The sequence below is a fragment of the Mustela nivalis genome (genome assembly GCF_964662115.1).
Source record: "Mustela nivalis genome assembly, chromosome: 8".
Taxonomy (NCBI): domain Eukaryota; kingdom Metazoa; phylum Chordata; class Mammalia; order Carnivora; family Mustelidae; genus Mustela; species Mustela nivalis.
Window position 1 is genome coordinate 119,660,875 of NC_139027.1, and position 69,604 is coordinate 119,730,478.

Sequence of the window (69,604 nt, forward strand, 5' to 3'; positions counted from 1 at the left end):
TGCCATCCGGGTGGCCCTCGGGGAACCCTGGAGAGAGACTCCACAGGTGAACGCCCTGCCCTGCCCCCAGCTCTGGGAGGACCGGGCTGCTTCCAAAACCCCACACCTTCACTCCCGCCCCTGGGCACTAACCCCAGCCCCCACCCCCTCCCCCTTCTCTCTCCCCCCAGAAGGAAGGCTTAGCTCAGGCCCGCAGGAAAAACCGCAATTGCTTCTGACATAACCCATTGATGGATTTCTGGCGGCTGTGCCCCCTTTGTGTCCCCAGAGCTGTTGTGGGCATATAAGGGCTGCCCCCAGGCCCAAGAGGGTGGAGGAGCTGGCAAGAGGCTGGGAACCTCCACCCACCCCTCGTGGAGCTGCAGGTGTGGGTAAGGCAGCCTGTGGCAGCCCCAGCCTCATCCAGATCCCCAACCATTGACCCTGCGACCATCCTGCTGTCCCATCTGAATAACGGGCATGGAAAGAATTCACCCTAGGAGGGCACTGGGGTTACCTGGAGGGTGATGGGACAAAAATCCCATTTTACCGATGGGAAAACTGGGGCTCAGCAGCGGCAAAGACAGGGATGGGTGCAACAGAAGACAGAGGACCAAACCGCACTACGGACAGGGCTCGGGTGGGGGAGGGGAGGCATTTTTCTTTAAGCCGTAGAAACCAGCTGGTTTCCCCTAGTGTGAATATTTCCTTCTGTAAGGGACTCTGAGGTTATAGGGAGCTGTTCTGGGACGATTCTTAGAGAAAGAAGATAGGCACTGCCAAGATTGCTACCGGTGCTTACGGCATCCATTTGTACATTCGTGCAAGTAAGGGAAGGTGCCCTCCTGGGCAGACACTCCCTGTGCCAGGGCAGATGGTAGGTTAGTAAGGCATGGCTGGGTTTCCCTCTGCTCTTGCCCCCTCAGCAAGTACCCAGCCAGCACACAATCATGCACAGAAGCCCTAGACACAGTCCCTGACCTCGTGGAGCTTACACAGATGGCAAACAAGGACACAAACACATAATGCATAGTGGTAAATTATGATAGAACCTTAAAATAAATATTTTGAGTGATGTCTAGTGACAAACAGACTTCTTTAGACAAAGGAAAGGAGGGAAGCCTTTCCAAGCTGGTAATATTTGTTCAGAACCTGAGACGAAGAGTCAGTCATGCAAAGAACCAGGGGAAGAGCCTTCCTAACAGAAGGAAGAGCATATGCAAAGGCCCTGAGGTGGAAAAGGGCTTGGCATGTTTAAGACCATGGAGGTTGAAGAGGTAGGCAGGGACCTAGTGGGTCATGGCAAGAAGCCTGGGCTCTATCTCAAAGGCAGTCGGAAGCAGGGTTTAAGCAGAGGTTACACAAGGGGTTAGATGGGTATGTAACTCTGTTCTCAATTGCTCCATAAAGATAAGTCTCATCCTATGAAACTAGTAAGTCAGCCATGCTCTCACCTCTGTCTCATTCCTTTCAACATGGAAGGACAGAAAGTGGGGAGGAGAGAAATGGGACATGTTAAGTAGCGGGTCCCCTGTCAGCCACACCTTCTGAAATGGCCTCATGAGCCAATGAGAAAGCAGGGCCAGGAATCGAAGCTCCCATCCTGCTGTCCTGGAAAGGAAGGTCCTTCTGTCACTCTCCCTCAGAGACCTGCAGGTCAACGTTCACCGGGGATTCAAAGGACTAAGACTTCTAAGTCAGGCACATTAGCTGCTACTCTCCTGGGAGTGAGGCTGGACGGAGCTGAGCCGGGTGGGCAGGGGGGTCCCCACGCTGGTGATGGGGCCCAAGGGCCAGGCAAAGACTTGGGCACAAGGGATGCCTCAGTTCCCGGTTCTCCCCTGCTAGGTGTGCCATCCAAGATGTTGGGTATGTGGTCCTTGCTTCTCCTCTTGGGGCTGGCGACTCCATGCCAGGGGCTGCTAGAGAAGGTGGGCACGCTCGCTCGGATTGACAAGGATGAACTTGGCAAAGGTGAGCCTGAGGCGGGTAGTGTGGACGTCGCATTGATATGGTAGGGTAGCTGCTTTAAGGAAGAGCAGTGACTCTCATCTACTCAGAGAGCTCGGGGACTAAAGGTTTGCTTGTGGGTTCCCGTGGGCGATCAGCTCACCTTCTCCTGAGAGGTGGGCTGGGTGAGGCGGTCTCCGGCCCTGTGGAGCTGCGTCTGCCTCAGGGATGGGGCCAGGTGGGCTGGGGGAGGTGACGAGGAGGGGGCTGGCTGGGCCAGTGTCTTTGCCCCATGTTTCCAGGATGGGGGAACTCAACTAGGCGTGGGAGCTCCGTGGCCCAACGGCCCAGGGTCACAGTCTCAGCGGTAGTGTATGGCAGCAGTGAATAGGAAATGCTTCAGGGAATTGACCCGGTCTGCCCCAGCCTCCCCAAGGAGGTCCCTTCTGTGCTGCCTTTCTTATAATCTACAGAGTCAGGCCAGGGGTACCCAGGAAGAGCAGAGGTCACCTCTTCCATCTTGGTCAAGCCCTGGTGGCTGTGGGCTTCCTCCTTTGCTCTCCCCTTTCTTTTGGTGCTACAGAGTGGCCCAGAGTCAAGGAGCCCTAGTCATACTTTTGGTCCCAAATCCGATTTGCGGTGCAACTTTGGGCAAGTCTCTGTCCTTCTCTGGGCCATACTTCCCCCTTCTGAAAAAGGAACTTCCTCCCTCAACCCTCTTTGCAGCCATCCAGAACTCGCTGGTTGGGGGGCCCATTCTGCAGAACGTCCTGGGGACGGTCACATCTGTGAACCAGGGCCTCCTGGGCTCTGGGGGACTGCTTGGAGGAGGCGGCCTGTTGAGCTATGGAGGGGTTTTTGGCGTTGTGGAAGAGATTTCTGGGTGAGTCCGTACCCTGTGGCATCGCAACTCTCCACCTACCATGAGCCCTATAGGAATCCTTTCTTTGCTTCAGGGAAGAGAGGAGAGATTGACGGTCTTCAGTTTGTTGGCAGGCAGTGGGGGTAATGTGGGAAGCCCTGGATAGGGGAGTCCCAGGGCCCGAGTCAGGAAATAATGAGTTCACTGCCTACTAGGAAACATGGGAGTAGCAGCACATCCCTATGGCTGAGGGCTCTAGTTTTGGGACTGACTTCAGTTACTCACTGTGTGAGCTAAGGCAAGTTGCTCAGTCTCTCTGGACTAATCCAGGTATCTGCCTGGCTCCCTCCCTCACATCCTTTGGGTGTCTACTCCAAGAAGCCCTGCTCTGAAAAACCCCTTTTTTCTCCCTTGCCTGCTTTCAAGTTCTCCAGAAGATGAATCCCTCCTCCACCCCATACATGCTTTACTGGTTTGTTTCTTGCCTCCCCTGCTAGGTTATAAACCTAAGGGTGGGTAGGGCTTCTGTTTGGCTGGTTTATTGTCATATCCCCAATGTCATTAATAGTGCTTAATATGTAATGGATGTTTGAAAAGTATTTTTTTTAAAGATTTTATTTATTTATTTGACAGAAATCACAAGTAGGCAGAGAGGCAGGCAGAGAGAGAGAGAGGGAAGCAGACTCCATGCTGAGCAGAGAGCCCGATGCGGGACTCGATCCCAGGACCCTGAGATCATGACCTGAGCCGAAGGCAGCGGCTTAACCCACTGAGCCACCCAGGCGCCCGGAAAAGTATTTTTGAATGAATGAATGAAATCACATAATGGCTAATATTTATAACTTAATTACCACCTAGCCAGGTTTTCTGTGTAACTAGCACTGTGTTGAATGCTGTAAATTAAGTATCCCATGGAATCTAGAGGTAAGACTGTTATCAATAGCATTTAACAGGTGAGATTGAGGCCCTCAGCAGCCAAGGTGCCTGTTCAAGCTCATCCAGCCAGATTGGTGGTGGGGGGTGTGGGTATAAATCAAAGGCCTTACCTGCCTGCCCCAGGGGGGTGGTTGGTGGTGATCAGGGCAAGGTCAGCCTGGATAGCCAGGAGGAGTCAGCTGGCTGAAGGTGGATGCAGAATGGAAGGAAAGTCAACGGAAAAGTGTTCCAGACTGAGGGAACAGCCTGGGCAAAGGCCCAGAGGATAGAGAAAGCAATGAGCTGTGGGGAGCTGTGTTTGAGAACCCGGATGAGTTGCACGTGCATGAGTCTGAGGGGTGCGAGTAGGGAGACAATGATCCAGGTCAGAGACTGAACCAGGACGGAGGCCATGGGGACGGGGTAAGAACACTTTAATTCACTGAGCTTCCAATGAGGGCGATATTACATTTACTGAACACACATGGTACCAGCTTGAGCACACACATTTATCTCACTTGCCTTTGCAACGTTTGAGACAGCTACTAGTATTGGCCCACTTTACAGCTGAAAAGACTGAGGCCCAGTGGACAAAGTAATTGGGCCCACAGTTGGCTTTATGGGTTACAGATAGGATGTGGGACATAGGCCAGAGAGGCTCTAGGCACCACTGGTCTGAGAAGGTCAAAGCACTAACGGACTGACACTAGGGGGTGCGGGCGTTTGGAGGTGAGTGGCCCTCCCCTTGACCCCCATTCCAGGCTGAAGATCGAGGAAATCACACTGCCCAAGGTGTCACTGAAGCTGCTGCCTGGTTTTGGGGTGCAGCTGAGCCTGCACACCAAGGTGGGCCTGCATGGCTCTGGGTGAGTGTGTCCCTCTACCCTCCTGCTCCCCACCCCAGCCCACTGCTCCACTGGGGACCCCTACTCTGCTGCCCTTCACCCCCAGCTCACTGACCACTGTACTTCCACCCACTGTACTTCCTCTCCATACTGGTCCCTTCCTGGATCCCAACCCACTAACCTCCCCAGGGACCTCCATCCCACTGCCCCCCAGCGACTTCTCTCTCTCCCTCCCTCCCTCCCCCTGGAAAGCTCTGGGACGGGGTGGGAAGAGGATACAGGAACATGCAAAATGGGGCAGGGACGCAGTGGGTGACAGGAAGGCATGGCGGCTAGCCCACTCGCAGGACTACCCCTCCCACAACTCAGGGCTCCCTCAGCCCCCGGGGGCGTGGCCGAGGCGGGCCCTGTTGGGTGGGGCCTGGAAGCCTGGCCACGCCCCCATCATCCGGTCTCGCAGCCCTCTGGGGGGCCTCCTGCAGCTGGAGGCAGAGGTGAACGTGTCGTCGAAGGTGGCGCTGGGCGTGAGCTCGCGGGGCACGCCCATCCTCGTCCTCAAGCGCTGCAGCACGCTCCTGGGCCACATCAGCCTGCTCTCCGGGTGAGTCCGCCCCCTCCGGCCAGCGCCCTAACCCGAGGGTGAGCTTCCTGGGAGCCGCCGGGTGGGCGGGGCCTGACGTCACCCAGCTTCCGGTCGGTCCTGCCTGTTCAACCTGCTGCGTAGACTTGAGACCCGGAACCCGCAGACTGAGACCCATCACGGACTGGGACTTCGGCCCAGCCCCCAGCTACCTCACCCACTCCTGGGCGCTCCCCTTCTCCGCCCCGGCCACCCCCCTACCTGAGGTCCTGCAGTCTCTTCTCCCAGAGGGGCAGACCCTGGCCATCTCAGTTCCCCATCTCAGCACGTCAGAGACCCAGCTCTGCCCCTGACTCTCTGTGCGACCCCAGAGGAACCTCCTCCTCTGCCTGGGCTCCAGTGTCCCCAGCTGTATAATGGGGACCTAAATTTGATGACCCAGAAGGCTCTTGGCACCTTTACATCCGTGTTTTTGCTGAACTGCTCAGGACACAGTGACCTTTCCTACACTTGTGTTGAACCATCACTTCTGTGGGACAGCTGCGGTCTAAAGGGGCAAGAAACTTGCCGAAGGTCACACACAGATTGTGGCAAGGATGGAGATGGGCTGCTCTTTGGACTCAGACCCCCGCCTTTTCCCCAGGGCTGGACACCTGCTGCTCCTCTGTCTCTTTGCGGCTCCACATTGGTTTCTACATTTCAGGCCAAACCCCATGCCCCCAGCCCATCTTTGCTGGGTGGCTCTGAGCAGGGAGGGATAATCAGACAGCTCTGTGGTCACTCCCAGGAATAGGGTGAACGAAAGTTCTCTCCTCTAGTTCTATCCACGTCGAGCAACATTTTTTTTAAAGATTTTATTTATTTATTTGATAGAGAGAGATCACAAGTAGGCATAGAGGCAGGCAGAGAGAGAGAGGAGGAAGCGGGCTCCCTGCTGAGCGGAGAGCCTAAATCGGGGCCTGATCCCAGGACCCTGGGATCATGACCCGAGCCGAAGGCAGAGGCTTTAACCCACTGAGCCACTCAGGTGCCCCGAGCAACATTTCTTTTAAGGTGGGCATTTTACAGATGGGGAAATGGAAGTCATCCCCTGGTTTCCACGGCAAGGTGGAGTCAAGCTTGAAACCCAGGTTTTCAGAGCCTGAGTCATCCCCACCCCTTCCGCCGGAGAGAAGACAGAGATAGCCAGAGCCCTCAGTGCCCACTCCTCCCTGTCACCCCAGTTGGAGCTGTCCCTGTATGGTGGCCCCACCCTCACCCTTCTCTCCTGGCACAGGCTGCTGCCCGCACCTCTCTTCGGGGTCGTGGAACAGACACTCTTCAAGGTGCTGCCGGGACTGGTGAGTGTGTGGGCCCCGGGCCAGACATGCCCCTTCCCTTGACTGCGCCTCTCCCTACCCAGCTTTGAGTAAATCTGGGCGCCAGGGAGATTAGGCTGTCCTTCCCTTGCACGCCCACTGAGTAATCCCATCCTGGCCTGCCCCTGAGCCTCCCAGGTGCCGCCAGCCAGTCTCTCGGGGCCTGACACCATCCATCCCAAGACTTCCGGATCCCGAGCTGACAGCTCCAGATGACCTTAGCCCCCATTCCCAAATCCAAGCCCCTTTCTTGCCGCCTGCTCTGTCTTTGCCTCCTATATAATTATTGACTTTATACTTTTCTTTAAGACTAGCTTTGAATTGAAATTGAGTCACTCAGTTTCAAAACTGAGTTAAAACTGAGCCCTGGGAAAAAAAAGAACAAAAACACAAAACTGAGCCCTGGGCTTGGCAGACATGTCCTGAAAAGCACACATATATCAATTAATACAACCTAAGTCAAACACGTCGTGATTAAGCTGCTCCAGAATGCCCGGGCGTGGCCTGCCCCAGCTGTCCCGGTGTCCTCCAGGGGACGTGATGCACCCCTGAGAACAGCTAGTCTCCCCAAAGCAACCTTTCACTGGGACCACTGAGGGGACAGTCTTTGCTGGGGTCACAGAGCCAAGGGCAGCCAGGTCTCCTGCCCCCTAGTCCTGGTAGAACCTATCTTGTGAGTCCTTGCGAAGAACACTCGTGGGAGCCCATGGTTAGCAAAACTGCCCCAGGCTTGAAGAAGCCAATTGGAAAAGAAGCTCAGGGGAGAAGGGAAGGTCCCAGCAGCAACAACCCCAGCCCAAGCTCATCTCAGGCGGATTTCAGCACCGTGGAGTGGGTGCATTTTTTTTTTAAGATTTTATTCATTTATTTGACAGACAGAGATTACAAGTATGTAGAGAGGCAGGCAGAGAAAGAGGAGGAAGGAGGCTCCCCATTAAGCAGAGAGCCGATGTGGGGCTCGATCCCAGGACCCTGGGATCATGGCCTGAGCTGAAAGCAGAGGCTTTAACGAGTGAGGGCATTTTAATCTCAGCCCCTAGCTGGGGTCCCTAGGACAACTGGGTGCAAGGCAGGATTTGTGTAACTCAAAGAAGTTTTAAAAGTGAGGGTTGGTTACTAGCATTTTGAGATTGGAAGTTTTTCCTAACAGGCTCTGGTGCAGTCTGCCAGCCCAGCTGCCGTCCCTCCTTCCTGCAGGTTATATACGCTGGGGCCAAGGAGGGGTTCCTTCCGCCCAGCAGAGCCCCTCTGGTCTCCTCTCATTTCTGTGACATGCCTGACCCCAGAAATCCTGGAGTTAGGGCTCCCTGAGTGTCAAAGAAAAGGCAGCCCTCTCTTGTCTGAGAACAGCTGTGACCTTGGGCAGTTTGCCTTTCTTCCACCCCAGCGGTGGCATGAAGGGACTGGACTGGGTCACCTCTGGGCTTCCTGCTCTGGGGGACTCAGACTCTATGACTCCCAGACCCAGGGTTCTGAGAGCCAAACTACCTGCTGTCTGTCTTCCTCTCCCAGGCACTATCAGCACACACACGGTGGTGTAGCATGCACATTAGATGGGCCCAGGCCTGACTCTCCAGGTGGGGGAGAGGGGTTCCCCTCTTTGGTGTCTGAATTCTAGGTTGTCCAGAGCCCACCTGGAGAGCAGGAGGAGCCTGAGACCTTGGACGGGGCAGCTACTTTTGTCTCCTCAGAGGAGGGCACACCCCAGCTGGCCTCTGGAATGTGCTTCCCCTGTTCCTCCGGCATCCTTTGAGGTTTTCTGAGGGGGCCCCTGTAACTGGCCCTTTAGGCCATCTGCTCTGCCCTCTGACACCAAGGTCCAGCCCCTCCCCTGCCTCTCGCCTGTGTGTCTGCCAGTCCGTCTGCACATTCTGACTTGCCTTGGACCCCAGAACCACAGAGCAAACGATTTAGAGAAAAGGCAGCTGTCCCCTATGCTGGGCTGGGGCCATTATCTTCCTGTAACACCAGTTTCCTCTGGACACAGCTGTGCCCCATGGTGGACAGTGTGCTGGGCGTGGTGAATGAGCTCCTGGGGACTGCGCTGAGTAAGCTGGGGCCCATCCCACCTCTCCCTGCCCCTTCTCCCTCCCCCACCCCATTAGCCCAAGGAGGGGCGGGTACCAAGGACAGAGGAAGGGGCAGAATTCTGGGGCTTTCACTTCCTCCTCAGATTTGATGAGGCCGGCACACGGAAGAGGTGTAATGGTGGGGTTCTGGGCTGAGGCCGGTTCTGCGGGGCCTGGAGGCAGGTCTCCCCCTGCCAGGGGCTGAGGGCCACTTGTCCAGCACTGGCCATGTGTCTGGCACTATCAAAAGCATAAGGCAGATATTATTATTACGTGGACAGACTAGATGACTGAGGCCCAGAGCTTAAGTCAGGAACCCAAAGCCCGACAGCCACGGTGGCCTCCAGTCTCTTTGAGCCTTGTGGAGACACAGGTGCCTTTGAAAAATATAAAAAGACATACCCAGGATAAGGATAGAGAACTTAGAGGCACACCTGTCTCTCTATGTGGTGTTATGGGAGAGAGGCAAGACATGGCTGGCCAATTAGCTCTGGAAAACCGAAATCCTGGCTTTGCTATTCTGTGGCTTGTGTGACTTTGGGCTCGTGACTTCCTCTGTGTGAGCCTCAGTTTCCTTATCTATAAAATGTGGATGACTGTAGTGCCCAAGTGAGCACTTAGTGGAATGCTAGGCACTCAATATGTAGAAGGTGGGCTTGTTGTTATTGGGGGCTGGGCTCATGGGGTCTTTTCCCCTCCCCCTACAGGCCTGGTGCCCCTTGGGGCTCTTGGATCCGTGGAATTTACTCTGGCCACGCTGCCTCTTATCTCTAACCAGTACATAGAGTTGGACATTAACGTGAGTGCCTACCCAGGCCCTGCCCACGGCTGGGGGTGGGGTGGGGTGTGGGCTGCTGGCAGAGGCTGGGTAGGGGATGCTGGGTCCAAGAGAGGTGGACAAGCCATGGTGTCTCCTTCCCTACAGCCTATTGTGAAAAGCGTAGCTGGTGACGTCATTGACTTCCCCAAGCCCCCCAAACCCATTAAGGTGCCCCCCAAGGAGGACCACACATCCCAGGTGGTTGTGCCTCTGTACCTCTTCAGCACCGTATTTGGGCTCCTGCAGACCAATGGTGCCCTTGACATAGACATCACCCCGGAACTGGTAAGTGCGGCACCCTGCCCCACCATGACTAGACAGTGCTAGCAATAAGCCAGTCCTATCACCACCAGCCAGCCTTGACTAGCCCTCTTCTCTATAACTAGAGAGGGTTGGACAAGTTTACAGCAAACAGAGGCCCACTCTTGTTGCTAATCAATAAAGGCCCTCTACTTGGCTAAGTCTGAATGGGACCTCTGAATCCTTCTCTACATGGCCCTCCAGGAAGTTACTTTCAACTGGTCAAAACTGGCAGATGAAATGTAGCTAGTTTTTGTCCCCATTCCATATGAGACCTTCTGGAGTCAAAGCCCAATTTTATACTAAAGTGTGAATGGCTGACATTTCCATTGCTTTCTCAAGGGCAGATTTGCATTGGAGAGAAGAAAACTAGGGTTGGACATCTGTTCTAAAGCTTCTCAGACTTCTCTGCTTCCATTCTGGCCCTTCTCCTACCCTCACAGATGTCTGGGAGCCCCCCAGGAGCTTCACCCAGAGACATTTTTCTTAGTTTCACCCTTTCCAAAGGCAGTGAGTCTGAGCCATCTGAGGCCTCTACCTGCAGTTCAGGCCCAAGGCAGCAAGGGTTGATCATTCACTTCCTGATGGTGGGGTCCAGAGAGTACATGAAGGCCTACGGGAGGTGGGAATAGGGCCCTGAGCTGGGAGGCATGTATCTTCTAGCTGGAGGGAAGAGACTGGGAAGGCTAGGCAGAGACTATGAGCGTGAGAATGTGTGTGTCTGAGCGGCTTTGTGTGTGTGTGCACGTGTGTGTGTGTGTGGGCAGGAGGAAGGGACCTCAGTGGCCATGCATGATAGCTGTGTGTTGAGTGAGTGTCTGGGAATCCTCTAACCAGGAGAGAATGTGTTTGTATGTTTATCCTGTGTGAACAGTTATGTTCTGAAAAGTAGACGTGTAGTTCAAAGACCTCAGATGTCAGGGCTGTGTGGCTGGGCCATTATCGGTGAAAACGGGTCTGATAGGGCTGTAGTGAGCTAGGGATCTTGTGCCGCATGTCTCTGGCAGCTGCCACTCAGTTTCCGCAAGGGGATGGGGTGCAGGCCCAGTGTGATCAGGCTTTCCAAATTCTTAGCCAGAGCCTGGCAAATTGACATGAAATTTCTTGATTTGTAAATGCTGGAAAGAAATTCTCAGTTTTTGAAAATACCGTTTGGATAAAGGGCAGAAATGTCTGGGTTCAGATCCCTGGGCCTTCAGATCATAAGCTCTGGCAGAGTAGTGTAAGAGCTCTGGAGTCAGCTTCCCAGGTCAGATCCCACAGCGCAACTTACCAGGGGTGACCTTGGGCAAGAGCATCAGGTTTCCTGCCCGCAGTGTAATGTAACGCTGACAGGAGCAAAGGCACACAAAGCCCTTAGCGTGTGCCTGGCAAGTGATAAACACTCATCACTGGCCAAGAGAAAAAACCCAAGTGTGTGTAGGGATGTGTGTGTATATAATGGGCAGGGGTGGGTGGGCTGTGGGCAGAACACTTCATGTATGCTGAAGAACTCCTGTCCTGTCTGTTCAACCCGCACCCCATTTGGGCTTGGGTCCAGGTCCCCAGCAATGTGCCACTGACAACTACAGACCTGGCGGCTTTGGTCCCTGAGGTGAGTGACCCTCTCATGGGCTTTGATCCTTGTCGCTCTTTCCCGATAAGCCTGAGTGAACTCCTGAATCTTTCTCAACACAGCTCTCATTGAGTCCAAATTCACACTAAAATTTCAAAGACAGCCGCTTAAACTTTCCTGACAACAGACTTTACTCAGGGAGGAAAAGATCTGTTTAACTGCATTTGTCCTGTCGCTCCGTCAGGCAGAGGACAGGAGAGTCTTCCTCTCCTTCCGCCAGCCCAACTTCATCTTGGTCTCGGTCTTCTCCACTCACAGGGAAAAGATTCCGGGTGCTGGCCCTGAGGAGGGAAGGGGAAGTAGGATTCAGGGAGGGTTGACTAGTGGGCATCCCTCTGTGCGTGACTGCAGGGCCTGGGCCCAGCTTTCCTGACTGTTCAGCTGGGGCTGGACCAGCTACTTTCCAGCTGTGGGAATCTGAATTCATACTAAAGTTGAAATGACTACTACAAGGTCCTTATATAATAGTAGATTCTGATAGAGGTTGGAATGAGGTCCAGAAGGTCTGGGTTTCTACTGGGGAAGATGGAGGGGGGCAGCTGAGTTTAGGGGTGTAGAGAACAAACTGAGTCCTTGAAAGGTGGTGATTTATATCTACCTTAGTGGGCATGGTTGGGGCCGCTGCTTCTTGGAGTCCTTGGCCAAAGCGCATACAGGTCTTAGGCAAGGGAGGGGATGGGGCTAGATAAGCAGAGGAACCTCCCAAGAGCAGGAGTTGGAAGATGGAGAGGGATCTGGGGGAGCCAGGGGTGGCATGGGTGGGGGGAACCTGTGCCTGCAGCAAGCTGGGCCTTGTCCCTCCAGTGTGGGGAGGCTGGGCCTGTTTGGAGGCAGAAGCATTTGTAATTGTGGGATCACAGCCCTGTGGCCCCAGCTCTGAGGCTGGTTCTGTGGCTTCAGAATCTGAACACATAAGGATGGAATCTGGCGATTCTGTCTTTATGACCCTGTGACTCTGGCAGTCGGGGCTGGATGGGTTACCAGGCTCCAGCATTCAGGTGGTCTTAAGCCTTGGTGACTCCCTGGCTTCCAGCATTTCCATGATGTTGTGATTGGGAAGCTTGGAATTTCCTGACTGTGAGATTCATTCAGTCAGTCAGCAGCACTCACCGAGCACCTGCTGTGTCCCAGGCCCTGTGCTGGGCACTGGGCGTGCAGAAGGAGCCAAAGGGGAAAAGCAGACCAACGTCTGTCTGCTTCAGGAGCGGCCATCCTGGTAGGGGTGACAGACACTGGACACATGAATAAGGAGACTATTCGCAGCATCAGAAGGCAGAAGAGGGCGGGGCGGTGAAGGTCGAGGAAGAGGTGGGAGTAGTGATTTTAAGGAGGTGCTTTGCGAAGGCCTAAACTAAGGAGGTGACGTTTGAACAGTAGGCCGAAGGAGCGGAGGGAGGGAGTATCTGGAGGAGGGAACAGCAAGGGCCAAGGCCCTGAGGTAGGAGTGTGCTGGCAGGCAGGAGGGACAGCAGAGGGGCCAGTGAGGCTGGACAGAATGAGGGGCCAGTGGTTGGAGAGGAGATGGAGAGGGGGGCCGAGGACGGGTCGCGCAGGGCCTGTGGGTCTGGCGGGGGATTTTGACTTAGAGACGGAAGGCTGATTCAGTTCCATGGGTTGACGTCTCCCCACTTGAATGTCAGGCTCGGGAGGGGGGTTGGGGTGGGGCATGGGCAGGTCTGTCTGGGTCAGGCTGTCACCTTAGACCCCAGCATGGCGCCCAGTGCCCATCGGGTGCTCAGGGAGTGTTTGCTGACTGACTGGTTGCATTATTGGGGCACTGAAGCTGCCCTCATGCCCCCTGCCCTGCCCCTGCCTCTCCCCAGGCCCTGGGAAAGTTGCCCCCGGACCAGCAGCTCCTGCTGTCCATGCGGGTGAAGGAAGCGCCCTCGGTCACGCTCCAGAAGGGCAAGGCCATCATCTCTATCCCAGCTAACATCCATGTGCTCTCCTACCACCCGAAAGGGACCCCTGAAGCCCTCTTCGAGCTGAATGCGGTGAGTGGCCCAGGGATAGGAGCCTGGCACTGGGGTTCTACACCGTCCAGGACCCTGATTTCGGGGAGGAGGGCCAGCATGACACGGCCCAGGAAGTCCCCGTCTCCATGGCCGTCATCTGAGCCAAGGCCTGGGTACCTGCTCCGTCATGCATCTGTCTGGTCCTGTGTGCTCTGTCTTCCCCAGATCCCAGGAATGACTCCCCAACTCCTCACACTCTGTGCTCAGATAGCTCTCGGGGGACCCTCTCACTTCCTCCTGGCCCTCCACCTCTGCTGGTTTCCCCAAATGCACAGCTGGGAGAGGCAGGGCCTTCCCTGCTCACCCTCCGTCCTGGGCCCCCAGGATCAAGCAGCTTTGCCCGGCATTCAGTGCCCTCCCGCCATCCTCTGCCTCAGTGACTCAGGGCTCGTGGGTCCCACCTTGTTGGGCAGGGCCCACCACCTGCAGTGCCCTCTCCCCCTGCCCTTGGCTAACTCTTCCTCTTTCAAGATTCAGCTCCGGTGTCACCTCACCTCCGGGGCGCCTTTCCTTGCCCCCCTGTAGGCTGGAGTCTGGGTCTCTCCAAGCTCCTGGAGCCTCAGAGCTCCGTCTTGTGTAACACCAGGTACCCTCAGTGCTCTGCATCCTGGACACCAGAACCTTCAAGTCACTTCCTCATAGCCCAACAGGGACGCTAGCACACAGTAGGGCCACAGTAGGGATTCATGGAGGGAACGGATGTTGGAAATTCACCTGTTGGCCAAAGCGGACCTGTCCTCAAGCTCTTCCTGCCACATTCATGGTTGACCCCCGCTTGCTTTTTCCATGCAGGTTTTGACTTTAAATGCCCAGCTGGCTCCCTCGGCTACCAAGCTGCACCTTTCACTGTCCCTGGAACGGTAACATGGGGTCCTGGGCCTTGTCTTTAGGAACAAGAATTAGGGGCCAACTAGAACCACCATCCATTCGTGGAGCATCAGTTAAGCCGCCGGTGTTCTACCAGCCTCTTCCTTAACCTGCAGGACCTGCCAGGGAGGGGTCGGTATTAGCCCATTTTACAGATGGGACAACCGGGGCTCAGGGAAGCAGGATCCATAGCAGTCCTCTTCTTCCACATCTGCTCCAAACCTGGCCTGGGAGATAAACTGGCCTCCAGGTCATGGAGCCCCAGTATCTGAGTTACCAACCCCAGAGACTAGTCACAGAGATAACTGCAAAATGCTTTGTTTTTCCCGTGAACTATTTACTTCTCTAATCTCTCCACTGCCCATGGTAACTAGGCCCCAAGATAAAAACCGAGATGGTGATGTTGGTGACAGTCCTTCCTGACACATGCATGGCACTTTACAGCCAGCAAAGCCCGGGCTCACACAGCAGTCTTTCTCCAGAAGCCAGGCTGCGGTCTGGGCCTCCACTGTCTAGGGCCAGTGCTGTTACCATGGCCTGAGGCCTGGGGACCTGCCTGTCCCTCCCCTAGATGTGGGGAGCTTTCCTAGGGGTCTCTGAGATCTGCCTGTCCTGAACTGTAGGCACCCAGAGCTCACCTGACCCCACCACATTCGTGTTCTCTGCAGGCCCCCCTGCAAGGTTCCATTATCACCCTGACTCTAACCTTGTCTCCCTGCCTGGGTTTGCTTCTCCTCCCTGGGGGTAGTTCATAACATCAGCCCTTCAGGAAACAGAGGTGTGTTTCCAGGCTCTGGCGCTGCACCTGTATTTGGACCAACTGGGATCTGTCAGTGCGTTGCTTAGTGTGCACCTGCTGGATGCAGGGAACCCTGTGTCTAGTGCTTAGTCTGTGGGAGGGCCACTCCTTTGGGAGGTTCAGCCACTTGCTCAGGGCCGAACAGCTGGGAGGGAGATCAAGACAACAGGTACACAGAGTCAGAGGTGGCGGTCATGATCCCTCAGAAGGTTAGATCTGTTCAGGTCCATTTTACAGGTGGGAAAACTGAGTCCCTGAGTCAAGGCTGTTTCCTGATCCTGGAGAGCTAGGGGTGGGGCAGGCTGGGAGTGGGGTGGGCAGAGTGGGGCAGTGGGTGCTGTGGCCCCTCAGTGGCTCTCTTCTTTCCACCAGGCTCAGTGCCAAGCTGGCCTCCTCCTTCTCCCACGCCTTTGATGTAAGTTCCTGGGAGGGGGAGCAGCTTCCCAATGGTGAGGGTCTTCAAGTGGGGGGTGGAGAGGGGCGGGATGAGTCATGGCTCATATGCCTGAGCTGACTCCAGTCTGGGCTCTGCCCCGGCAAGCCAGAGTGGACAAACATCAGAGCAAGTATGCATGTGTGTGTCATCGTCTTAGGAAAGGGAATCTTGTGATCTTCAAAAGTCTTGGAACCTCACAAAGTTGTAAAAATCCAGAATCTCACAAGGGCTCAAAATTCTGGAATTTCACACAAGTAATTATGTTCCTGAACTTGGAAAGTTCTAACATTTCAGAGGCCCACAGATCCATGGTGTCTCAGAGTTCTAAAGTTCTGGAGTCCCACAACTGTCTTAGGTTTTAGAACATTCTAAGGGTCCCTAAATGGATAGGAATCTAAGAACAGACCACTCAGAGTTCTACTGGAGCTGGGCATGTTTTCTGTACTTTCTCAGGCATTCCCCCTCCCAGCCCCACAGACCCTTCCTCTAGGTAGACAGTTCTTCAAACTCATGGGGCCTGCATAAAATAAATCAGCATAAATCAGAGTCCCATTTGGGGTTGTTGATGGACAGCCACCCCAGTGGGCCCTGTGCCCACCAGGAATGTGTCCTCAGGCTTGGAGAAGGCTCAGCATCTGAATTTCTGGATTCCCTGTTCAGGAACGGAGGTGCTGCTTGCTCCTAGCGAAGCCACACCTCCCAGGCTTCCCTGTTCTCTGTTGCAGGCTACCCGATTAGAAGAATGGCTCAGTGATGTGGTCCGGGTGGCCTATGTGCCGAAGCTCAACGGTATGGGTGGGCTTTGCTCTCTTCTTGGAAACATGGAATGCCTAAAATCAGATTTCCCATTGTTCTGATAGAGACACTGAGGCTGGAGGGGTTTATCTCCTTTTCTAAGATGTAGAAACTGAGGCACTGATGTTTCCATTCAAACTGCATTGATGAGCACCTCCGTCACGCCAGACCCTGGGCCCTGAAATCTGTCTGACCGATGTTGACTTAAGCTCACAGTCCAGAGGGAAATAGTCATATAAACAAATGATTAAAATACAGATGACTCAGAGTGTGCAAGGGACTGATAGAACCTGAAGGCAGCCACTGATGACAATTCAGAATAGGAACATTTTTGTTTGGGTTTAGTAGGATGAGTAGGAGTCTGCCCATCAGGACAACAGAGTCCCCAAGAACAGAAATGCCTGGCTCAAGGAAACTGGTCCCAGTCCCCCACATATTTTTGTTTTCAACCATTTCCTCCTCACAGTGGACCTGGGTGTTGGAATTCCCCTGCCCAAGGTTCTCAATGTCAATTTTGCCAATGCAGCCTTGGAGATCATCGAGGTAAGCTTCTCACGCAGGTATGGCTTTGACCTGAGGGGAATGCCCTGCCTCACTGTCTGGTCTGTCCCTGCACTGTTCTCTAAGTTGCTCAGGGCATTACAGGTTACTTCACCTGGGAATGTCAAACATAGGATGGGTGCTACAATTCTTTCCTCACTTGCCCACGGCAGGCATTGTCAGTCGATCACAGAGTCCTCTCCTGTTGAATGCAGACACACCTCTGCCCTATAGAATGGGATCTCAGACTCATTCGCAGAGTCCCAGCTCCCCTGGCCCAGGGGGAGCAAATCTATGTATGTCCCGTCTCTCCTTTATCCTCTGCCTGTGGCGGGCATTTGACAGGCATGGCTAATAGATCATGACACTTTTTCTTGCCGAATATCAACATGGCCTCACTATCCTTTTCAATCCAGCACCACTCTGAGTCTTGGAACAGCTCTGGGAGGTGGACAGAGCAGGGAATTGTGGATGCATTTCTCAGATGAGGATCGGGGATGAAGGAGGTCAAATTTCTGGCCCAAGGCCACTCAGTAAATTAGCAGGAGAAATGGCACTCGAACTTGTGTCTCTTGACTTAAGTCCCGAAGTCAGTGACCTCTCCCACACTAGATGTCATTCATTCACCATCCACTCACTTGCTTGTTCATTTAGTTAACGAGTGCTTGCTGGGTTCCAGGTTCAGTGCTAACCCCAGGGCAGGACTTGGGGCCGGTGTGTGGGGGAGGAGGAGGGTCAACATGGAGACCCCGGGGGCAGAGGGCATGGCAGATGGGCTAACTGAAAACCTTGCTCCTTGCAGAATGCCGTTGTGCTGACTGTGGCCTCCTGAAGCTGAGAATGGCCACCTGCCCTCCCGTTGACTTCCAGAGTCCATGTACCTGCCCACTTGGCCTCAGTTTCCCTCCTGGTCTCTAGCCTGTGTCGGTGACAGGGTTAGTGTCCCTTATCCACCCAGGACCACCCAGGTGCTCTGGCCCCACCGCTCTGCCCCCAGTCTGGGGTGGGGACTGCAGGGCTGGCCACAGGACACTGCTTTGAAGAGCACTCTGGCCTCAGTGGAGAGCTTTGAGCTTTCAATAAACCGCTTCTCTCTCTCTTGGCACCTCCTGGCTCGTTATTCCCTGGCATGGAGAGGGGCTGCCTCGGCCTCTTTGTGGAACCCTCCTTGCCAGCTCCAGGCCGGGGCTCCTGGAGGGTGAGGGACGTGGGGCCTAGCCCTTGTAGCTTTGCCTCCCAAATTTACCTCGTTGGCCTGGGAAGCCTCTGTGTCTTGTCCTGCCTTCCTTCACCTCTGCCTCGGGCTCTTCATGCCCCTCTTGCCTGACCCCTGCTCCCCTTCCATCTCTAGTTTTCTAAGTACCTGAATCTTTCACTCTGAGTCTCTGACTCTGTATCTGTCTGTCTGTCTCTGCCTCTCTGACTTGGGGACCCTTCTTTCCAATTTTAGTATATGTGCTGCCGAAGCGAGCACATTGGGGACCCTTCTCAGAAGGGTGAATAGGAGTTTTTCAGGGAGAAAAGGAGCCGACATTCTTGGAAGGAAGGAAGACCTGGTTCTGCCCTGGAGGGATCCCTATGGGCTGCACATCAGTGGTGGACTTGCCGCAGGACAGGCCTCTGAACAAACTACACCAAATGCTCATAGAGAGGATGGGGAAACTGAGGCGCAGAGAGGGTCCTGGCTGGCCCAAGACCGCACCACAGTAGAGCTGCATTGGGAAACTGGGGGTCCTGCCTCAGTGCTGGGGCTCCTCTCCACTGTTCAGGATTGGCCCCCCGGGTTCTGGGGAATGGCCCCACGTTGGCACTTACATGTGGGCTTGAGGGAAGACGTGCCAATGAAGTCTTGGTTGGGGGTGGCTCAGGATTTGGGGAGACAGAAGAGAGTTGCAGCATTTGTGCATTAATAGGTTGAAGGGTTTTGCATTAACAGGAATGACCCTGTGACCACCCACCCGTCCAGCTCCTGTGAAAATCATCCTCAAGTATAGAGAAGCGTGTCTGGCATGCGGTAGACCTGCCTGCTATGTGGCCAGCTAGTCTCCCTGCCTCCTTCCTTTCCTTCCCCCTCCTGCCCCATCCCATCCACTCACCCCACAGTCATCGGCCCCTGTTGGCATGTATGCCAAGCCTGGGGCTAACTGACATGTTGGGGTTTATCTTTGCCTCTTTTCTTACTTCCTTTGTCTCTTGACTCCCACCCAGAACAGGGCAGTGGTTCAAGGAGTGGCCCAGGTTAGCTGTCTGTGTTCAAACCCCATCCCAAGTGCCCACGAGCCACGTGGCTTTGGGCAAGTCATTCAATCCCTCTGACTCTCGATCTCTTCCTTGGTAACTTGCAGATGATAGTAGTGAGGTTTGGCGGGTACCCAGCGCTCCGAACGGTGAGCTCCTGTTACTGCTACATGGCTCTGCCTTCCCAGCACGCTTCGTCTGCTCCCTCCCTCCTCCCATCCTCCTCCAGCCCTTCCTTGACCACTTCTGACCATCTCACCACCGGGGACAGCACTCCATTGTCGGGATTCTCATGGCCAGCAGGAAATCATCCAAAATCCCAGCTCGGCGGTCAAGGCTGCCCATGACCTGGCCTCTGCCAATTCCTCTGAGAGCATGAAGAAGGAGCAGAGTGGTCCCTGGGCTTCGAGCTCCTCATCTATGAAATGGGAACACTCTAGGACTCCCTCATAGGTCGTTGGAGGATTAAGTGAGAAAATCATCCTCAAGTATAGAGAAGCGTGTCTGGCATGCGGTAGACCTGCCTGCTGTGTGGCCAGGCCCTCACATGGGGCTCCCCCTATTCCTGGAGCAGCACCCCTCACCCAGGTATGCCTGGCAGACTCTTGCCGGCCCTCCACATGCAGGGCTCCTACAGCCTTCAGCCTCCCCGTGCTATAGGCAGGGTCCATTACTGTCCCCGCCACACTGGGGAGTCACTCCTTGGTCCCATTTTCCCCCTCGACCAAGAGCGCTGCCAAATTAGGGACGGTACCTGCTGCACCACAGTGAGCCCTGTGGCTTCGTAGGGTAGCTGAGAGCAGCTGATCTCCACTGAGCACCTACTGTATATCAGTCTTGGCATTTCCTGCCTAACATCCCTTACCTTAGTGAATTTTCACAGCGACCAGAATCAGTGGATGTGATGGCTCTGTTTTACAGAGGAGGAAATGGAGCTTCCGAGAAATAGAACCGTCCAGCCCCGGAGTGATAGAGCCAGGATTTGAACCAGATCCTTCTGACCGTTTTTCTAACACCTGGGCGTTTCCCCTGTCATGCTATAAAGTATTTGCTGTATTTATTATGTTTCCTGTTCCAAGGGCTTTAGGTATGTTGTGTTTTTGACTACTTGAACCAACCCTGCTTTCTAGGAACTGTTTTTACCCTCAATCCATAGTTGAGGACCCTGAAACACGGAGAGGTTAAGTGACTGGCCCCCGGCCCAACACAGCTTAGGAAGAGACAAGGTCAGGATTTGAACCCGGCTCCCTGACTCCAGACCTCAAGCTCTGAACCTTTGCACTTCGAGTAGGGGGATGAAATCAGATATGTAGAGAGCCCCTCGATGGGCAGCCCCTTTGCAGCCCTCATAGCTGACAGCTCACGAGACCCGGCGGAAGGAAGGGCAAGTAATGGGACTGGTTCTGTTTCCTGATCCCTCAGCCCCTTGCCTGAGCCCCCCACGTGGCCCCCTGCACAAATGAGTCACCTCTGGGTGAGTCGGTCACCTCCCAGGGCCTGGTTGCTTCAGCCCCAGACAAAGGTGCCTTTTGGACACTAATCCCAGGTGAGCTCCCTGGCGCCAGAGTTGTGCTAATCCTCTTGGAGCTCCAGGGGACAGGCCAGCCTCATGGCCACCGGGGTCTGGCGGGTCGCAGGACTGGGAAGGGCACTGAGCCTGAGGTGACAGGTGCTAGCCAACCATCTTCCCGTGTGTGCTGCCCTCTGGTTTCCAGTGCGCACTGTTCTCTGTGGGGGCAGGAGGGAGGCCACAGAGCACCACTGCCTTCTTGCATTGTACTTCCATTTTTAAAGGTAAAATGTTTAAGAAGCATTTATATCACACTAAATACCAGACAATGGGGAACCAACAAGGGGGCTGCTGTTTGCTGAGCCCCCACGAGGCTCTAGGCACATTCTAGGCATCTCCTGTGTAACCTTCCAAACCCAGCTAGGGCAGTGAAGTTATGCCAGACTGAGGGCCTGGAGCGGAGCTTGTGTGGGGTGGAGAGAGCAAATGGGACATTGGAGGAGTGCAGGCATGCGTGGTTCTCAGGGCCCCTGCCCTAGAGCCCTTCCAGCCCCCACAAGTGATCAGGGAGCCCAGGGCTGGGGCTAAAGCCCACTCCCCCCGCAACATTCACGGCTCGCTCAGATTTGCCGCCATGTGGAACCAGCAGGGACCCGGATGATGGGGACAAGAAGGCCACCTACTAAGCACCCGCTGTGTGTCTAGCCCTGTTCTCAAGGCCACGTGTGATTAAGTCCCTCCATCCTCACAACACTCTTGAGGCAGACCCATCCTGGTCACCATCTCAAAACCGAAGAATCAGAGGCTTGGAGAGACATGGCGGCAGAACTCAAATCCAGCATCCAGCTCCAAAGTCTGTTCACTGATGCACCCACTGCAGATGGGGAAACGGAGTCCCAGAGTGGGGCAGACCCAGGGACCAGTGACAACAGTGAGCTTGGCGGGACTTGATGGCTCTGCTGCCCCCAGGAAGGGAGGAGGAAGCCATCTCCTTGCAGAATTCAGGGAAACACATTTCTTCTCAGCCCGATTTGAGACCAGGCGTTGATGGGGAGAAAGAAGTGCGCCCCACAGCCAACCCCCCCGAGGAGTTCCCAGGAGAACCTAGTGGGGGCAGGGAGGAGGTGGTATCAATGAAACATGGAGGCAGGACCCTGATGGGGGTCCGAGAACTCCAAGCCCAGCGGAGAGTGAGCGCTCACTCTGGCAGCGATGCCCGTGCTCGCTGGGTTTTTGGGGACAGGTCTGGTTTGTCCAGAGCAACACCATCTCTTATGGGCTGTAGAGGGCCTGGGGTGGCCCAGGGGAAGGGTCAGGGTTGGGGTTGTCACAGAAGGTTCTCCAGAGCAGCTGACATTTCTGTACAATGATCACCAACAGAGTCTGGAGAAGGCAATCCTGTGGCAAATATTGCACGTGCAAAGACCCAGAGACAGGGAATGGGGTGGGGGGTGGAGTGGAATGGGCAGCACACTGTACGGAGAAGAGCAGGATGGAGTATGGGAAGTGGATGCACCTTGGATGCCAAGGAAGGGGCCCCGGGCTCTGTCCCGGCAGGTCTTGGAGGGGAAGTGGCTGCCTCTGAGGCACTGACTGGGAAGGGGCAGAAGGCAACATTCTGAGGTGATGGAAATGTTCTATACGGAGATGGGTGTGGGCTACATGATTGTACTGAATTGTCAAACTTCAACAAATAAACACTTCAGATCCGTGCATTTCACTGTTTATACTTTGCATCCACAGAAAAGAGTCACAATGACATGCGTATTGAGGCGTTTAGAAGGAAATGTACTGTTTCCTGCAGTTTACTTTGAAATTCATTTTTTAAAAAGAAGGATTATCAGATACATGGGTGGATAGGAGATGGAGTAAGAAGAACAGCATTGACGGCCGGAGTAGCCGTTAACGGGGGGCGGGGCGGAAGGTGACAAGTGTGTGGGTCTTCAGGGTACGATTATTTCAACTTCTCTGTATGTGTGAACATTTCAGAATAAAGGACTGGGAGAAAATCTTCTACAGAAAAAAAGAAGTCCATCTACTTGTTCTCTTCACACCAGTCCCAAGTTTGAAGAGACAGACTTATATGCATCTCCCTGAATCTTCCAATCTGTCCCGGGAGGCAGGCATTATACCCATCTAACAGATGGAAATGATGAGAGACCCAGAGAAGGGGAACGGCTAGCCCAAGGTCATGCAGTGAGTTGGGGGTTGAACCTGAGTTTGAACCTGAGTCAGCCTGAGGCTGAGTCCAGTACTTGAGTCCAGTCCCGGGGCTCTTCCTGGCTGCCCAGGCCAGGGCCTGACTCACAGCTGAAACCAGATGCGTCGTAGGTGTTTCTAGTTCTCCCATCTGGGGCCTGCCTCTACAGAGAACCCAGTAATGTGCACAGAGGCTGATAAACCCCAGCTCTTGTGACACCATCCGGGGCTGAACATAGCTCTCAGAATTAGCCGCAAACCGCAAACCTTTGTGGTTTTGGGGCTCAATGCCCGATTTGCAGAGCACATCTGGATTCCAATCTCTCGTAATTACATGGTGTTTCCCTCTCTAGGTCTGGGCTCCGACCCAGCTGCTATATAAGCTTGGCCTGTAACTAGACTCAGCCAAAAGCAGAGGGCTGGGTGGACAGGACCTCTCAAACCGGAACTTCAGGGACATTTCAGGGGTAAGGAGGAGTCCCTTCCCCATTCAGTATCTGGGTCGGGGGCAGGCTGAGGAGAAGAGTCTCAGACAAGGAGACCTGTGAGGGTGACCCCTCTCTGAGCCTCTGTTGTCTTGCCTATAACATAGACACAGACAGGAGAGCCTCTCAGGGATCAACAAAAGGGCCTGAACCACACCAGTGACCATGGGTTAACAGAGCTGTACTTACATTTCCAGGGATTTGGGGTACCCGGCACCTTTGCTACTTCTCTGAGACTCCTCAGCTGCTTGCCAGAAATCCCTCCATTGGTGCCCATCTTTCTAACTGAAGATGGTGATCCCTCTTTGTACACAGAACTTTCTAGGTAGTAGGTAAAGATGAGGTGAAGAAGCCAGGACAAAAAATTTTTTGCATCTATTAGTCCTTCATATTCTAGTATAAGTGATTGCTTCCAATATTCTGCAAGTAGATGGGAGTGGGGAAGAAACATGGGGGCTTTGTGACCTTTAAGAGAAGTGGAGGCCAGGAGAAAAGAAGAGGTTATGTAAGTGGAGGGGGCTGAAGCTAGTGATTTTACAATTTGGCCCAGAGGGGAGTCAATGATCCTCTAAAGCTGACGACTGGGTAGACTGAATTAAGAGTGAGAGAAGTGGGTGAGGGCATGGTGGCAGCAACATTAAGTCTCTTAGAGGCCAAGCAGCTCATCCCCAAACGCATGCTTTCCTCCTCTCCAATCCCATAACAAGCCACACCCACTCTTTAGGGCTCTGTAATAATAGTACCAAGACATCAGCAACAGCTGCTGTTTATTGAATGTCTACCTCATACCAGAAACAATGTGTCAGTAATTAGGAGGCAGAGGTTCAGAAAAGTAAAGTCTCTTGTCTAAGGATTAAAACCCAGACAGCTCTGATCCAGAGTCCTTAATCTTAACTACTTGGTGTAGGACTGTCTCCTCCAAAGAGGCAGAAATGTTTTCTGGCTGGCTGGGTGCACTGAAAGGGTGGTTAGATTAATGTGTTAATAGGTGGATGAACTGATAGAAAGATGGATGGATGGATGGATGGATGGATGGATGGATGGATGGATGGATGAATGGCTTAGTGGGTGAACAGAGGGGTAGATACTGAAGAGATTTCCTCTAGAGCCTGTCTGCTACTAGTCTGCTACTTCGGTTGGAATCAATATGACCCCCCTTCCTGATACTCCATTTGGAAATTTCATCTTGAGGGATAATCAGACGTCCATGGCTCTAGGACAGTTTGGTTCATGAGTTTGCTTTATATCTTCAGACTCATTTCATTTTGAAAAACTTAGAAGATGGTCTTGGGAATTCTGGACCTGCCCCATGTGTGACCTCAGTACATCCACTCTCCCTCAGTCTCTGGGCCTCAGGGTGCTAGTAGGACCCTAGGGAGGGGCTGCCTAGCTTCACCTGCTGGCCAGGGTGGTGACTCCGGGCCACAGCCATCCCATGCACTGTCTCCTCAGCAGAGAAGCCGCACCAGCATGTGGACGGCCTGGTACGTGGCTGCTCTGTCCGTGGCAGCTGTCTGTGGCACAAACACTGTCCTCAGGGTCACCAAAGATGTGCTGAGCAACGGTGAGTCCAGGACTGCAGGGGGTGAGGGATGACACGGGGTGGGTGGGGCTGTACAGCCGCCTCTGAGGTGCCCCGGGGACACCCTTCATCATTGGCAGGTTCTGTGTCAGGTGGATGAGCGAATTATTGCACCTTTTGCCTTTTTTTTTTTTTTTAAGATTTTATTTATTTATTTGACAGAGAGAGATCACAAGTAGGCAGAGAAGCAGGCAGAGAGAGAGGAGGAAGCAGCCTTCCTGCCGAGCAGAGAGCCTGTTGCGGGGCTCGATCCCAGGACCCTGGGATCATGACCTGAGCCGAAGGCAGAGGCTTAACCCACTGAGCCACCCAGGCACCCCATCGTGCCTTTTGCTTTTGGGTACCATTTCCTTAGCACTCATTGTGTACATGATAGCGTGTTGAGGACTTTAGAGCTGAGGCAGCAGACGCCGCTAACTAAGAGCCTGGAGTCCTGGAATCGGCCTTCCTGGGGCTCAAATACGGACAATGTGGCCTTAAGTCCACTACTTGCATTCTCCGAGCCTCAGTTTCCTTATCTTCAAAATCTATCTGAATTTGTCCGAATCACAGAGGACAGATACGAGGACGAATGAGAAAGCCTTTTGAAAACTTAACACGGTTCCTGGTGCATAGGAGGCCCTCAAATGCAGGAGCTGTTATCAGTCCTGCCTTTAATTCTTGGGACCTCATTTTTGTCATCTGGCAAACAAAGACACTCCCTGCCCTGATTCCCGTCTGAGCAGGTTTATAAGCTCTAAAGTCTGGAGCACTCAGAACAGGGGATGAAGAAGAAAATCTTTCCAGGTTTGGTGAATGGTGTGAATCTAGTTCAAGTGAGAGCAGGTCAAGGTCAGCAGCTAGTGAGAATGCGGGACGTCAGGGCTGGATTGGTCTGGAGGCATTTTCCCATTTAACCCTGACGTTTTGCCACAAGGAAAAGTAGGGCCCAATGAGGTGAGCAGTTCCAGGGGCGGCACCCAGGAGCTGTGGGAGAAAGCCCTGACTGGTACCTTTGCTTCCCGGCAGCCATTTCGGGCACCCTACAGCAGAGTGATGCTCTCCGCTCAGCCCTGAGAGAGGTGCCCATGGGTAAAGCCGGTGGTGATGGTGGCGGACCGCTCCTGGGGGGTCTGCTTGGTGGAAGTGGAGGTGGAGGTGGTGGGGGCGGTGGTCTTCTGGGGGGCCTGCTTGGTGGTGGGGGTGGAGGGGGTGGTGGTGACCTGCTGGGTGGAGTTGGGGGAGGCTTATTAGGTGGTGGAGGCAGCAGCGGTGGGGGGCTTCTGGGTGGTAGTGGTGGGGGGCTTCTGGGTGGTAGTGGTGGGGGGCTGCTGGGTGGTGGAGGCAGCAGGGATGAGGATTTGTGGGGTGGTGGAGGCAGCAGTAGTGGGGGGCTTCTGGGTGGTAGCGGTGGGGGGCTGCTAGGTGGTGGAGGCAGCGGTGGTCGGGGACTCCTGGGAGGTAGCGGTGGGGGGCTGCTGGGTGGCGGAGGCAGCGGTGGTCGGGGACTTCTGGGTGGTAGCGGTGGGGGGCTGCTAGGTGGTGGAGGCAGCGGTGGTCGGGGACTCCTGGGAGGTAGCGGTGGGGGGCTGCTGGGTGGCGGAGGCAGCAGGGATGAGGAGCTATTGGGTGGCGGAGGACACAAGGGTGGGTCGCTGCTGGCTGGTGGTGGTGGTGGTAAGGGTGGTGGTCTTCTGGGGGGCCTGCTTGGTGGTAGGGGTGGAGGGGGTGAAGACAACCTGTTGGGTGGAGGCGGGGGAGGTTTATTGGGTGGTGGTGGCAGCAGTGGTGGTGGTCTCTTGGGTGGCAGTGGTGGTGGTCTTTTGGGTGGTGGCCGACACCATTACAATGACTACAGACGCGTTGAATTCTCCCGAGGTGTCGGTGGCGTTCCCTACAACGATTTCCATGTCCGAGAGCACCCCCCAAAATATACAAATGGCAACCAGCTTGGCGGTAATTACAAGTATGGTCACATCGAGACCAATGACAACACTGCTCAGCTGGGGGGCAAATACAGATACGGTGAGATCTTTTATTCAGATGGAACCATCAGGGACCTCCGAAGCGGCAACTACCGCCATGCCGAGAATGCATATGGCTACAACAGGGGCCATGGGCGGTACAGGTCAGCCGAAGGTGCACCAGCCGTGGGCAGGCTTCACCGGAGAGAGCTGCGGCCTGGAGAGATCCCAGCCGGTGTAGCCACCGGGGCGCTGGGCCCAGGTGGTTTGCTGGGCACTGGAGGCATGCTGGCAAATGAAGGCATCCTGGCGGGCCAAGGTGGCCTGCTCGGTGGAGGTGGTCTCCTTGGTGATGGCGGGCTTCTCGGAGGAGGCGGAGTCCTGGGCGTGCTCGGCGAGGGCGGCATCATCAGCACTGTACAGGGCATCACTGGGTAAGGAGGGGCTGGGCTTTTCCTATCAAAGTCAGATGATGAACCTACAAATTGGGTGATGACCCCCAAGGGCCTGGAGTTGGAGGGGCGACAGTCTTCAGAGCCCCATGCACTTCGAGGCTTGGCCTCAGGACTGGAGGTCTTGGGAGTCCCCAGTTGTATGGCTTGGGGTCTTGTCCTTAAGCAGTCTTGAATTTGAGTCTCAACTCACATTTTTGTGTATGTGTGTGACTCTGAGCCACACTTTATATCACTCTGAGTCTTGATTTCCTCATCTGGAGACTGGTCCTAGTCACAGTTCAAGTGGAAAGCACCCAAGGATTTAAAATTACACACATATAGTAATTTCAACTGTGCCCAGTCTCCTCCTCACATTCACTATCTAATTCATCAAATACTTAGTGCGCCTCCTATGTGCAGGCTGCTGTATTGGCACTGAGCACACAGTCACATGGTCAGCGAAAAACGTGTCTCTTGTCCTCATGGAGCTTACAGGCTGATGGGGCATATGAGCTTTCATAAAAACCCCTGAAAATAATCATACAATTATAACACTGGTAAGCAGTTTATGGGGAAATGAAGATGTGTATAATGGGGGAGGTCAGGGAAGGCTTCCTGGAGGGAGAGGGTCTTACACTGTAATCTGAGAATATGTAAGAAGGAACCAGGCAAAGAAGGGGCAGGGACAAGCAGAGGGAATGGCATCATTACGAAAAAAAAAAAAAATCCAAAGGAAATGTAAACAGTGCGTCTCCAAGCAGTAGGGCGATGGGCCATGCATTCTTCCCCTTTCATTTCTTCAGGTCTCTTTAGAGGCAGGAGGGATGAATGCAGCACAGAGAAGGGGGTGGCGTGAGACTCCTAGTGGAAGGTGGCAGGTGGGGAGGGGATGACCCCATCTTACCACCCTGTCCTATGCAGGCTGCGCATCGTGGAGTTGACCCTCCCCCGGGTGTCCGTGCGGCTCCTGCCCGGTGTGGGTGTCTACCTGAGCCTGTACACCCGTGTGGCCATCAACGGGAAAAGGTGTGTGCCCTCAGCCCCAGAGGGGTCCCCGTCACCCTGTGTCCTGGCTGGGTGATCTTGGGCAGCTCATTTCCCTTCTCTGGCCCTCGGCCTCTTTGTCCACAATGTGGGGAATAGTAAGACCTAATGCGTTACCAGTGCATGACTTATACTTTTGAGCTGAGGTCATCCTGTGGTCCCTGTCAGCAGTGAAGGAAGGTGTGACATCCTGAGTTTGAATCCTGACTCTCTTTAAAGCTGTGTGACCTCGGGTCAGCCCCGTCATGTCACTGAGCCTTTGTGTCTTCGCCTGCAATGGGCGTAATGACATCTCCTTTCCAGGTGGCTGTGGCCACAGGTGAAGGAAGGCAAGCAAAAGCCTCCATGCAGAGGGCCTGCCACAAAGTAGGTGCTTATCCAAGGAACTCAGACAGTGGACTTCTGCGCTGAATTCTCCCTGTGGAATGAGGTCATGTCTGTATTGCTAGGTCAATGGGTAGTCACCTTGGAAACCAGATTTTATGTGTAGAGCTCATTTATTGACCGATCTCATGGACTAAGGGGGAGATAGATTTGTTCAGAGATGTAGAGGGAGCAGGGAAGCCTTCTGGTTTGGACCCCTAGAGATGAGTAAGGGGCTTAATAGATGCCCAAAAGCAAGAGGCGGGGAGAGCAAGGCTCAAGGCCAAGGTGAAAGGTTCTATGTAGAACTGAATGAAGCTGAGCTGCCTGGCAGTCGAGGTTGACTCACTATCTCACCGGCCCCATGATCTCCTCTAGTCTCATTGGCTTCCTGGACATCGCTGTGGAAGTGAACATCACTGCCAAGGTCCGGCTGACCATGGACCGCACGGGCTACCCTAGGCTGGTTATTGAGCGATGTGACACCCTGTTGGGGGGTATCAAAGTCAAGCTGCTTCGGGGGTGAGTACCAGTGGGCAGTGGAGTGCCTTGGGAGATGGTGGAGTGGTCCATCTTTGACAAACCATATGGCTCCGGGTAAAGGCTCTAGAAGCAGCCTGGAGTTCAAACTTCAGCTACACTATTCCTTGCTGTGTGACTTTGAGCAACTCTGTTGCCCTCTCTGTGCTCCAGTTTCTTTGTCTATGGGAAGGAGGTGATTTTTTTCCCTTTGAAATTGAGATAATGAGTTCAAAACACTTAGTACAGAATCTGGTACATTTTCAGGGTTTTCTGAATATATGTCTAGTGGGAGTTTTGTGTCCCTTGGAGCTCCTACTCATGGGGAAATTTCCCAGCTGGTTCTGTCCAAGGCAGTGTTGGTTAGGGGTTGAGTTTTTTCTGTTATGCTCTCCCCACAAAATGGCCAAGTCCCCATACTCTGTTTGGAGAGGTTTCAAGTGTCTGTGTATTGAGGGCTATGCTGCCCCCAAGTGATGGTCTTGAATGAGGGCACATCAGGGCAGCTCAGAGCTGAGTCCTTTCTTTTCACTGTCTGGTCCTCATCATGGGAGATGCTTCTTTGGCTTCTCTCTTTGAGACCTCCACCCCCTACTCCTTCCCCTCCTGTGTTATCAATCTTTTCTCCCTATCACTCCTGTGCTCATCCTACCTAGATTTTGGGAGTAAAAAAATCATTGTGCCATTTGGACTCAAGAATTTCTGATTCACATGAGCTCCTCTGAGTCTTTGTGTCTGCTCTAGGGTAGTTAAGGACATAGAAAACTGGCCCCTGATATTTTGGTGAGGAGAGGAGGCAGAGAGAAACACCTAGAAACCTCACAGATTTTTACATTCACATTTTCACTAGGAAATATGTTTGGTAACACATGGCTCAAAATATTAAAAAAAAAAAAAAATAGGGATGCCTGAGTGGCTCAGTTGGCTGAGTGTCTGACTCCTGATTTTGGCTCAGGTCATGATCGCAGGGTCATGAGATAAAGCCCCGCACTGGGCTCTCCAAGCAAGGAGTCTGCTTGAGATTCTCTCTCTCTTCCTTTGCCCCTCTCCTGCTCTCTCTCTCTCCAATAGATAAATTAATCTTTAAAAATATATATGTATATACATAACTAAAAATGCACAGACTGAAGAGCTCGTTTCTAACCTGGACTCCCATCTGCCCCTCCCCAGCAAGCTCACTGTGCTTCTCTCCTGATTCTCCTTCCAATTCCTTTCTATCAATGAAGCAAACATGAACTTAAATTCTCATTCCCAACCCTCCTTTGAACACACATAAGTACACCTTACACACCCCATTTTGCACTTCGTCTTTTTCTTTTACTCTGTTCGGAGATTTTTCTGTGTTTGAACATTGAGAGTTTCGTCCTTGTTTTAACGGCCATGTAGTATTCCATTGTCTGGACGAACCACCATGTGTTTGTCTAGTCGCCTGGTGTGGGGACATGATAATTTGTCTGAACTTCTGCTTTGACAAACAGGTTACAATGAATAACCATTTACACACATTTTAAACACAGGCTGATGTGTCTGCCAGATAATTTCCCAGAAAAAGAAAACAGTCTGTGCCCTGAGTGTACACAGATGAAATCCCGAGGCTCCCTCACCCACACATGCGGGCACACACACGCACCCATGCATGGGTAAACAGGCAAGTGAATTCTCAAGGGTTTTATCCTCCAAGGAGAACTGGAACCAAGACAAAGCCCCCTGAGATACTCATCCCCTTAAAAAGGAGGCCAAAATGCATCTTGAAACATTCTAATTAGGACACAATCTCAAGAAGTTCTTGGCTCTGTCTAACCGGCAAGTGCTGGATGGTCAGCTATGATGTGAGCAGGCACAGGCAGGTAGTGGTTGCTGGGGGCAGAGATGGCTAGATTTTTAAGGGGATGAACTGTTTGTTACTCTTTGTGGTAAGAAAGCCATGTTTCCACTCACCTTCCCATCACACTGCAAAGCCTCAGAACATGCTTGTTTTACAAGTCGTCTGTCTATCTGTCCATCTGTGTGTTTTGTCCTTGCATCAACACTGTGATTTCCCCCCACCCCACACACACACACTTGACTAACTGGTTAGAACAGTTAGTTTACAGTTGGTGATGGACTTAGAACTCACTCTGGACCCCTTCTCTGGACCTGTTTCTTTGTAGGACCGATCATATGTCCCAGGCATTTCAACATCAACAACTCATTTCTGCTTGTGGACCACAAGATCATGTTTTACCTGCCTTCCACAAACATTAACTGAGCATCTACTATGCCCCAGAAACTGTGCTAGGTGCTTGGATCAAGTGATATGTTCATTTGGCTTTGGGAAGACTGCACAAAGCTGCACCAAGCAGCTCACTAGAGGGCCAGATGAGCAGGAAGGAATGACTTTTGCACTCATGAAGGGGGCCTGGCCCGTTGCAGAGTTCAAGGAGCATTTGTTTGTTGGTTGGATGTATGGATAGATGGATGGATGGATGAACAAACAGATGGGCAGACAGGCAGACGAGTGAATAAATTGAATGAAAAGCCAAGTGATTTCTAGGATCACCTGTCCAGTCAGGCCCAGCCACTGTCCTTCTAACTTCCTGAACAATTTTCCAGTTCTTGGTGGTCAGGGCCTGGCTAGGGAGCCTGAGTGTGGGCAAGCATGGTGAGCTCCCTCCTTCCCTCCACTCCTCTCTCCTCAGGCTTCTCCCCAACCTCGTGGACAACTTAGTGAACAGAGTCCTGGCCAACGTCCTCCCTGACCTGGTAAGAACCCACCCTGGATCGGGAGGCTGGAAGCACAGACTTTCCCCAGACTGAGGGACCACAGGTCGGCTCCATCCCTGTGGGCATACAGGTGACCCAAAGGGATGGTGGGAGCCAGAGGGCTGGGGTATATTCTTGGGGTATGGGGAGGACCTGGAGGACCATGGACGGACAGATTAGTGAAAGCATAAGGAAGTGGAGCATAATGGTCACCTGTTCTGGTTTGAATCCCAGCTCGGGTGCTTCCAAGCTGCATGATGATCCTATCCCCTCTCTGAGTCTTGGTTTTCCTAGCTATAAAATGGGGATTTTGAGAGAGCCTTCCCCATAGGGCTGTGGGGTGGACCGTGCCAGGCACAGAGCGAGCAGGCAGGAAATGCTGGCTATTGTCAGTATCCGGGCACCCTTCCCCTCCCCAGCCCTGGAGCCTCATACCATCTCCCCCTACAGCTCTGCCCCATCGTGGACGTGGTTCTGGGTCTTGTCAACGACCAGCTGGGTCTCGTGGACTGTAAGTCCTTCCTGCTTTGCTTCATTCAGCCAACATCTGCCAGCCCTGATCTGGGCCCAGCCATGGGGACATAGTGTGTCTAGGAGGAGGGTCCAGTGTGGTGGGGACACACCTGCTGAGGCCCTCATAGTGTGGTGTGGCTGGTGCCACTAGAGAGAGGTTACCTGGCCAGGCATGCCCCTGGAGGGAGGAGCTTCCCACCTGGCCTGGAGTCTCAGGCTCTAGACTGTGATGGGGTGGGGGGTGGGGTGGGGGCAGTGCTGGGTTTGAGTCCTGGCTCTGCCCTGAAAACGGTGTGGACTTGGAAAGACTTTCCAGTTTCCTCATCTCTACAATGGGGGGCTGGCTTCAGCCTGGGGAGGGACTAGAGAATGAAGAGCAGGAGACATGGTGGCGACTGTCCGGATCCTCAGAACCAGGCTCCAACACCACCCCATGATCCAAGATTTCTTAGTGAACATTCCTGAAGGCAAACCTGCCCCATATAGTTGCGCAGTTCATGCACAGCTTGTTCCAGGGATCTCCTTTCATATAGACCACAACATCACAGAGGCTCCTGACTTATGAGGGCCTATAGGTCCTAACGGCCATAAAGCGCACCCCTCTGGGGTGGCTGTCACATCTCTAGGGACCCCAGGCAGTTTGAGGATGACTTACCCAGACAGATAAAATTCTCTTCCTTTGTGGCCAGGAACAAGGGAGGAAGAGCCCAGATGATGGGGCTGTTGGATACAAGCAGTCAGGGACATCCCAGCTTCAACTCAGCACCACATTGTGGAACCTTAAAACTTCCTCCCTGGTCACAGTACTTCACAGTTTACAAAGTTTATCAATATCCAGAATCTCACGGACCCTACAGTATAGTCCAAGGGGTTCTGTTAAGCCCATTTTACAGAGGAGGAAACAAGTTCCTAGAGGTGCAGTGTCTTGCCAGAGGTTACATAGCAAGGAAGAGGCAGAGCTGGAATTTGAAACCAGAGCTCTTGGTCTTTTCATGTTGTCTGGATCTGGAGCCTTGACGCTTTACCTGCTTTGGGGAACAAGGAGGGAAGGCATCTCGGAGGGTCAAGGGGACTTCCCGTGACCCCTACCTTTGCCGGCAGCTCTGGTTCCTCTGGGGATATTGGGAAGTGTCCAGTATACCTTCTCCAGCCTTCCGCTTGTGACTGGGGAATTCCTGGAGCTGGACCTCAATGTGAGTGCCGGGGCTTGGGGGCCGGGGGAGGCGGGCAGGGGGTGATTGCCAGACCCATGGGCTTCTACTCAATGTCTTGGAAACAACGTATGAACAGGACCCTCTTCTGATGACTTGAGGACCTTCTAGGAGCCACATCAGAAACATAATCACAACCAACACTTACCAAGGGCTTACTACTTTTCAGGCACATTCCAAGTGTCCTATGTCGATGAACACAGGCTATCTTCACAACCATACGACATAATAAGATGAACCCTTAGTGAGGAAACTGAAGCACAGATATCAAGCCACTTGCCCATGGTCACACAGCGAGTAAATGTGAGCCTTGGATCCAAACCCAGGCAGTCCACCTTCTGCTGCTACAAGCTTGGGTCTGCTGGAGGAATGAATCTGGCCAATAGGGGGTTGATGAGCGCTAACAGCCAGCTCTTTATGATGTTAAAAAAAAAAAAAAAAAAAAAAAAGTCCTGATTTGTAGTATTTGCGGATTTCCATGGTCTAAATACTGCCTCTGTGGCCCATTTCAAGCTACCAACTTGATATCACTAAAGAGCTGGGAAGACAAGTACAGAATATCACAAGAGTGCCATGAGCCAGCATGAGCTGGTTCTAGCCCACAGCGGCATCTGGACCCTGACTGCATGGGGCACACGCATGCGTGCTTCTCCTGGGCTGTTCCAACATGGGTGCATCCCCCCACTTTGCTCCATTAGAGACAGAGCTGCAGGTGAACACCCACGCAGCCCCAGACACAGCCTGCTTATGCACACATACACAGGCACACCTTGTCTATTCATAAACAATAGCCATTCAGGAGGTATTTGTTGGTTACCTGCTGTTTGCCAGACTCTGGGCCAGGGATGGAGGTGCATGGTTGAACAAGGTGAGTTCTCTGTCCTCATGGAGCTTATAGTCCATTGGAGGGGATAGGCCATCCAAGAGTCACTCAGAAGAATACACAACTAAGGCTCATGAGTACTGTGATGAGGATCCCACAATATCAGAGCCTAAAGCAAGGAGAAACGATGTAACCCGGGAGGTCATGGAGCACTTCTTGGAGGAAGTGACACTTAAACTAAGACCTGCCAGATAAGTTGGCCATTATAAGAGAAGAGTGCAGGGGAGGTTTGGAACAGTGTGGGGGAAGGTGATGTGGTGGGAGTCATGAGAGGGTGGGTGGCAGGGCCTGGCTGGGGCAGTAGGGACAGAGTGACTCTCCAGGAGGTGGAGAAGTCCCCAAAGGCAGACCATGCACATTTGTAAACCATGGAGACATGTCTGGTCTCTAGAGAGTAGATACGCCACAGCATTTGGCAGATCCATAACATGCTAACTCGTTTTGGCAAGACTGAAAGGGGGAGAATCTATGTCATACGTGTCCTGAAAGCAAAAGAGGGCTAGAAGTGGTCATAAAGTGAGAACTCTTAAGAAGTTCCATTCCATCACAAATGAAGAAGAGCTGGGGCCATGAAAGAAAAGGTAACCCAGACCCAGTGGGTCTAATCAAGGAAGGTGGCTTGGCGGCAGATTCAGGACTTCACCCCAATCTCAGCCTCCTCCTCCACTCATCTCCCCTTACCCCTCCCTGTGACCCCTTTTCTCTCTGCTTCCCCAGACTCTGGTTGGGGAGGCTGGAGGAGAGCTCGTTGACTATCCACTGGGGCGGCCAGCCGTGTCTCCCAAACAAAGGATGCCAGACTTGCCCCCCATGGGTGAAAACACCAACTCACAATTGGCCATTTCTGCCAACTTCCTGGGCTCAGTGTTGGCGCTCCTGCAGAAGCAGGGAGCACTGGATATCGACATCACCAATGGCATGGTGAGTCTCGGCCCCATGGAGAGGTGGCCTGGGCTGGGCAGCAAAGAGCTCCCCTCTGATCCTGTCTAGTCGCCACAACCTCGGGGAAATTGCTTTAAAGCAAGAACTGTAGTAGATAGTCCAACCCCCACTCATTTCCCACTCACAGACATGTACTGATTACATTAGTGTTTACCAAAGCATGGTGCCTGGGATGATTTTAGGCAATTCACAGTCATGGAATGAAATAACATCAAGTCATATGATGAGAAAGTTGCTCCTAGTCAGTTCTACTTAATTTTATGCAATCCTTCTTAAAAGGCTTATAATATATTCCCATATAGGTGTCGCAATATAAATGCTTAGAGCCCTTTCACTTGGTAAACATTGATAATAAAAAACTAAGTGATACATAAGAATAAGGTATGATCCAGAATAATTTTCTTTCCAAACCTTTTCTCGTGAAAATTTCAAACCTTCAGAAAAGTTACAAAATAACACAATTAATGCCCAAGCATCCTTCACCTAGATTCACCAGTTAATATTTTGCCATATTTGTTTCATGTCTACCAATCCATCCATCCATCTGCTTATTTACCCATGTACCCACCGACTTATCTATATATCTATCATTCTAGTCATCTGTCCACCCACCCATTCCCCCCATCCATTCTTCCATCTCTCCATCTTCTCATCCACCCATCCTTCCATTCATCCACCTATCTAACCTGTCATCTAGTTAGCTAGCTAGTTATTGTTGAACAATTTAAGTTTTTGGAAACATGACATTTCACTCCATAAACTTGTGTCTATCTACTAAGAATAAGACGTTCTCAAAAAAAAAAAAAAAAAAAAAAAACACCATATGATTAGTGTCCATCTTCGTTCCATCAAAAGGGAAGTCTCCACTTAGTGCTAGTATGTAGTTAACCCTCTCTTGAACTTTTAAGTGTCTTCTTTTTAACTCAGAGAGAACAGAACTCACACCTGTAGCCCTCCACAGACAATGATATCCAAGCAGAATGTAATGGCATTATTTTGTTTTTATTGCATTTATTTTTCCAGTTGCCATGTCTTTCTGTCAAATGGTACTGGCTTTCCAGTGTTTGAGGTCTTTAAAAGCAAGTCAGTTGGAAGAATACATTAAGTAAATAATAGTACGGGTTGTTCAGAGATATGGCAGAATTATGCCTTTACTGGACACTGGGTTATGCACATGGACTCACTGATGCTGAATTGTTTTAATCAAGAATTACACTTAGAGGAGAAAGAGTCAGGTCTGCGGTGAGCTTATGTGGCTGGCCCTGTCCACTTAACCACAAAACAGCTACCATGATCAGTATGGTGGTTGCTGTTGGGCAGGCAGGGCCCCCGAAGGGCTCTTTGAGGAGAAGAATGTGCCCCCCCACCAGTTGTCTGAGGGTGTGTGGAAGTTTAATCAGTGTTAACAACTTCATCTGTCCCCATAACCTCAGAGACTCACATGACCCTTTCTCTTGTTCTGCAGTTTGAAGAGCTTCCTCCTCTCACCACGTCCACACTGGGAGCTCTGATTCCCAAGGTAGGTAAGGCAGATGTGTCCCCTGGTCTTCAGCCCTGCCCTCCTTCTAACTGTCCCAGGAACTGGATCAGAAGGAAGACACTCACCACCAGGGTGGGGGGATCTGACACCCTCCTTAGGGGTATAGTGATGAAGGTATGGTATCCAAATTTTTATGGGCAGGGGCAGCCTGGAGGGTTGAGGTGGAAAGACCCTGAGCTCTTCAATAGACTAACCTGCTTAGCTCTAATCTTGCCCTGGCTACTTTGTTGCTGTGTGTCTTCAGGTAAGAGTCTTAACATCTCTGAGCCTTAGCTTCCTCATTTGTCAAAAAAGGGTGCTAACTCCCACTCTACAGCTTCATCTAGGAGAGTAAGGGCATGAAGGTGATAATTCATATAAAGATGCTGACACAGAGCACATGCAGGTAGAGGATGGCTTAGATGGGAAGAGTCAGATATGTGGAACAGAGAAACATGATTTTGAATTCTAGATCAGTTTGTCTCAACCACACTACCATAGGCAAGTGACTTCTCACTGGGCCTCGGTTTTCTCATCTAGAAAATAGGGATAGCAACACCCACTTTGTTGTGTGGCTGTGAACCTGGGATCTGAACATAGGCCCAGTACGCATTTGATAAATGTTCGCTGTTATTGTTCTTCTTTATAGTAACAAAATCTTTTTTAAAACGGGTGGGGGTAGGGGCGCCTGGGTGGCTCAGTGGGTTAAAGCCAATGCCTTCGGCTCAGGTCGTGATCTCAGGGTTCTGGGATCGAGCCCTACATAGGGCTCTCGCAGAGAGCCTGCTTCTTCCCTTCTCTCTCTGCCTGCCTATCTGCCTACTTGTGATCTCTGTCTGTCAAATAAATAAATAAAATCTTAAAAAAAAAAATAAAATAATTTAAAAAAAGGGGTGGGGGTAAGTGAGCTCTTATCAGATTAGTAGCTAGGTACAGTGGGAACAAAGGCCTTTCTGATCCCAGTTCTTGTCCCAGTGTGGGTCCCAAGCCTGTTACTTTGCCCCTGCTGCAAAGAGCTTCTTACGTAGTAAGTGTCATTGCTGTAACCTACAACCATTTTAGACACTTCCCTGTTCTACCAGTTCTGTTTCCGGTTGTAATTCAGAGGCAGGAAGGGAGACCCAACTCAACAAATGGTCACTATCGCCCTCGTGTGGTTGGAAGCTGAATGGCAAAGCACCATTATCTAACATCGTAAATAGCGGCAGCTCTGAGAGGCAGGGAGAGCCGTCAGTCAACCCGACCTTTGATTTACTGGGTCCCTTCTTACGTTAACTGTACCTTACAGCTTGTGAAAAAAAATTAAGAAGACGCTCTTTTATTTGGTTTTAATCACCCCTCTCCCCCGCATTAATGGGGCCAGAAGAGAGGAGCAATCCATTTTACGGACCGGGAAAAGAGGCTCAGAGGAGCCACACAATGCAGCAGTAGCAGGGCTGGGTCTGCAGCAGGGGGAGGATTCAGGCTGGACACAGAGGAGTGTATCCTGGAGACCCAGGTCGGGGTGGAGTCACCACGAGAGGCTTCATCAGAGCTGGGAGGAGCATCCTGCATCTCCTGCTGCTGTGGGGAGAGTTTGAGGGGGACTCTCCACGTCCCTGCGAAGGAAGGTATTCCTAGTTGTTAGAGACTGTGTATGTTGGGGTAGGCCCCTCCAGCTATCCTGAAAATCCCTTTAGGAAAAAACAGTCCACCAAGTCCCTGATTTGTTGAAAGCAGTTTGCCGAAGGGTGAGTTCACTAAGTGGTCATTTGGCTGAATTTACTAGATTTGCCAATAGACCCAGTTTGTTCAGAAGAATTTCCCTTTAAGGCACCTGGGTGGCTCAGTCAGTTAGGCATCTGCCTTCGGCTCAGGTCATGATCCTGGAGTCCTGGGATCGAGTCCCATGTCTGGCTCCCTCCTCAGTGGGGAACCTGCTTTTCCCTCTCCCACTGCTTGTGTTCCCTCTCTCACTGTCTCTCTCTGTTAAATAAATAAATAAAAGCTTTAAAAAAGAAGAAGAAAGAAAAGTGTTCTTTCAAATAAAATTTTTTGAGATCTTATTTATTTGACAGACAGAGATCACAAGTAGGCAGAGAGGCAGGCAGAGAGAGAGGGGGAAGCAGGCTCCCCGCTGAGCAGAGAGCCCAATGTGCGGCTTGATCCCAGGACCCCCGAGACCACAACCCGAGCCAATGGCAGAGGCCCCAACCCACTGAGCCACAGTCAGCCCCCTTCAAATAATTTTTTTGATGAAACATTTATTTAGCAAATATGGGAATGGATTGCTTGATGAATTCTCCTTTTAGCTAATTAGCATTTAGGGAATCCATTTGCAGCAAACAGGCTCCGATTCCTACCACCATGGGTCTCTAGAGACCCCAGCCAATCCAGGTAGTCTGTGTCCTGCTCTGGGACTTCCCTTCAAGGCACCCTGAACTGTGGCTTTCCCATTCCAGGTGGGGCATCGAGAAGAGCAAGAGGGGAGGGAGACCCTGGACTTCTGAGAGGCATAGACCTGGGCTGGAGCCTCAGATCTCCTGCTGACCTTAGACCATTTGCTTGAGCCTCAGTTTTGTTTCGTTTTTTAAATCTATAACATGGAGAAAAAAATACCCCATGGAGTTGTTACGGTGACTCAATTCAATGGCGAATGTCCTAGTGAACCCAGCTTGCTCAACAGCAGGTTCTGAGCATTTCCAGGCATTAGGCATTGAGCTCGAAGACTTGCTGTCACCCCCCCCACACACACACACACTTTTTAATTCTCCCATTAACCCTATGCAAAAGGCACAGAAAGAGCAGCCCCCTCCCCAAACCCAGCAGCAGGTCAGAGCCCCGGCATGCGGTTTGTAGGGCTTGAGCAATCCTGTTGGATTGGAAGATGCCCAGTCTGAGACCCTGGGCCATATGTTTAGAGGTTGGTTGATGGTCCACTGGAACCACAACTCTCTAGGGCTCCACTGACTCTGGCCTGGTGTCCACCCCCAGGTGTTCCAGCAGTACCCTGAGTCCTTCCCACTCACCATCAGGATCCAGGTGCCAAACCCACCTTCAGTGACATTGCAGAAGGACGAGGCACTGGTGAAGGTGTTCGCCACCTCTGAGGTCATGGTCTCCCAGCCCAATGATGTCGAGACCACTATCTGCCTCATCGATGTGGTAAGTATCGGTGATGCGGTGGGGACGCCATGGTCTTCTGAAGTCCCTAGACCCCTTCAAATACCCACGGACCAACTACAATGACTACAAGCCCCCCATGGGGCCAGATGAGCTGATTCAAATCCAGTCTTTAGTACTTGCAGCTATAACCTTAGTTGGATCACTCCCTCTGTCGGAGCTTCATTTTCTCCTCTACTTTGTGGGGGTGGCAGCAGGTATTAGTAAGATGCTCAGAGTGGTACCTGGAAAACTGTAAGTGTTCCTTCCCAGGTGGCAATTCATGCATTCAGCAATTTGTGTTGAGCACCTACTCTGGGTTACGCTTTCTACTAGATGATGAAGAAAGAGGAACCAAGGCAGATGGTGCTGGTTCTCATGTCCCTGGGACCCACATACAAATACAGTAATTTTCAGTTATCTCATAGAGGGGAATCCTCTTAAAACCATGTGGCTCCTTTTGGCAAAACTTTTCCTTTCAATCCTGAAACAAAAGCCCATCCCCTAACAATGACCCACAGAGTTCTTCTAGATCATCCCCTGGTTACCCTTCAGCTCCTTCCCCTTTCCCTCTTTCACCAACATGCCAGGTGGAGTTCTACCCCAGGGCCTTTGCAAATGCTGTTTTATCTGCTGCTTGCAATGCTCTTGCCCCAGGTGTTTGCATGACTCACTTGTCACCTTCCCAGAGAGGTCTTCCCAAGACAAGGTCTTCCCCATTGTCTGGCTTTCCTCTCTCTCTCTGTCTTCCTTGTTTTATGTGGTTCATGGACTTAACCTGACACCATATAATGTGTTTGTTAATTTACTGCTGGGCAGAGATGTGCATTGTCTTCTTCACTACAGGATCCTCAGAGCCTCGCACAGGGTCCCGCACATAGAAGGTGCTCAGTAAATATTTGTTGAAGCAATGTGCTGTGTTAAGTACCACTTCCCCCTTGATGGCTAAAGCTTAAGATTCAGACACTTAGGCTTCTGTCCCATTTGCTGTGTCTTCTCAGGCTCATCTACCAGGGCTCAAGACCGAATGGGCCACCTCTAATCCAGGAAATGGGCATTTTCAGCAAGAGTATGCCAAGCCAGGGTGTGCTGAGGGTCATTTCTAGGCATCAACAGATGCCAGATTAAAAGAGCTGGTTCTCACCCAGGGAGTGGAGATGGCTGCCCCTTGTTGCTTAGTCCCTGCTGTGTGGAAATATTTCCAAATCCCAAATGTCATATGATCCAGTTCAGAGCCCTGCCATGACTCCCCAGTAGCCCCGGGATGCAGCCATGACTTCTTTCCAGCCTGCTAGCCCTGCCTGGTCTGGCCCCTTCTCACTCCAGTCTCCTGCAGTCCTCTTACCTCCTTGCTCTCTAGCCTTCTCTCTTCCCTCTAATGCCAACCTCTTTCTTGCCCCGGGGCTTTTGCACATACTTTTCCCAGTGCCCGGATCACCCTCACACCTTCTTTTTCACGTGGTCAAATTCTTCAGGCCTCAGTTCATGTATGGATGGGATGATTTTGCACGCCCATGCGGGTCCCTGCCATACACACCCAGAGCATCCAGTCCTCCATCATCCTAATTTTTGTTACTATCGTTGCTAGCAATAATGTTACCGGGGTGTGTTAGAGCTTCCTTTTTCCCACAAGACCAATTTATTTTATTTTATTATTTGGTGGGGGAAGCAGGGAAGTAAAGAGGAACATTCCTATGACCCAGACTCTGCCAGAGAGGGGTTGAGTCTGGACCTTTCATGCCCTCTGCTGGGAATGGGGGTGGGGCCCTTGTGCTTGACATTAATGATGCCCAATCCCCTACAGTGGCTCATCTGGAGCAGGGTTCATAGGCTACAGTCCCCCAACCCTGAGACAGCTCAGACATCCCCACCAGCCAAGGGATCGCTGCTCCCTGCGAGTCTGGTCTTTCTGCCCAACGTTCACTCGGCCCTGCTGACTTACTTGAAAGCAACACACTTGTTGGTGTGTTGGATCTCCAGAGTGGGGATATCCATCCTAAAGGGAGCGTAACTGGGGTCTTGGCTAGTAAAGGGAGGTTTGACCAAGACCTTGGGGGAGAGACACCCTGTGTAATGCAGCACCTAGTGGTCACCGCACACACACAGCCCCCGCTGCCAGCAGCGCCTCATTGTCACCCCCTTTCTTCCAGGACACAGAACTCTTGGCCATGTTTTCCGTGGAGGGAGATAAACTCATGATTGATGCCAAGCTGGACAAGTAAGAGGGTTTGTGGACTCGGGCCCCTGCTGCTCAGAAAGGCCTCTTTGGTGCTGCCCTGCCTGGAACCAGCTCCTGAAGGGACCCCTGGGAGGACACTGGAGGTCCCCTCGCATGGCTGTCAGGGCTGGGTCCATCCCAGAGGCTGCAGGGGTGAAACTGGGCTATGACTGTCAAGGCCACTGGTGCGAGCTGGGCAGGGCAGGTGATGCCGTGAGCTTCATAGAGAGGACCCACGGCCAACAACAACTACAATGTCAATAATAATAACAGTGATGGGCGTGAGGATGATGTTCCAGGCTTTGCACGAGGTATTAATATGCATGACCTTGTTTAGCCTTGCAATGGCCTTGTAGAGTCGAGGCTCCTATTCTCCCATTTTAAAGAGAAGACAGACAACTAGGCTTAGAGAGGACGGTTTACTGACTCGGGGCCTCACCGTGGGTACAGAGAAGGGCTCTGGGCCAGCCCAGGTCTGTCTTGAGCCGCCCCACTCCGTTACAAGCACGCACTTTGGAGCCAAGCAGTATGAGTTCCAATCCTAATGTGACCACTGACTGGCTGTGTGACATGGGCCAAGTGACTCTCCCTCTCTGGAATTCAGTTTGCTCACCTGAAAATGGGGATAATAGTCCCTACCTCGTAGCACTCATGAGAACAGCCGCTACCTGTTGGATGCACTCTCTGGGCCAGGTATTGAGTTAAGCCCTAAATGGGTCCCAATTCATTTCATCCCTGACCTCAGGCTACTGCGGTAAGTACTATTATGATTCCTACTTCAAGACAGATGAGAGTGTGTGTACAATTGTCTCCAGCCAGTAGGAGTGTGTGTGTACACGTGCCTAGTTCATTATAAGTTATTCTCCTTACAACAAATACTTATCAAGTCCATTAGTGGGAATTTCTCGGAATATGACATGAATCCAGAAGCATCCAAGTGTCTCTAAGGAGGTGATGCTGACCTGAGGCCTGGATGGGGAGAAGGGGCCAGCGGGGGGCCTCAGGCAGTGAGAGCAGGGCAGGCAAACTTGGAAGGTCAGGGAAAAGTTCAGGTCCTGTGGATGGAGAGACCAAGGGGGAAGGAGGAGCGGGAGTGGAAGTCAGCCCTGGTTTCTGTGCTGAAAATGTGCAAGGGCTCCAGTGACTCTGGCCCAGGCAAGTCTGGTCTGGCCTCCCTCGGGTGGGGCTGTCACTTTGCAGGTGAGATTCAAGTGCAGCGAGACAGAGACCCTCATGGTGCAGAGAGAGACCTCGAACCCTGGCCTCGGGCCCCCTCCTCAGAATGGTGCAGCGGCCAAGAACACATCTCGGGGCATGAGTCCCCATCTTTGGGCTTTGCCTCCCGAGCTCTGTAGACACGGCAGGGTCCCCTGGAGCCTCAGGTTCCTCCCCCAGGGGCTGGCAGAAAGGATCAAGCCAGGTGGGAACAATCACTCCTGGGTGCACGACCTGCGCCGTGTACCAGGCACGGGCTCTACTTGGATTGTTCATTCAGTCCTGGCAGCCCCTCTCTTGGCAGAGGGGGACACACAGTCGATAGGTGTCACAGGACAGGAACACACAGCCAGTAGGAGTCACAGCTATGATTTGAGCCGGACGTACAGCCGTCCCTTCTGATCCATGGGAGATAAGCTCCAAGACCCCCCAGTGGCTGCCTAAAAGCACAGGGAGTACCACGTCCCAGCTACACGTGAGTGCTAGGCACACATACTTGTGAAAACAATTTATAAATTAGGCACAGCAGGAGGGTAACAACAATAACCCATAAATAAAACAATTATAATAATATACTGTAGTAAAAGTTATGTAAATGGCCTCTCTTTCAAAATACTGTACTATACTCACCCTTCTTTTTTTAAGATTTTATTTATTTATTTGTTTGAGAAAGAGACAGCACAAACTGAGGGAGGAGCAGAGGGAGAGGGACAAGCAGGCTCCAGGCTCAGTGCGGCGCCCAGCATGGGGCCCGATCTGAGCCACAATCAAGAGTCAGACACTTAACTGACTGAGCCATCCAGGGGACCCTATACTCACCCTTCTTCTTGGGATGATGTGAGATGATAAAATGCCCACGCGATGAGATGAAGGCAGGTGAATGACGTAGGACCTTCCGATAATAAGTCAGAAGGGGGATCATCTCCTCCAGGCCACAGCTGAGCACAGGCCACTGAGCCCGTGGACAAGACGACCTCGGGGAAGGGGGGCTACCGTGTATGGTAGAAAAGCCCAGGCACCATGTCTGGCATACAGTTGGTGCTCACTCCCTGGACCTCAACACTGTTCTTATTTATGTCTCCCGGAGATCCCGGGACGCCTTTGTGAGGATGCTGGTGGGGGGGCTTCTTAGAGTTTATTGAAATACAGCCTCTTACGACTCTCAGGCAATCGCTCCTTCTAACGGGCTGTGTGCTTTCTTGGCAGGACTCACCTCAACCTCAGAACCTCAAATGTAGGCAACTTTGATGTAAGTACTAAGCTCAGGCCCCAGGTCAAGGTCTTCTGGGAATGGTCCCCCACCCCGTGTGGCTGGCCGGGGCCCAGGGAGGTGGAGAATGTGAAAGCATTGGCATCATCTCTGGCAGGCCTCATTTACAGGTGGGGAAATGGAGACCCACAAAGCCGGGGAGGTGCAGAGTATGAACTCACAGCTCCAGCTCTGCCAGTGAGGCTGTCCCATTGTAACCCACCACTTCCGTGGAGGCCACTTGGCCCCGATCCCTCCACTTCGGGCTGGGGAAGTGGTGTCCTATGGGACCGCCTTGTCCTGTGGGACCCCTGCCTTTCTGGAAGCAGGGGTTGGCTTTGCCACTGATTCCCATGTAATCTCGAGCCACCCCAGTCCACTCTGAGCCTCAGCAAACAGGTCTGGGTTTATTTCTAGCCATCATTTTACCTTCGAGCTCCGGAGCGCTGCCTTTCTAATCTGAGACGCCCAGATTCCAGGATCTGGTCCTGTTTCCTCATTTCTTTGTTGATTCTTGGGTCCCCCCCACACACCACCAAAGTCTCCAGACATGCCTCCCTTTTCTTTTACAAATTGATGACTAAGCAGGTGCCTGCTTATCAGAATGAGCTGGGGTGAGATTTCCACCTGTGCAGAGAAAACTCAAGTACCTGTTGCACTGCCTTCTTCCTGTTTGCAACCCCAGCTGCTCCAACCCGTGGAGTTGGGTGTCACCAGCATCATTTTATAAGTGGGGGAACTGGGGCCTGGGCCTGGGCAGCAACATGCCTGGCAGCTGGTTGGGACACAGTGGGGACCAGAACTGGAATCTCCATCTCCAGACTCCAGGCAGAAGAAACAGCTCCCACAGTGTGAAATTAGAGAATAGTTCGGGGACAACAGACGCGGGCATGGGGCACCCAATTAAGCTTTTGTTTTCCTTAATTTTTTTTCTTTGTTCAAACAAACTTCTCTTATTTAATCCTCATGACAAACTTCCGATTTGGGTACAGTTATTATCCCATTGTCCACATAAGGCAGCCGAATGCAGAGAGAAGTTGGGTGGCGTGTCCAAGGTCATGGCACTGGGATAAGAGTCCCGTGCGCTTACTACGGTCCTACCGTGTGGTTCTCGCCAAGGCTCATACTTTACATAGAGGAGTTTACATTTGGCTTTTACAGCCTACAGAGGAAGGGCTCCTCACACCCGTTTTCAGCTGTGGAAACCGAGGCTTAGAGACATTGAGATGCACACGCACACACATGAAAAGTCTCAGGACAGAGCATTTCAGCTGATCTGCCTATAATCCTGGCTGCCTCCTTAAAGTGGGGCTTGTTGGCCCATTTTACAGCTGAGGAAGCTGAGGGTCTGAGAGGTCAGAAAGGCTTCCCAGAGGCCCACAAAGGCTGAGCTGGATGGGAACCTGGAGTGTTGGTGACACAGCCCCTGGGGCCCTGCGTGACATCACCATAGACTACAGGCCTTGGGCCTCCCCCAGTCCCTGCCTCACCACGAGCCTTGGACCAGCACTGGCCCTGCTCTGGGCCTCTCCTAACCGCACAGACAGCAGGCCGACTGATGTGCCTTGTGGCTGTCCAACTCAGTGGTTCTGGAGTCATGGCAGCTCCCAGATTCTCCCAGAGCAACCCTGCGCCTCCTGCTTGGGCCTCAGAGCGGGGCCTCAAGGAGCCCTTGGGGATCCAAGTGAACTGCTGCAAGGGTTGAGTTTTCCTTGTTCCCTGCAGGTTGGCCTCCTGGAGGTGCTGGTGGAGAAGATCTTTGACCTGGCGTTTCTGCCCGCCATGAACGGTGAGAGCTATGGCCATGCCTCTGTAGGGGGGTGTGGCTCGAGGGCCCGCAAGCTGCTGGTTTGCTGGAAATATTTGACACATAGCCGTTCTGCCTCAACTGTCTTTCTGAGAACAGCATCCTAAGCCTATGTTTTTAACCCTCTGAATGCAAATGTTGCCCCAGGGGGCCAGCAGCTTCCTTATTTGCCGCTTCTGCTCTGTTCTCTTTCTCCTTCTTCTCCTGCTCCTCCTCCTTCTTCCTTATTTGGCTGATTGTTTTGTTTTTCTCATTATCTATGTAAAATTCTGATTACCTACGAAAATGATATGTGCGTACGTTTTCCAAAATCCGGAACAGTTTAGAAAGTAACACCTCACCTCCCAGAGGCAATTCATCTTAGTATCTGGTTAGAGTTACTTTTAAATTCTTTTTTCTCCATTAAAAAAAAAAAAGTCCAAGATATTTCCTGATTCTTTGTTGTGTGTTTATTTTTAGTTGGGGTAAAATACACATCACATGAAATTTACCTGCTTAAGCCTTGTTAGGTGCAAATTTAGTATTGGTAGGTATATTCACAGCATGATGGCCCTGGTTGATTTTTAATTGTGTATTTAATTTTACTTCTATAGGGATTATGTGAATATGTTATTATTGTAAAGAGTTCCGTCAGTACAGATAAAGCTGAAATTGTTCTTACCGGACCCAGAATCTGGGCCCTTGGCAGCCAGGTGATCAGTGACAGGGTTTTCTGCTTCATAGAACAAAAGGAAGGAGCATGATTCCTCCACTCTGTGGTGCCTTGGGGATATTACCAGGAAGTTACTGGAGCTGTGGGGCCACTGGAGGCTGGGAGAGCTGAACCTGTTGTCATTGGAAACCACGCCCCCAAGGCCTCCGCCAACCTGGCCCCAACTCCCTTCTCCCCTCTTCCCCCTTGTGGAGGATGGAGAAGAGCTGCTCTGCAGGGCTTCATCTGGGGAGGCCTTTATCCTGGAAACTCACCAGAGGAGGCTGAATGTCAATTCCAGGAAGGCCCTGGTCTCCAAGGCCAGGGATGCCAGGAGCAAGGATGGGCTGGACTGACCCTTGAGGCAAGAAGTGAAGACTCTAGCCCAGGCTTGGTCACCAAGAGGTGGTGTGAACTTGGCAGCAAGTCTCTCGATTTCACGGTCATGCAATTTACCAGTCTCAAAAGTGAGAGACTGGATTAGGACCATGATTCTCAAAGTGGGTTCCATGAAAAATTAGTCCTAAGAGGTGCTCTTAAGAAGAGGGTTCCATGGCCAAGCAAGTTTGGGAAATTCTGAGTACACTGCCCTGGGGTAGGTTCGCCATGTTCTTAGCTCTCTGAAAAGTCCTGCTGCAGGCAGAAATCTGTTGAACTTCACTTCATCTAGTCCCCTCCCCCCCACCACACCCTTCCTTTCCTTCCTTCCCAGAACAGGAATCAGCATGAATCTAAAAGCAAACAGTATGTCCCAGGATGGTCACATGTCAGGACTCCGTGTATATCCTTCCTTGCCTCCATTCAGCAAACATCTGTCCTCTCCTCTGTGCCCAGCCCAGAGCTGGGTGATGCCAGGGACACAGTCCTGGCCTGCAAAAAACTCATAGTCTGGGTAGAGGTGACAGATGGGGAAAGAGAGAATTCATATCCTGTGATTCTGTAATGGTGGGGGGTGGTTCAGGAGAGCGGCAGGAGCCAAAGGTTGCTTGGCCTGGGATGGGGAAACCTCACAGAAGAGCTGATGTCCAAGCAGAGTCTGGGGGGAGGCTCAGAACTCGGCAGGCAGGCAAGGATGAGGGCGTGTGCTCTGGGCAGGAACACCTGCGAAGACAAAGGCCTAGAGATGGAAAAGAAACGGCTCGTCTCCTTGAAAATCCTGGTGCCCTCCTATAAGGCTAATGCCTCTTAGCCACACTGATTATGCCTGACCATTTGGGTGGTGGTGTTTCTTTTCACAGCTGTGCTGGGCTCTGGCGTCCCTCTCCCCAAAATCCTCAACATCGACTTCAGCAATGCAGACATTGACGTCTTGGAGGTAAGGAGAGAACTCTGTTCTGCCCTCTGCTCCAGAGAACTCTGTTCTGCCCTCTGCCCTCTTCCCCTCTGCTCCTCTGGCCAGGAGTTGGGAGGAAGAAGAGAAGGGAGGGGAAAGGTGGGACAACAGAGGCCTCTTCCTTCAAAGGATGGGTCTAAGGGAACAAGAAACAAAGGTGAAGAACCCCTCAATGAAGCCCTCCCCATCTACCATCTCATTTCATCCCCAGGAGAGATGTCATTGCCCCCATCTTGCAGATGGGAATACTGAGGCTCAGAGCAGGAAGGGGCTTGCCCACAGTAGAAGTGCAATATGGTTCACTGGAAAAATTTTTATTGAGCATCTACTGAGTGCCAGACAATGTGCAAGGGGGTGGGAATACAGCAGTGACTAAAACAGACAGTCCTGACCCATGCACAGCTCGCCCAGCAAGTGGGAAGATGGGCTTTTGGACAGATATTCCTGAAATTATTGCTAATTATAATCATGGTAGGTGCCTTGAAATTCAGTTGTAGGAGGTCATCTTTTGACATGACAAAAACCACATATGCTCATTATCTGAAACTTGGAAAATATGGAAAAGATTAAACAAACATATTTATCCTCTTAGATACATTTGCAACCTAGAAATGACTACTTAAAGCATTTTGCTGGTGTTCATTCCATGTTTTCTGGAGTTTTATTTTTAAGCATGACTTTGCTCAGTAGGGCCTGGGTTCCAATCCTGATCCAGCTGGGTGACCCTGGGCAAGTCACTTAGTGTCTCTGGGGCTCAGTTTTCCCCCTCTGTAAAAGGGGTTAATCATAGTACCACCATAGGGCTGCTTTTAGGATACAGTGAGATTCTATGTGTAAAATGCCTTATAGTCACTATATCAGAAAGGGTAGGCCACTTGCCCAAGGTCACCCAGCTAGTGAGAAGTGGATTTTGTGCTGGAATTGGGATACAACTCCAGCTGGTGGTTCTCGACTAGGGTTGTATTGTCAGCCTCCCCCCAGCCAAAAGGCCTTTTTTTAATTTGTGGGCTGATTTTTTTCTTTCCTAAATAATCAGGCTTGAGTATTTCACATCAAATACATATTATTGCATATCTCATTTATTACCTTTTATTTCTTCTTTATAGTCTTGCAAGGGATATAAGTAGGTTATATAGATTATAAATTTCATTTCAGAATAATAAAGAATAATAATAAAGCACAAATACCTGTGATAAAATGTAAACAGGGTTGTTGGGTCTGAAAGGTGTAGGACCACTGATATAAAGAGAGACCCAGGGGCACCTGGGTGGCTCAGTGGGTTAAAGCCTTTGCCTTCGGCTCAGATCATGATCCCAGGGTCCTGGGATTGAGCCCTGAATTGGGCTGTCTGCTCAGTGGGGAGCCTGCTTCCCCCTCTCTCTCTCTGCCTGCCTCTCTGCCTACTTGTGATCTCTGTCTGTCAAATAAATAAATAAAATCTTTAAAAATAAATAAATAAATAGAGACCCAGCTTTGGGCTACCTGGCTGGCTCAGTGGGTGGAGCATGTGACTTTTGATCTCGGGGTCATGAGTTTGAGCCCCACACTAGGTATAGAGATTACTTAAATAAACTTAAAAAAAAAATAAAGACCCAGCCCAGACTTGGCCTTGTACAACCTTTGTAATTGATAGCTACTTTCTTCTTTTCCTCCTTCTTTTTCTTTTTAAAGATTTATTTCTTTATTTTAGAGAGAGTATGTGGGTATGGGGGAGGGAGAGAGAGTCCCAAGCAGACTCCTCGCTGAGCATGGAGCCTGACACAGGGCTCATCTCATGACCCCGAGATCATGACCTGAGCTGAAACCAAGTCAGGTGCTCAACCAACTGAGATACCCAGGCGCCTTCTCCTCCTTCTTCTCCCTCCCCCACTCCTCCTCTTCTCTCGTTATTACTGCTGTAATTGTATGGGTCTAGATCTTGAACTTCTCATTTTAAAACAATTTTAGACTTGCAGAAGAGTTGCAAAAATACCACATAGAGTTTGAGAATACTTTTCACTCAGTTTTCCCTAATGCTAACATCACCTATAACCACAATATAGTGATCAAAACCAGGAAGTTCACGTTGATAGAAAACTGTGAACTCACCTACAGACCTTCCTCAATGGTTTTCCCACCACCGTCCTTGGTCTGGTTCAGGATCCAGGATCCCACTTGGCACTTGATTGTCAATCCAAATCTGGGACACTGCCCTCTAACATGGGACAGTTCCTAAATTCTCCTTGTGTTTCATGCCTTGGACATTTCTGATGAGTCTGGCCCATTGTGTGAGATGTCCTCCAACTTGGATTTGACCGATGTTTTCTCACAATGAGATTGAGGTTACGTATTTTTGGCAAGAAGAAGGCCACTGGTGTGATGCCGTGCCCTTCTCGGTGCACTGTCTGGGGGGCTTGCAGTGTCAATGTCTTGTTCCTGGGGATACCGACTTTGATCATGCGGTTAAGATGGTCCCTGCCAGTTTCCTCACTGTTGGTTAAGTTACTATTTTTCCCATTGTAACTAATAAATATCTCACGAGGAGATACTTGGAGACAACCACCCACATATCCTAGTTCTCATCACACCTTCTCCCACTCATTTTGGCATTTCTTAATGACCCTTGTCTGCAGGAGTTATTGCTGTGGTGTTTCTCTCATGGAGACTTTCCATTTCGATCATTCCTTCTGCATTTGTTAGTTGAAATTTTGCTGCAAGGAAGAGCCGTCCCTTCTCCTCCATTAATTTATTTACCCAGTTATTTATATCAGTACAAAATTATGAGTACGTTCTTTGTTCTATGGGTTAAATTTATTATTTACTTTGTTGTATATATTTTGAGTTAGGAAAACTGGATTTTGGAAGAATGTGGACAGAGGCTCAAGCTTGCTTCCCCTATTTGGGGGAAGTAGGAGATGAGGGGCAGGAAGGGAAGTATCTTGCCCAAGGTCCCCTGCACAGGGCAGACTAATGACATGGCCAGGGTGCTCCTCGGGCCCCTTTAAGCCCAGTAAACCCCCACTGTTCACACTTGCTCCTTCTTGGAAATGTGCCTTGCCTGGTCCACAGGCAGGTGACTGCTGCGGCTGTAAGCAGAGCCATCACCTCCACTAACTGGGTTCTCTGTTTGACCTCCAAGGACATTCTGGTGCTGAGTGCCTGAAAGACAGGGGCAGGGACGCTGCTGCAGCCCCAGAAGAAGCCAGAGCTTGCCCTGGAAGGGCTCTGCTAACACGGTCTCCAGCCCCGAGTCCCTTCAGCCCTTACCACAGGCTCCCCCACAGCTTCCCATACCTCTTCCCACCTGCCTCCCCCCACACCCCGAGAAAGGAACCAGCCAGAGACTCGTTTGGCAAAAGTCCCCTCCACGATCAGTCCTACGGTCCATCCCCGAAGAGGGAAGCAGGTCACCCGGGGGACTGAGGCCTCTCAGACCCCATGCCAGACTCCACACTGCGCACTTTAAACTTTCAATAAAAGATTCCAGTTTCCCTGCAGTTGGGGTGAGTCTCCACGAAGGACCCTCCCTCAGGGTCTGGGTGGTTCTTCCCTCCGTGGCTGCGCCAGGGGCACCTGGCCGTTGCCTCTGTCACGTACGAGCTGATGGAGGATGGTTCAGCTCATGAACGAAGTACGTCAGACACCACTGAGGACCCTACAGACGGACAGAAGGGGATTTTACTCAGTTCTCACTGCCTTGGTTCTGGGCTCCATTTGGCTGATTCCTCCTGCCTCAGTTTCCCCCACCACTCCTCATCCCGTGAAGGGGATCCAGACTTGGAAGCAACAAGGTCAGAGCCATCAGGCTTCACACTATCAGAGGGATTTCCTTATAGCCTGGCTCCTGGGTACCATGACGACAAGGGTCTCCTCTCTTTTCTCAGCTTCTAGCCGCCCTCTCCCCATCCCCACCTCTTCTGGGTTCCCAACACGACTTGCCCAGGTCCAGAAGGGGTGGATGGGTGTATCCCAGGTTCCAGGGGAGCCGTGAAAGGGACAAACAAAAACTACCCTTCTGTCCCATCTTTCTGAGAGCACATGTTCATCGAGGGCTTTCTGTCTGCTGAGCCCTGCACTCAGGCTTTGGGATTTAATCTCCTTTAACATCATGAAAGCACCATAAGGTAGGTACCAGGTTGGCCCCTATTTTGCAGATGGGGGAACCGAGACACCGAGACATGAAGGGACTTGCCTGAGGTCACACAGCTGCAAAGTGGCAGAGCTGGGGTTAGGGCCTGAGGATTTCGCTCCAGAGCCTGTGCCTTAACCACCCACCACATAGCCTCTGATCAAACCTTGCGCGCGGTTCCATGGTGTAAAGGTGAGCGCTCTGGACTCTGATCAAACCTTGCAGGGAGAAGCGCTGGGCTGAATCTGGCCCCAGGGCTCCGAGTCCTCAGCAGAGAGAAAGCGCAGGGAGTCCCACACCAGCACCACTTTGGTGCAGCTACTAGAAAGAGAAGCACATCGCTTTGCTTGGATTTCAGAAGCCACCACAGAAGTCATGTGACCCTGCCTGACCTCCAGGGATAAGGACATGTGATCCCTTCCTCTAAGGAGGAAGGTAGGAAAACCAGATATACTGGTGAACACAAGAAATGCTTTCCACACTCTCCTGTGTTCTCCTGGGGAGAGGAGGCTGGAGATGAAGCAGGGCCAGGGGCTGAGGGGAACTCCGGCGGCATCAAGATTCTGCAGAATAGTAAGGCCTCAGGCCTTCAGGTCCAAACTGGGGAGCACAATGCAGCAGCAGCCCAGAAAATGAGCAAGGAGCCTCACAAACTGGTTCTTTGCAAGCGTGCCCTTGGTTTCTAGAAATAAAGCCCAGTGACTACAGGTTCAGGGAATCCTCGGCCCTGACCCTATATTGTCCTCTCAAAGCATCTGTTCCCCTCACCCCCACCCAGAGCCTCCTGGGAAACCTGTCTGCCGGACAGAGAGGGGAAGAGCCAGTGGCTTCAGATAAAAAGCCATCAGGGGTGCCTGGGTGGCTCGGGTCATGATGTCAGGGTCCTGGGATCGAGCCCCGCATCAGACTCTCTGCTCAGCGGGGAGCATGCTTCTTCCTCTCTCTCTCTACCTGCCTCTCTGCCTACTTGTGATCTCTGTCTGTCAAATAAATAAATTAAATCTTAAAAAAAAAAAAAAAATCAAACTGCATTCTCCAGAGAGATTTCCCGGCCAGCGGGACAGCTCTGAGCATCACCAATCTCAACTCAGGAGGAAGGGCTCAACTTCTGTCTCTGCCACTTGGTTGACTTGGTGAGGCCTGAGGCCTTCTGAGCTTTAGTTCTCCCATCTGTAAAATGGATCCTAATAATTATTATTACACTCCAAGTGTGAAGATATTTAAATGAGATTTGTTTTTCGGAGTCGCTCAGCCCTGAGGCTGGCACACGGTAAGCGCTCAGTCTGTACTTGCTGTGACTTGTGCTAGTTTCTAAAGTGTGGGCCGTGGGGACCCCTTGCTTCTGGCCAGAGCTCAGCTGAGGACCAGGAAGGGTGGTTGACATGCAAGACAGCGCCCCAAGAACCGCTCCCAGAGCAAGGCAGAGGCTGCTCTCCCCAACACCTCTGCCTCTGTTTACAGCCAAAGGGCCCATTTAAAGCAGTTTCAGCTTCTATCCCTGAGAGGGCACAGAAATACTGGAGTCCCTTTTACATAATCAAGATGGTTTTTCCTCCCAGTGATTTTTTTTTTTTTTTAGGTTTTATTTATTTATCTGTGTGAGACAGAGGGAGCAGCAGTGTGGGGAGAGGAGGGACAGAGAGAGAGGGAGAAGCAGACTCTAGTGCTGAGCAGAGAGCCCGATGCAGGGCTTGATCCCAGGACCCAGAGATCATGACCTGAGCTGAAGGCAGAGGCTTTAACCCACTCAGCCACCCAGGCGCTCCTCCAGAGGGGTTTTTTAACTGCAGGCATACAATCACTGCCCTTCCCTGCTTCAAGCCTTTCCATGGGCTTTTCATGGCATCCAGAGCAAAATCCAGATCCCCCATCACTGCCCACAAGGCCCTGCTGGCGTTGCCCCCACAGCCCTCTCCAGCGCCATCTTGCCCCTCCCTGGTCCTCCGCTGTAGGAGGGGCAGTGAAGCCCTCCATAGTCCCTCACACTCCTTCTTCAGACATTAAAACATGCCCACCTGCTCCAACGTGTCCCATTTCTGCTGCTATTTAATTTTCTAGGGGACTTTAAAACTTTGGGGGGAAACTTTTGGATTATAAAGAATTTGTTTCATTTTCCATTGACTAGAGTTTCTCAACATTCAAAGGATGGGCTCAGGCATTCTTGAAAGTAGGAAAATGGAAAGATTTGGAAGAGTGGGGAGAGAGGAACAGACGAGGTTGGATAGGATCAGAACTGGAGCCGAGCAGCATGGGGTTGAGAGGCCCAGTGATAATGCATGACCCAGAATGCTTCGGACTTCTGGGGAGGTGACAGGTATGGATGGAGGAGTGAGACACGGTGGGTTAGTGCAGCTGACAAGAGAGGATCTTCGACGTCTGACATCTGAGAGGACTGCTCAGCCTCAGCCACTTTGCCCTCTCTTCCTTCAGCTCACAACGACGTCGATCAAATCACCACTGCACCCTGAATTGACAATGACAAAGCCAAATGAGCCATTGTTTAGTTATATTTTTTAAGATTTTATTTTGAAGACATCTCTATACCCAACAGAAGGCTCGAACTCACAACCCCAAGATCGAGGGCCACATGCCCCATTAACTGAGGCAGCCAAGCCCCTCTGTCCTGTTGTTTTCTTTCTTTCTTTTTTTTTCCTCTTAAGATTTTATTTATTTATTTGACAGACAGAGATCACAAGTAGGCAGAGAGGCAGGCAGAGAGAGAGAGAGAGAGAAGCAGGCTCCCCGCTGAGCAGAGAGCCCGATGTGGGGCTTGATCCCAGGACCTCGGGATCATGACCTGAGCCGAAGGCAGCAGCTTAACCCACTGAGCCACCCAGGCACCTGTCCTGTTGTTTTCGATTTAAAAGTGAGATGAGCCTTTACTAGTCATGTCCATGAGCTTTGGATGATACTGAGGTTTCACTGGTAAACCAAGGATGGCCCTCAGAACAGCAGGAATGCCGACCCTGTGCGTGTGAAGGCGGGAGGGAGGGGCCCTTGAACAAATTCACAGCGGGACATATCCGGAGCCTTCTCCTATCACTTCACTGATGTTCTCCCTCCTCTGTAGCAGGCCAATAGCACACTCTGGAAGCTCCCCCTGCCCCCAGTCCTTTAGTAGTTTCTGCTACTACTCCTGAATAACTAGCCATCTCAAAACTTGGTGGCATAAAACCTGATTTTCATTTCCTCCCAGGGTCTGTGGCCCATGACAGCTTATCTCTGTTCCAGGCTGTCTGGGACCACAGGCTAGGAAGAAGAGCCAGGGGGAAGGGGGGTACTTGAGGGCTGGGGGCTAGACTCATTTAGAGGTTCCTTCACTCACCCATCTGGTGGTGGACGGTGGTTGCCAGCCAGAACACCTACACCAGTCTGTGTGCTTGCGGGGTTCAAAAAGTGAGCATCCCAAGGGCACACAACACAGAAGCTGCATAGTGTTTTATGATCTCGTTCCGGAAGTCACATAGTGTCACTTCTGTGAGACTCATTTAGTCAAAGCATCACAAAGGCCCTTCTAGTTCATCGAAAGGGCTATTTTGTCACAATGTTGTGGAAACCTGTGAGTGACCGTACTGCCTCTGAAGTCCACTCCATTCCCTTCCCCCTTCAGCACCTTGACCTTCGATCCCACATGCACGGTCTCAGCTGTAGGTCCTCTACTGGGAAGAGTCCTGTTCTAGTCCGTCTTCCCATTTTTCTGTTGAGTCAATCGAGGCTCAGAAAGGGGAGGGCATCCCCCAGACTCAAGTAGTAGGATCGGCCCAGGGTGCTGGTGTGTTTAATAAAATTGCCTCTGAGGCTGGTGATTCCTAGGAAAGACTCTGTTTCCATTATTTATTACGGCATCAGAGACCACCCCCAAACTTAATGGCTGAAAAAAACCAACAATTCATTATTTGTCATGCTTCTGCTGGTTACTTGGGCCCTTCTTCTGCCACATTTGTTAAGTGGGGGCCCAGGGATGGCTGCAAGCTTCAGCATTGAACCTGAGGCCTTCCGTTCCACTTGCTCGTTTTTTGGGCATCTGTCATGCATCCCAAGAGAAGGTTGGGTCCTGCCAGCAACCTTCTGTAGAGCCTGTTTGTCCCAGACCATCTACACTGATGCCTTTGCAAGTCCTGCCAGTCTCCACTATAGTCTGGGTCCCATCTGGGGTTGGAGTGCCAAGACCTAATCACCAATCCCAGGGAGGGGCACTCCCCATGTAAGCAGACGGTTCTGACCTAGACACACTGTGAAAGGGCCAGTAGGTCCCCAAGGGCACTAGACCACTCTTTGGTGCCAAGGCTGAGCCCATCTGGTCTGCACTGTGCAGGCTTGGCCTTTCTCTGACAATCTGAGAGAAAGTCAGTCCTTTGATTCAACAAATGGCAACCACCACCATTACCAAGGCCATCACCATAACAGCCACTTACTGAGCACTTACTGTGTGCTGGGTACTGTGCTGAGTACTCACAACCACCTTCATGCAAGCATGGTCACTCATCCTTCCCATTACACAGATGAGGCAACTGAGGCTCTGAGAAGCTAAGTTCCCACTGCCCTACAGTGTGCAGGTGGCAGTGCTGGGGTTCTTCCTAGGCCAGTGACACTCTGAAGTGGGTGCCCTGCTGTCAAGGAAGACCCCTCCCAAACAGACACATGATATCATCGTGAGGTCTACATTCGTATAGCATCTAATCTATTATCCAAACTGGGGAAGTTTTTTTTTTTTTAAGATTTTATTTATTTGACAGAGGGAGATCACAAGTAGGCAGAGAGGCAGACAGAGAGAGAGAGAGAGAGGGGAGGAAGCAGGCTCCCTGCGAAGCAGAGAGCCCAAAGTGGGGCTCGATCCCAGGACCCTGGGATCATGACCTAAGCCGAAGGCAGAGGCTTTAACCCACTGAGCCACCCAGGCACCCCTGGGGCAGCTTTTTTTTTTTTTTCAAGATTTTATTTGTTTATTTGAGAGAGAGAGAGCTAACATGTGCACTAGTGTGGGGAGGGGAAAAGGGACCGGGAGAGGCACACTCCACTGAGCACGGAGCACTGAGCCTGATGTGGGGTTCGATCCCAGGACTCTGGGATCATGATCTGAGTTAAAGTCCGATGCTTAAGCAACAGAGCCATCTAAGCACCCCTCAAACTGGGACAGTTTTGTGAGTGGAAAGGGGCACAGTAATACTTACCTTGGACAACAGGTGTAAGCTGGGACTATTATTTGCAGAAGGAGCGGAAGATCATCCTAGTAAACAAACATCAAATGGATACCAGGTTCTGAGCCAGGTGTAGAGAAGATGTTCATTTAACCTATAGCTTGTCACTCCCCAACATGGCCAGCATCCCCCATCAGCCAGCCACCTCCCGCCACCCCATCACGAGTCTTGACTTTTGGGAAAATGGTGTCAACATTGGTTCTAGGTCACTGATCAGGTGTATAATGGGAAGAATTATTCTGGGTTATAAGGACCTTCTGTTAATTGAACATGATTTCTGTATGATCTGCCAAAATTAGAAATGTTGGACACCCCGAAGCAAGATGATATTTAGATTTTATCACAATCAGATGAATTTACAGAATCCTGGGAGACAGAGGCCAACCAGGGAGATTTATGGACTTTATTCCCCGTTAAATATGGTGCCAGGAACTCAGGTGTTAATTACAAGACTGCTGCCTTTTGCCTAAAGCCAGCATCCTCAGATTTTGAGATGTCCAGGCCCCAGAACTGACTCAATGTACCTGGATCTGGGGGAAGACGGGAGCTGCTATCGGCCATTGCACTTGGCCTCAGCCAGCTGGACAGAGGGAGGAGGTGCTCTGATCCTGTCAGTGGAGCTCCTCAGAGCAGAGCCTGTGGCCTGTGGTGACAGCCCATCTACCTCTCTGAACTCATTTAGGACACTGAGAGGCACCTCAGTGAGGTTCCTGGTCTTCGTTAGAGACTTTGAAACCCGACAAGCAAAACTCCCGGACAAATAAAGATGTTCTGTCGGGCACGTGGGCAGGTCCCATGTTCTCGTTCCTTGTCTTGGACACTGAGAGGTGTTTATCACAATGGGGAGGCACCGTGGCCTAGAGCAAGGCTGCCTGGTCTAATGCTGCCATGCCCCGCTGCAGGACCCAGGCAGGCGCCTTAACCTCTCCATGGCATGGTAAGAGTTAAGTGAGTGACTGCAGAGAATGCTGAGTGCCACAAACATACATGAGTTTTGCTGATTTATTATGATCTGGGAGAAGGGGCCCTGGACGATTGCAGGAGTGCCTTAAGGACAGGAAGCAATGGCTGAATCCACGGCTTCCCAGAGCTTCCAGCCCTTGGTGCGTGGCTGTGAGGATGAGAGACACTTGGGGTTAGCAGTGGTGGTGGTGGTCTTAGGAGGGGTGACAAGCAGTTGGCACAGCAACAAAAAGGCTCAAAGGGACCGGGGGCGGGAGATTGAGAGAGAGACCTCGTGCGTGCGTTTCTGTGTGTTGGCTTTGCCTGGAGGTAGGTGGTGGCCATCTCTGTTGTCCAGCGGTCCATTTGGTGGGACACCCATGTTGGGTCCCCTGGAAGGGCTGCTCACAAGATGATGACATCATCTGAAAAGTAGCAAACCGTGTGGTGAGCCACACTCCCTGGCCAGTGGCCCGTGGCTCCCATACTCCCCCTGCAGGTGCATGAGTGTGACCCTTCCTTGTGCCGGAACTATCCCCGCTGAGAGAGCCTCTTCCTCTTTTTTTTTTTTTTTTGAAGATTCGATTTATTTATTTGATAGAGAAATAGAGCACAAGTAGGCAGATGGACAGGCAGAGGGAGAGGGAGAATCAGGCTCTCTGCTGAGCAAGGAGCCTGAGGTGGGGCTGGATCCCAGGACCCTGGGATCATGACTTGAGCCAAAGTCAGCCACTTAACCGACTGAGCCATCCAGGTGCCCCGAGAGTTTCTTCTTTGAATTCAAACTCCCAAGACCCCTTCTGCCCTGTCTACCCCCACACTTCCGGTCCTGATCTTCTCAAAGCCATTGGGGAATCTTCGAGAAGGCAGCCCCCAGAGCCCCACATTGTTCCTTCTGGTGTTATTGGATTGGTCTTTGGGTTGGTCAAAGCACGGGCGGAGAAATGATACTGTAAGTTTACACCCCGTAAGGCAGGTCAAGTTTAACAAAGAGAGAAGGATGGAATGGAAAGGAGCCACCATTTATTAAATGTCTAGCAAGTTCCAGGAGCAGGGGCAGGCATTTCCTACCCACTAGCTCGCAAAAATCCTTAGAGCCATCCTCAGAGGGGAAGGATATTATCTTCCCTTCACAGATAAGAATGTGATACTCAGAGAGGTTAAGTGACTTGCCCAAGTTCACAGAGCAAATGAGCAGAGGAACTAGAACATGGCCCAGGTTTGACTTCAGAGCAGAGGCACAGAAGGAGGAAAGCCCAGAAGAACCTGGGGAATAGAAAAAAAGACTGGTCCGATCAGACCAGATGGGGATGGGGCTGGTGAGTGGGCACCAGATTGCAGAGGCCTGGAAGTTTTGCTGAAGAGTTCAGATTTCCTTCTGTGGGTCGTAGGGAGCTATGGAAGGTTCTTGAGGAGGAGTGGAACCTAATCTTGATGTTGACTAAGCTGAGGTGGACAAGATAGACCATAGCAGGAAAGTCTGGAGTCTCAGTGAGGGCCTTGGAGGAAAACAGGAAACCACTGGTCTAGGCCTGGTTAACTGGACATTGGTACTTCATTTTCCGAGGACCTCCTTGTGTGAAAAGGATGCCCACCCAGTCTGAGACCTGGATCCCTGAGGTGTCCCTACTGCCAAGCCCTGAGGTCCAAACTTAGGCACAGTGGCTGTCCCATACCCCCAGCTACAGCTGCCACGCTGAGGTCTCTGACTGGACACGGGACTCCCACCAATGTCACTAAAGCTTGCTCTCAAATGATTCCACCTTTCACTTTGCACACAATCCTGGGATAGAGACGATGTCTGCAATTCAGTGACAGGTCAGCCTAAAAGCCCCAGCGTGGGGTTCTGGGCACCTGGCAGGTGCCTGAGAAATGCAAGCCCCCACCCTCTTGCAGATTGTTACGTATAGCCTTTTTTACTTTGGAGATGGGGAAACTGAGGCCCAGAGAGGCAAAGAGCCGCATGCCAGTAGTATGGCAGGGTCGGGACCAAGTCTCCTGAGTTCACATCAAAGGTCCTCCCATTTCATCACTGCGAAAACCACTGTCTCAGACCCTGGTGAATGTGGGATCCCCAGGGCAGCATGGGAAAATGCCGGTCCCCGAGCCCCGCCCCCCACCCCTCCTTGGCGCTGCTGTCTCAGCAGCTTCAAGATGGGGAACTAGAATCTGAGTTTAATAAGCTTCATGGGAGGAATGGGGGGAAAGACCTGGAAAAACATTGTGTTAGTCGACTCTCTCAATTGTGCAATCAGGGAAACTGAGGCTGGGAGAGAGCAAGGAGCACATATAGCAAGCAGGTGACAGGGCTGATTTCAGGTCCCAGGTATTCGTGCCCAGCCCTGAACCCAGCTGGGCCTGATTTATTGGAGGGTGTTTGGAGCCACCTCCCAAACCCCATGAGTCTGCCCCTCTGCGCTGCACGGAGGTGACTGTGACCAGGAGTCCGCTCAGCTGTCCGCTCCTTGCCCCAGTCGCTTTCCAGGCAAGAGGTAACTCGGTAAAGGGCAAATGCAGAAACTGCCAGGGCCTGGGCTTGATAAAAACAAGTCAGGCTGTTGCCCTAGGGGCCGCAGGGCTCAGCTCTAAGGAGCCCTTGTTCTCAGGGCTTAGCTGACCTTCCCGGGCGCTGCCACCCATGCCCCATCTCCCCTGTGGGCCAGCGCCATTCACCACCCCCATGGGGAATTCTGCATCTCCCCCACCCAGTCTGGCAGGCTGCACCCTCAGAGCTCCCTCTGTCCTCTCTGTACGCACCCTCCTCCCTCCTCCCAGACTTGCCACTGTCCCCCTCTCCAAGTTGCCCAGATCATTCAAACGGCTCGTTGTCCCTGTGCTGGTTCGGGACCTCGTTTCCTGGTTTCTGTGCCAGAAAAGTCTCCCAGCTCCTGTCCCTGCCCAGATCTGCCCTAGCGTGGGCCATACATTTGATTCTTCATCTAACGATCATTCATTGAATGACTACTATGTTCCGGGATGCAGGATGAATAAGACAGTCTCCCTTCCCCATTACACTTTGAATTTCTGTACTGTTTTGGGGGGCCATGATTGAACTTGGAAAGCTTTGCCAGGGCTGCGAGTTCTGGAACCTTAGCCCCTACACAGCCTCCAACTGCAGGGGTCCTATTGTCTCTGCACTACACCACCGAGAGCTGGGTGCCAGCCCCAGTGTCCCTTCCCAGACTTGAGCACACCCTCCCCAACTGGAGGGTTACAAAGCATGCTGTCATTGTGGTTTTATTTGACCCTCATCCGGGAGCTGTAAGGCAAAGCAGGGGTAGGGATTCCCATTTCACAGATGGGGGACTGAGGCACAGGAATGGTGGGATTTACCAAGGCCCCCTGGAGAGGAAAAGACAGGGCTCGGTGACAGCCCAGGGCTCTTGATGTCGCCTACAAGGCTCCTGCTTGCCCTCATCTTCCCAGCAGCCATGGCTTGGGCTCACTCGGTGCCTGGCATCACGAGGAGCTCTTGGCAGGCGTTTCGCCCAGCCATCACAATAGCCCTTCACAGCGGGGTCATACCGTGACTCCCACTGATAAGGACACAGGGACTCAGTGACGTAGCTGGAGGTTACCCCATGCGTGAAGAGCAGAGCAAAGATTCAACCGCAGCTTCTCCTGATTTCGGAGCACGTGCTTCTAACCTAAGCCACCAGGGATTATGGGGTGACATTTAAACCCAGCCAAACACGGGGTCATGCAGAGTGCCCAGAGGAGGGGGCTGTGAGGCTGGGAGTCAGCAGCTCACATCTTACCAAAGGGTTCAGACTGAGCTCTTTGACCAAATGAGAGTTTCCCGGCAGCTTTTGGGGTGAGGGGATACTCGGGTGGGCTTCCAAGGCCCTGCCCCTCCAGCCCCTCTCCCTCCCGAGATGGCCTCTAACTGATGAGGATAACGGCATTAACAATAGCGGTCAAGACCTACTATTCTCACAAAAGCAGTGAAGAGTCTATGAGCACCCACCCTTTCCATGGGTTCATCTGTAGGACTCTTTATGGAACTCCGTTTCCTCATTTCCTGATTCCCAGGGTTTCTGTGTTCTCTGTCCCCAAGAACTGTCCTCTCAAGTGGCTTCTCTCACTAAGCCTCCCACCTTCCCTTTCCAAACACTCCTTCTCCCTCTTTATGAAAGATATTTTCCTCTTTGTCCCCAGTCCCTACTCAAGGGCATCGGCTGGCCGCGCAAGCCTCGAGCCTCACCACCAGGGCTCTGAACAAAGAGGAACAAAGAGGCTGTGATGGCCCACCAATGTCTGGGAAGCAAGCCAGGTGGTTTTCAGCTTGCTTTCAACAAAAGAGTGTTATTACTGCTACCAGACTTAATCTACTTAGAGTTATTGAGAAACAATCTTTGATCACATACCATATCATGATTTTTGGCATAAATGTTGGAAGCAGTTCCAAGAAGTGAGCAATACTGCCTTAATAAAAACCCCCATGTCCACCCATTTGCCAAACAAATAGACAGCGATTTTTTGTAGCGCTTAGTTCTCCAAAATTGAAAATTAGGGCTCTGCTGGGTTGCTGAATCCTGCCTCCTTCGCAGTGACTAAATTAATTCACAGATGAAAAAAACAAATGGAGAAAAAGCTCTGTTTATTGCTTTAAAAAAATCCATGTCCAAATCAATATTACTTTGTGTGTAATTATTAGTTTAATAAGTCTATACATGAATGGTAGTTGGAATGATAACAGTGTAAAAGATTATTTTAAATACTTAGCGCTTTATGGTAAAAAAAAAAAACCTGAAAAACTTTTAATCAAGATACATATTTTTGATGCAGAGAAGTGCACGTCCCTCTTTTCCTAAAACCCCATTCCCTGTTCTTTTCCCACCTGTTAGCTTCACAACAGCTTTGCTGACCTCCTAACTATTCCTCCAACACACTAGCACCCCAGGGCCTTTGCATATTCTGTTCCCTCTGCCCAGATTGCTCATCCCCGAGGTATAATTTCGGCCTCCTTTCTCGCCTCCTGCTGTCTTTGTTCTCAGTCACCCTCTCAGCGAGGCCTTTTCTGACCTTTGCATCAAAAGTATCTCCCCCTTCCTCTCAACCCTTCATCTTGCCTTCCCTTTTCCCCCTCTCAGTACCGATCTCCTTATAATGACACCAGTCATATTAGATTAGGGCTGACCCTCATGACCCCATTTTAACTAAGTTACCTCTTTTTAAAAGTTGTCTCTCCAAGTGCAGTCCTGGGAGTTGGGACTTGAACATATCGATTTGGGAGGTAGACACAAGTCAGCCCACAACACATGGGAAGCTTCCCTTTATACTAATTCCTCCAGCTCTAGGCTTATGATTTGTGTGTTTTATGTTTTTATGTACTGCTTCTATAAGGAAGATGTGAGAGCCTCATTGTTTTTTTAAAAAACTCTATTAGTACATATAAAATGATTTGGAATCTGCTCAGGGGAGGTTGCTCTGACTAAAAATCATAGTGGGTCTTCCAGGGTTCTAGGGTGACACCCCACATAAATTCCCAGAGAAAGGGACAGCCCACCAGGTTCCACATCCGGACTCTGGAGAAGGGCCACCTGCAGGGGTAGGAGGAGGCTGGTCTTGCTGGTCTGCCCCATCTTCAGCAGATAAATCCCCTGCCAACCCTCCCAGATGGAGGTCTCCAAGCCCTTATATGCCCATTTTACAGATGGTACAAACTGAGGCTTCAAAAGAAAGGACTTTCCCAAGGGCCACCCTGGCGCTTTGACTCTGAGAGCCCTCAGCCCTGACTGAGCCTGACCACGCAGTGCTGTCCCTCAGGCCTGGCATTGTCCCACCATTATCTTCCTCCTGCTGGGCAAGCTGTGAAGAGGGCAAAGAGCCTGCAGGCAGAGAAGGAGGTCAGCCAGCTCTTGCCTAGCAGCCTGCCCAACCCAGGCATTCTTTGGCCTGGTTACCTTGTGACTGACTCCAGATTCCCACACCAGTGACACCCTAAGGGCACTGGGGCCAGCTTGGGTGCCTTGGAGGGATGAGGAAGTGGATTAAGAGAGGCCTGTGGAGATCAGGGGACCTGGGTCCCTTCTTGTGCAATACTGACTTGCTGTGTCCTTGCTGAGCCCCTTTGCCTCCTGGGCTGCGGCTTCCTCTCCTCTGACATTCCTCTCACCCCAGAAGGAGCCCAGGAGAAACACTCTGAGGAAGAGGGAATGGCAAGAGCAAGACCCATGTGTCCTTGTGGCCCGAACAGCCCTTCAATGGCACCACCTTTTAGAGTGTCCAAGTCCCCCTTCCTGACCGTCTGGGAAGCACAGCTAAGGCCAGTGTCCGGGGGACTCTGAGACCCAGGAATGCCCCAGCTTCCACAACTGGCCAATGGCAGAGCTGGGACTTGCCCCTAAAGCTGCTGTGGGGACTCCGGGTCCAGCCTGGGGGCTCTGATGCTCCTTTGGTGACCCTTGGGAGAAGGGAGAATTCTTGCATGAGTCTTGGCATTTCCAGAGAAACTGTTATACTTCCCTTGGTCAGAAATGCAATTCTCCCAGGAATACCGAGATACTTAGGAATGTTGACGATTCCTTGGAATTCCCACAGGATTTGCACAGCTTTCACAGAGACATCATACCCTGAGAGAGCACTCGTGGTTCTGAGGAAACACTGAGCTGTCATTAGAATTCTCTTACAAATAAATAGGGGTGTCTGGGTGGCTCAGTCAACTAAGCGTCTGACTCTCGGTTTTGGCTCGGGTCATGATCTCGGGGTCCTGAGATTGAGCCCCATGTTGGGCTCCGTGTTCAGCACGTAGTCTTGTTGGGTCCCCCAATAATGGGCCTATGGTCAAAGGAGCAAGACTGATACAAAGTGAAGGTCAAGCAAAGCTTTATTTCAAGTCAAGCATCAAGAATCAAACCGACCGTCAAACAGACGGGTAGGGGCTGCTACTTACAGAGAGGGCGACCCCTCCCTGCCTTACAGATTAACTTTTATAGAGCAAAGGCCATGTGGTTGGGGCTGGCCACACACAGGTGGCCAATGAGATTGTAACACACATAGAAAGCTGTACAGTCATGCTAGGTCACACATAAGTGACCAATTGAATTACAATTTACCCTATAGTAGATATTTGAACTAGCCTATCACCTTGGTCAGAATTGGCACCCAAAAGGCGGGGCCCACACTCCTTGGTAGCTAGGGAGACCGTATGCACGCCCTACTGATTGGATGTCTCCACCTGACCCAACTCATCCCTGCATTTGGGCTGTTACCTCCACCTGACCTGACCCACCCTTGTCTTTGGGCTTTGTGACCTGGGATTGGTTTCCCGGACTTGCTTTTAAGTACGTTCCCCCAGGGGGGCGGGGGCAGGGTCAATTTAAGTTTTACTACATAAACAACAAAATGGCGGTTCAACCGGGGTGGGGCCGCTCTGGCTGAATAGGCCCTTACAGTCTGCTTGTCTCTGTCCCTCAGCTCCCCCACCATGTGTGCTCTCTCTCTAGAATAAATAAAAATCTTTACCAAAAAAAAAAAAAAAAAGGAATTTTTTAAGAAACCAAGTATCTCAGAAATAGGGAGATTTCATAAGGAAAGTTTAGCATTCCCAAGAATTCAAGTGTCTTCTCAGAAATGTGAGTTTCCTTGTGAATTCTGAGATTTGTGATACCCCCAAGTGGGCTGACAGTCTTCCCCAAGGCAGGGATTCTCCTCCAAGAAACTAAGACTCCACAGGAAGTTGCTTAAAATAGGAGCTAACTTCTGGAGGGCTTAGGATGCCTCAGGGCATCAGGCGGTCAGTTGTGGCCTCTTCCCAGAACGTTGCAGATACACACAGGTCGTGGACGCATGCAGAGAGCCCCTCCAAACACGCACGCACACATACAAATATGTACACACTCAGATACACATGCCAGGATTCAGGGTGGTTTCAGGAAGTGACAACTCCCTGCCCAGGCGGCCGGCCTAGAGGGCCTCATGGCCTCATCCTCCTCAGGCCACCTGGGCTGAGAGCCTTTGCCCTGCTCTCCAACAACTTCCCAACCCCCTACTCCCCCACCCCTGTTCTGGTATCAGCCAGAACCCTTCTCAGGCCCCCAGGGCATCCGCCAGCTCCCTTCACCCGCCTGCTACTTAAGCTCCTCTCCAACCCAGGCTCTCACTCCAGAGGCAGGTGGCAGAGACCTGAAGGTCCTAGGTGCCAGGAGCCATACCCAGGTAAGGTCCCCACATTTCCCTGTTCTCAGAGGCCTGGAGAGCAGCCAGGTGGTGGTGAGAAGGAGCTGGAGCCCTGGGTTCTGGTTCTAGCTCTGACACTGACCTACAAGGTGACCCTGAGGCCTCAGTTTCCAGATCCGCCAAATGGGAGCCCTCCACCTTTGGTATATGATGTCTGTCAGATAGCCAACACCACACCTACAGGGAATCCAAAGCCTACTTGTCCAAAGATCAAAAGCCTGTTGGCTTATGGACAGGCTGTGTTGACTTTACTCATTGATGGTAAATATTAAGGATTCTGAACACTCCTTACCCAGGAGGAGGGGGACACAGAAATGATGCGAGATGAGTGCTGAGTGCAGGGCCTGGCATCTGGAAGCTGCTGGCACATGGCAGTTGCTGTCATTGTCATTGTTCTGGAGGACCATGTTTAGCCCAAAGAGAACAAAGCTCCATGTTGGGGACTGTTTTGGCTGCCTCTCCACGGGCCCAGGTGAGAAAGGGGCGCAGGCTGGCGTCGCAGGACAGTTCCTGCAGGGCTCCGAGGACGGGGTGAGGCCTGTTCGCTGGGTGTTTACAAAAATCATAGCTGTGGTTGTTCCATGTCTCTGTCCAATGTATGGGACATAATTCCCACCTCTGCCATCTGCAGGGCGTTCAGAGGGGGATACCAGAGCCCCACTGACTGCGGGACACCACCCCTTTGTATGTACCAAGAAAGGAGACACGCTGTGAATTAAGCCCATTGATTGTGGGATGCCTCTTAATTTCAGAGACAGTCATGGGAGAAAACTGAAACGTGGCAGTAAAAACTGTGAAGGCATAATAGGACAAGCTTCTCAGCCCTGGAGGGGCAAAGCACTCTCCTCCCATCTGCCCACTGTCCTATGTCTTTCTTTCTGTCCCAGGTTTTAAGCTGAGGCTTAGGTCACATGCAGTAAAGCCTACAGCTTGATGACTGGCTTGGACACCCATGTGATCAGCGCCCCCATCCGGAGACCCAGCATTTCTGTTACCCAAAAGGCTCCCTTAGGCTCCATCCTGGTCAGACCTGTATCCAGAGGGGACTCCTACTCTGATCTCTGTCACCATGTGTGAATCTTGTCTTGGCTGTTTATGAGCTCCGTGTAAGTGGAATCACACTGGCTTCTTCTCTTCGAAGAAGGCCTGTGGGGCCCACTCACTCGTCTTGCTCTGTCTGTTAGCTCTCTCTCACATCCCTGTTCTTCTCAAGCAAACGAAATCTAATTCAGGAACCCTGGCTCCTCCTTTCTCCTGCCCTCCCCTCCCTCGGGTGCACTCGGGCCCCAAACTAGTCCTCCCTGTCAATGTTGGCTGGGCCCACTGCCCCTCGCCCAGGCTGTAGAGTGGCCCTGGAAGGTCCTACTGGTGACTCGAACTCTCAGCCTCCTGGTCAACTTGAGGCCTGGAGGAATGCCACAGACCATTCTTTCCAGCATTTCTCACTCGTGTTCAGGCCTTCATGAGCATCCCTTGGGTGACAGCCCCAATCTCAACATTCTGTCCCCAGGGCGAGTGACGTCTGCCTTACCCCGGTAACCTCCAGTCCCAAGCTCCTTGGGTCTGTTTTCCCTCCGTTCAGCTCAGTTAGCCGTACTTTTGGGCTTGAGTTCTCAAACAATCATTTTCAGGGACGGATCCACAGGGGTGCGCGCGTGTGTGCGTGTGTGTGTGCGCACACGTGTGCACATGGTGTGTGTTCATTCCACAAAGTATATTTGCATAATTTTAAAATTATGACTTAGTTACCAGCATCTTAACATTGAGAGCTTCAATTCACCCTCTTGACAAATTGTTTGATGTGTCTCTGATGAGCCAGGCCCTACTGCGGAAGCTGGGAATACAGCAGCGAACAAAACCAGGACCTCGTCAAAAAGGACCTGACCTTTTATAGGCACTTGCCTAAGAATTAAAAAAAAAAAATCCAATCCTTGCTTTTCTTGAAAATTCTAGGTTCTAGCCAAAAGGGGTCCACATTTCCCATGTGGCACTAGTTGGCTGGTGTCTTGTAAGAGCTGCACATTTTAAAAGGCATTTGCCCTCCAGTGTGTGGCAGCCTCCTTCCTGCATTTGTGCACTCACCTGGCTCCTGGAGGCATTTGAATTCTTTACCTCCTGGTCTAGACCTCTGGAAGGCAACTACTGTCGATCCTCATCTACAAGAAAGGCTGTTAATGACCCTTCCCGGGGCACCTGGTGGCTCAGTCATTAAGCGTCTGCCTTCGGCTCAGGTCATGATCCCAGGGTCCTGGGATCCAGCCCCGCATCAGGCTCTCTGCTCAGCAGGGAGCCTGCTTCTCCCTCTCCCACTCCCCCTGCTTGTGTTCCCTATCTCACTCTGTCTCTCTTTGTCAAATAAATAAATAAAATCTTAAAAAAAAAAAAAGACCCTTTCCTGCCTTCTCCCCTCCCCACTTTGCTCACCCTGTCTCCTCCCCACCCCTAACATGCACAGAAAAAGCCCAGGCCTAGAGTTAGGGGGAGAGAATATTCCTTTCCAGTTTCCATAGTATGAAAAATAAATTCCAAGTGATTCTCAAGAGGCCACCAGCTCCACTGGATTATTAGGAAATGACTTTTCTATGGTCATTGCCATCCACTGAGGATTTCTCATGGGCCCAGTGCCATGCCAGGGGCTTTGTGCACCTT

At 51.8% G+C, this 69,604-nt stretch overlaps 2 protein-coding genes across 7 annotated transcripts; both read left to right on the forward strand.

Annotated features, from left to right (window-relative positions):
• Positions 1-206: 206 nt before the first annotated feature.
• On the forward strand, positions 207-17,850 carry BPIFB3 (BPI fold containing family B member 3). 5 transcript variants are annotated; one of them, XM_082746011.1, is made up of 16 exons: positions 207-371; positions 1,828-1,953; positions 2,656-2,812; positions 4,468-4,572; positions 5,012-5,152; positions 6,408-6,471; positions 8,477-8,537; positions 9,266-9,357; positions 9,484-9,663; positions 11,219-11,272; positions 13,117-13,287; positions 14,101-14,168; positions 15,347-15,389; positions 16,136-16,199; positions 16,672-16,748; positions 17,548-17,850. In XM_082746011.1, exons 2-16 carry the CDS (start codon positions 1,842-1,844, stop codon positions 17,575-17,577), a joined length of 1,419 nt encoding a protein of 472 aa, XP_082602137.1. In that variant the 5' UTR covers positions 207-371; positions 1,828-1,841; the 3' UTR covers positions 17,578-17,850. The 5 variants fall into 5 exon arrangements, 3 of the variants coding, with proteins under 3 accessions (XP_082602137.1, XP_082602139.1, XP_082602138.1); XM_082746013.1 differs by having other exon boundaries at positions 216-367; XM_082746012.1 differs by lacking the exon at positions 207-371 and adding an exon at positions 1,412-1,675.
• Positions 17,851-23,043: 5,193 nt separating this feature from the next.
• Positions 23,044-52,002, forward strand: BPIFB4 (BPI fold containing family B member 4). Of its 2 annotated transcripts, none has more exons than XM_082745985.1 (17): positions 23,044-23,159; positions 24,630-24,741; positions 25,768-25,830; positions 26,617-27,136; positions 28,058-28,162; positions 28,922-29,065; positions 31,741-31,804; positions 32,255-32,315; positions 33,419-33,510; positions 35,129-35,332; positions 36,819-36,872; positions 39,846-40,016; positions 42,164-42,231; positions 44,653-44,695; positions 46,421-46,484; positions 48,432-48,508; positions 51,645-52,002. In XM_082745985.1, the coding sequence occupies exons 2-17, from the start codon at positions 24,648-24,650 to the stop codon at positions 51,666-51,668; spliced, it is 1,848 nt and encodes a 615-aa protein (XP_082602111.1). In that variant the 5' UTR covers positions 23,044-23,159; positions 24,630-24,647; the 3' UTR covers positions 51,669-52,002. The 2 variants fall into 2 exon arrangements, with proteins under 2 accessions (XP_082602111.1, XP_082602112.1); XM_082745986.1 differs by having other exon boundaries at positions 23,064-23,159; positions 24,633-24,741.
• Positions 52,003-69,604: the final 17,602 nt, after the last annotated feature.

Bases quoted from the DNA above. Each gene is read 5' to 3' on its own strand.
- BPIFB3 (XM_082746011.1), top strand. From the start codon at position 1,842: ATGTTGGGTATGTGGTCCTTGCTTCTCCTCTTGGGGCTGGCGACTCCA. The intron at 11,273-13,116 runs GTGAGTGACCCT...GCCTCTCCCCAG, and splicing joins TGGCGGCTTTGGTCCCTGAG to GCCCTGGGAAAGTTGCCCCC. The intron at 15,390-16,135 runs GTAAGTTCCTGG...TCTCTGTTGCAG, and splicing joins CCTTCTCCCACGCCTTTGAT to GCTACCCGATTAGAAGAATG.
- BPIFB4 (XM_082745985.1), top strand. From the start codon at position 24,648: ATGTGGACGGCCTGGTACGTGGCTGCTCTGTCCGTGGCAGCTGTCTGT. The intron at 24,742-25,767 runs GTGAGTCCAGGA...GCTTCCCGGCAG, and splicing joins CAAAGATGTGCTGAGCAACG to CCATTTCGGGCACCCTACAG. The intron at 29,066-31,740 runs GTGAGTACCAGT...CTCTCTCCTCAG, and splicing joins AAAGTCAAGCTGCTTCGGGG to GCTTCTCCCCAACCTCGTGG.